The following is a 72,089-nucleotide window of genomic DNA, read 5'->3' on the forward strand; positions in this document are numbered from 1 at the left end:
CTTACACCCAACAGTGTCTAATCCTTATATACGACTTCTGGGAAGAGTACTGCTGGACAGCAGTTGGTTCTCAGTCCTAGACTTAAAAGATGCTTTCTTTTGCATCCAGTTGGCACCAGAATCACAATACTTGTTTGCCTTAAATTTACTCTGGGAGCCGCCATTCAGGTTTTAAGTGTTTACCAAGTACCAGACCTACTGAATAATCAAGCCTCGGTTTGGCTGTCAGACAGTAGAGTCCTCAGATGTCGAATTCTTTTATTTGAAAATCCACAGATATTCAGTTCAGTTCAGTTCAGTTCAGTCACTCAGTTGTGTCTGACTCTGCGACCCCATGGACTGCAGCATGCCAGGCCTCCCTGTCCATCATCAACTCCTGGAGTTTACCCAAATTCATGTCCAATTGAGTCAGTGATGCCATTCAACCATCTCATCCTCTGTCGTCCCCGTCTCCTCCTGCCCTCAATCTTTCCCAGCATCAAGGTCTTTTCAAATGAGTCAGCTCTTTTCCTCAGGTGGCCAAAGTATTGGAGTTTCAGCTTCGACATCAGTCCTTCCAATGAACACCCAGGACTGACCTCCTTTAGGATGGACTATTTGGATCTCCTTGCAGTCCAAGGGACTCTCAAGAGTCTTCTCCAACACCACAGTTCAAAAGCGTCAATTCTTCTGCACTCAGCTTTCTTTATAGTCCAACTCTAACATCCAAACATGACTACTGGAAAAACCATAGCCTTGACTAGATGGATCTTTGTTGGCAAAATAATGTCTCAGCTTTTTAATATGCTGTCTAGGTTGGTCAAAACTTCCACAGATATTACCCCTTGTCATTTTCTGTAAGGTTAGCAGTCCCTGGTCCCTAAGCTGCTTTATGCCTATAACCAGAACCCTGCCCTCTCTGGAGGTGACACAGATTTACCTAGCTTACCGTTAGACTACTCTTAACACCACTAACAGGACCAGATAACCCATTCCTTTACCATTACTTCTGTTATTACCTAAAAGTCAGTCTTCAGCAATATTTATCATAAATGAAATATTTATCATTAGTGATACCCTAAACTATTATTACAGGGGACCGGGGAAGAAATCAATGACTTACATCGTCTCAGGGTGATAAAAGAACTAGATTTGTGGCTATTTCACAAAGTTTCCAGTCTCTGGGCACAGGTTTGGATTGCTTTACATCATACTATCTCTTCCTACCCAGAGTGGACAAATTGTCAACAAGTTTATCCAGTCCTTCCACTCAGGCCCATCTAGCATCTCTCCACTGGAGTTCGTGGGGATGCCCAACTCCAGTAAAGGGGATCCCAAATGAGTCTCACAAGCTGCCTTGTGATCTATGTCCTGATCTGGGGACATCGGGCTCTCAGATCGGAACCCCTTAACCCCACCAAGCAATCAGGAAAGGGGATAATTCCAAGTGGTCCCTTTCCCAAAAGTGTTCAGGAATCTGAGTAAGGGACTGACGTTTCCCCCACAGGATATTTATTGCTTGACATGTGAAGCCCTGAGGCATACTTTTGGGCTTCTTGTTAGACCCTAACATACTGGGGGTCAGATAAGGATTGATTAAATATGACCACGATGTCTTTCCACATCAATAAAAAGCCAGAGTATTGAAATGTATCTATATATTTGCCTGTAGCATCTGTATAGCTTCCCAGTTTTGCTTGATCTATCTTAGTTCTCAGAGGAAACTAAGGCAGCATACAGTCAAGGCCAGTTGACCATTGCAAGGTATGTAACAACATTTCTATTGCACCTATCTTCCCATAATTCAGTCTATTATAATCAGATGTGTATATGTATACAATATTTATGAACACTTAAAGTGCTCCTAGCTGCCTAAGGTTACTTGGGGAAGCCCCTGTGGTTAGTTTGTATCCACTGTGTGCCCAGGGTCCATGTACAGTAATTAGAAAAGTTTCTGTGGTTATTTTGTAGCCTATCTGTGTGCTCTTCTGGGTGTCTCTGGAATAGGGTTTAGATATCAGCTTATATCCTTTTTGGCTATGCCACCCCTTGTTGCTCATGCCTAACTTCCTAACAAAATCTTCAACTGGTTACATGAGATCCACCCATATTGTGGAGGGTAATTTCCTTTACTTAAAGTCAACTGAGTATAGACATTAATCATGTCTAAACAATACCTTCACAGCAGTATCAATAATGTTTGACCAAATAATTAAATATTATATTTTAGCCAAGTTGACACATCAAATTTAGCCATCACACCTCCAATCCCTTCTAATTCCTTCTCATTACTGTAGGCAGTTATGTTTTCAAAGCATGAATTGGATGGTATAACTGTTCACTCACATCTTTAAAACTTTAAATATCTTCACATCATGTCACCTGGCCTACAATCTGCAGTATAGGTAAGCCTAGCTGAACTATAACTTCATTTCTCATATGCTTACAGTCTGTGGAACATCCATAGTGACTTTTTATACTTCTTTGGCTGAATCCCTTTTTCCTGCTACAGGAATTTTGCAGACGTTTTTCCTTCTACATGGAATGTCCATCCGTCTTCCTTTTGTTAGATTCCTCCTATGTATTCATATTTCAGCTCAATTGTCCCATGTTCAATGAAACTGACTTTTCAATGATTTCCTTGACGAGGTCAAGTGTCTTAGATACTTTTAGAATGTGGGGAACTTCTCCATTATAATATGTTCCAATCTCTATTCATGTTTGTGTGATTATTTGATTAAAGTTTGACCTACCTCAAAATAGAAAACTTTCATAGTTTCCTAAGAACAGAGACTGTGTTTGTATCTGTTTATGATGGTATCTTATGCATATTCATAGTGGATACCCAATAAATAATTGTTGTAAGAAAGGAAAAATTAATATGGATAATTTACTGGGCAACTCTTTCCCAATAAACACTGAGTTCTTTGTGAGCAGAGACTCTCTTTTGTCATGCTATTTTATTACCAGCACCCAGCATATAACTAGGAATGTGGAAATTTCTCCTAATATGGAAAAATTTAGTTTAGAAATGTGGAGACCATAATCATTAAGTGGCTGGCCCTAAGACTGGGAGTTCAGTGAGTAGAGATGCACTTGTTGGTCGTGTATTATCTCTAACAAGGTGATAAAATAAGCAGAGGCAGCTTGTTGGGAAGAGAAGTGAGACAACTAGCTGATACGAAAGAGACCATGTGAAGAGAGTGGCCTCAGTGGTTAAATTCCTGTGCTTTTCCTTCAGCTTGAAGTCTGGATATACTTTTATTTCAATTGTTGGAGTCTAAGAAATTTCTATTTCTTTATGAAAGTGAAATTGAAAGTGAAAGGCACTCAGTCGTGTCTGACTTTTTGCAACCCCATGGACTATATACAGTCCATGGAATTTTCCAGGCCAGAATTCTGGAGTGGGTAACCTTTCCTTTCTCCAGGAGATCTTCCCAACCCAGGGATCAAACCCAGGTCTCTCGCATTGCAGATGGATTCTTTACCAGCTGAGCCACAAGGGAAGCCCAAGAATACTGGAGTGGGGAGCCTATCCCTTCTCCAGCAGATCTTCCCAACGCAGGAATCAAATGAGGGTCTGCTGCTGTGCAGGAGAATTCGTTACCTCCTGATACCTTAAGCCATCAGGGAAGCCCTATAAGAAATCTCAACCCAACAGTTCCCTTTTAATATTTAGGTTATTGATAATATAAGATCTTTTACTCCTTCTGGCCAAAGAACTCAGGTTAACAATATGCTTCTAGGCAGTACTCTGACAGGATTGGTCATTAAACTACCTTCATATATGTATACTACCTTCATGTATATATCACATCCATACATGACCACTGGAAAAACCATAGCCTTGACTAGACGGATCTTTGTTGGAAAAGTAATGTCTCTGCTTTTCAATATGCTATCTAGGTTGGTCATAACTTTCCTTCCAAGGAGTAAGCATCTTTTAATTTCAAGGCTGCAATCACCATCTGCAGTGATTTTGGAGCCCCCCAAAATAAAGTCTGACACTGTTTCCACTGTTTCCCCATCTATTTCCCATGAAGTGATGGGACCAGATACCATGATCTTTGTTTTCTGAAGGTTGAGCTTTAAGCCAACTCTTTCACTCTCCTCTTTCACTTTCATCAAGAGGTTTTCTAGTTCCTCTTCACTTTCTACCATAAGGGTGGTGTCATCTGCATATCTGAGGTGATTGATATTTCTCCTGGCAATGTTGATTCCAGCTGTGCTTCTTCCAGCCCAGCATTTCTCATGATGTACTCTGCATATAAGTTAAATAAGCAGGGTGACAATATACAGCTTTGATGTGCTCCTTTTCCTATTTGGAACCAGTCTGTTGTTCCATGTCCAGTTCTAGCTGTTGCTTCCTGACCTGCATATAGGTTTCTCAAGAGGCAGGTCAGGTGGTCTGGTATTCCCATCTCTTGAAGAATTTTCCACAGTTTGTTGTGATCCACACAATCAAAGGTTTTGGCATAGTCAATAAAGCAGAACTAGATGTATTTCTGGAACACTCTTCCTTTTTCCATGATCCAGCAGATGTTGGCAATTTAACATAGGTCCGTCTAGTCAAGGCTATGGATTTTCCAGCGGTCATGTATGGATGTGAAAGTTGGACTGTGAAGAAAGTTGAGCACTGAAGAATTGATGCTTTTAAACTGTGGTGTTGGAGAAGACTCTTGAGTCCCTTGGACTGCAAGGAGATCCAACCAGTCCATTCTAAAGAAGATCAGTCCTGGGTGTTCTTTGGAAGGACTGATGCTAAAGCTGAAACTCTAATACTTTGGCCACCTGATGCGAAGAGTTGACTCATTGGAAAAGACTCTGATGCTGGGAGGGATTGGAGGCAGGAGGAGAAGGGGACGACAGAGGATGAGATGGCTTCATGGCATCACCGACTCGATGGACATGAGTTTGGGTGAACTCCAGGAGATGGTGATGGATAGGGAGCCCTGGCGTGCTGCAGTTCATGGGGTCACAAAGAGTTGGACATGACTGAGCGACTGAACTGACCTGAGCTGAACTGAACTGAACTGAATATTTATGTATATTGCTCTTTTGGGTCTTCATTGCAGCACATGGGATTTCCCCCCCCCTCCCCAATCTTTGTTGAGACATGCAAGCTTTTTAAGCTGTGGTAAGCAGGATCCTTAGTTGGGGCATGTGGGATCTATTTCCCTGACCAAGTCCACTGCATTGGGAACATGGGGTCTTAGCCACTGGACCACTAGGAAAGTCCATATCCTACTTTTTTTCAAGTATTTTTCTCCTGCCCTTTTTCTTCCTTTTCTGTTTCTTTGCTATCTTAAATGCTTATAAAGAATATTAGTAGAGGATGGCTGAGAAATACTCCATTGTGTATATGTACCACAGCTTTCTTATCCATTCATCTGCTGATGGACATCTAGGTTGTTTCTATGTCCTGGCTATTATAAACAGTGCTGCGATGAACATTGGGGTACACGTGTCTCTTTCAATTCTAGTTTCCTTGGTGTGTATGCCCACTGCTGGGTCATAAGGCAGTTCTATTTCCAGTTTTTTAAGGAATCTCCACACTGTTCTCCATAGTGGCTGTACTAGTTTGCATTCCCACCAACAGTGTAAGAGGGTTCCCTTTTCTCCACACCCTCTCCAGCATTTATTGCTTGTAGACTTTTGGATCACAGCCATTCTGACTGGTGTGAAATGGTACCTCATTGTGGTCTTGATTTGCATTTCTCTGATAATGAGTGATGTTGAGCATCTTTTCATGTGTTTGTTAGCCATCTGTATGTCTTCTTTGAAGAAATGTCTATTTAGAATCAGTTCTAATTAGGTGGATGAAACTGGAGCTGATTATACAGAGTGAAGTAAGCCAGAAAGAAAAACACCAATACAGTATACTAACACATATATATGGAATTTAGAAAAATGGTAATGATAACCCTGTATACGAGATGGCAAAAGAGACGCAGATGTACAGAACAGACTTTTGGACTCTGTGGGAGAGGGAGAGGGTGGGATGATTTGGGAGAATGGCATTGAAACACGTATACTATCATGTAAGAAATGAATCACCAGTCTATGTCTGATGCAGGATACAGGATGCTTGGGGCTGGTGCACTGGGATAACCCAGAGGGATGGGATGGGGAGGGAGGTGGGAGAGGGGTTCAGGAATGGGAACTTATGTACACCCGTGGCAGATTCATGCTGATGTATGGCAAAACCAATACAGTATTGTAAAGTAAAAATAAATAAATAAATTCCTTCTTAGCCACGTTAAAAAAAAAAAAAAAAAAAAAAAGAACAATTGTCTCTCTGTAACCTTGGGAATGGGTACCAAAATCCATATATGCTCAAGTTCCTTAAATAAAATAGTACAGTATTTGGATATAACCTAGAAAAAAAAAAAAGAATACTAGAGGAGGACAAATTTTGCCTACCTGGTAGAAGAGTGAACAGAAATTCTAGAGAATTTGGCTAGATTTAAGTAAAAATGCAATAGGTTTAATAATCCAGGAAACAATAACATTTGCTACTATCTATTATCTACTGGTTTCTTACATTGTGCCAAAACTCTGCAAGATTTTCCTGAAAACTTTCCTGACTGTGGCTCTCTCTCTAGCCCTGGCTGAGTCAGGTACCCCTCCTTCAACTTTGTTTGCATCTAATAAAGATTCTAACAAAGTGTATTTACCACATTCCTTTATAATTTCTCTGATCAGTCTTTCTCACCATGTGGTGAACTGTTTTGAACTGGAAGATCCTAACACAATAATTTCAAATCAAAGTGTTGAATCTTTATGCTAATTTCTTCTGGAAATATACTCCCAGGCTACCCCAAAATAATGCTTTCACATTGAGCAAGAAACTTAATGCCATGAAGATCAGTTCTCTGTCATGTAAATCAAGGACTGAGTCACCCACTTCTCAGAATGCTAGGAAGATGGAATTGCATTTTCATAGCTCCTTATTGGGCTTTCCCAGTGGCTCAGCATTAAAGAATCCATCTGTCAATGCAGGAGATGTGGGTTCGATCCCTGGGTCAGAAAGATCCACTGAAGAATGAAATGGCAACCCATTCCAGTATTCTTGCTTGAGAAATCCCATGGATGAAGGAACCTGGCAGGCTACCATCCATGGGGTTGTAAAGAGTTGGACACGACTTAGCAACTAAATAACAACAACCTTAGTTCCTTATTATCTTTCACCTGCACTTCTCAGATTAATGTAACCACATGATGAAAGAAAAGAGAAGTGAGGGAGTTTGGGGTATAGAAAAGATAATGAGTGTAATTTTTGAGCATTTCAAGGTGAAAAAAGAGAGGGAGTAGGATCAATGGAATCTAGCTCATGGTGCTACAGAAGGATAGTTGGAGTTGGAATTTCAAGTGGATAAACGTGGAACAATGATTACAGCTGAAAGTGAGAACATTGAGGTGGAGTTACAGGAGTGAGTGACAGTGGTAGGTGAGTTGACATCAACACTGGAGGAGAGATACATAAGGAACTAAGAGGCCAATAGGACGGCAAATAATCTGCACAAGTATATTGGAATTATCTGAAACACAAGACAGATATGGTGTATTGGAGAGGGTATAGGTGGCTTGAAAGTTAAAGTGGTAAGAAAAAAATGCCCTACATATTCCCACTAGAAAATTACATTGCGGAGTTGGAATACTTGAAACTTACTACACTGCTCGTTACTACTTATATAACATTGTGATATTTCTCTACTGACTGTTAGATTTCTCATTTTAAAAATGAATATAAGAACTTTCCTGTATTCCTGAAATATTTTTTGAGATGATTGTAAGTAACAATGCATATAAAAATTGTCTAGTGTAATGCATGGAGACTGCGAGATGGTGGAGTACCATCTTGAGCTTTATATCTCAACTTTTATTTTTCAGGTCAATGTAACAGTTATTAATTTCATCCAATACCTGGGGGCACAGAGTGTGTGGTAAAGAAAATGAGGGGACACCTTTTTTCACTCTTTTAAAAACTGGAGACTGAATGATATTTTGGTACTGCTTTTTCATTCACTTTCCTGTATGTATTATGTATTTTCAAATATCTAACTCTGATCAAATAACATTGAAGATGATTTTTTATTCAATAAATATTTATAGAGCCTCTGTTAGATGCCAAGCACATATTCCTTATATGAGATACTTTACATTTTACCAACAATAAATCTCAATTCACTTTACAGTGAACTTCAATTTTTAGATATTTCCCCCTCTAGGTTCAGGAAAATATACCAATTTTATAACAGCCTGGATATTAATAAATTTTCATTGACAGAGAAGTTCTGTAGTATTTCAGGTACACACCATACACTCTTCCCCATGCACAAAACTCAGGTGGCACTGATTAACTAAAATGGAAAAAAGAAGCAAGCAAGCCAGTAAACACACAAAACAAAAATCAACTAGAAGGTTTGAACTTGCGTATGTACTTTAGCTGGAGAAGAAATGGCAACCCATTCCAGTATTCTTGCCTGGAAAATCCCATGGACAGAGGAGCCTGGCAGGCCACAGTTTGCAAAGAGTCGTACATGACTTAGCGACTAAACAAGAACAATGTGCTTTAATTATAAAAACACCTTAAATCTGTGTATAGATTTATATTACTGTTGTATACTTTGCATTAAAGAGCAATGGAATTAATCATGTTTTTGTAATAATAATTACTAATAGTTTTGACCTCTTTTAGAGATGGAACTAAATATGTACTGGCTCTGCTTTAATTAATTGCAGTCTTTAATTGTATTTGGCAATAGACTTCACATTCTTAGAAAGCAAGGGTCATGTTATTTTTGTGTTTTTATTCCTAGGGCCTAGCACACAGTAGGTCTTAAGTAAATGTTAATTGTTTTCAATTAAAATAAAGGCACATGAGATTTATAGAAAATAAAATAATCTTTAAAATGAATTATTAAAATTTTTAAGTGTGAAAACAGGTATTATTTATAAATTAATCTCATTTAAGTCATAAATCAAAACTCAAGTATCTCAAGTATTTTTTTCTGTAGATTTGAAACAAGCAACAGCTATACAAAATGCTTCTAGATGTTAAGAACACCTATGTGTAGGATGAGTAATTTACCATGTCTGACATTGAACAGTAGTTTAACTGACCCCTCCACTCTTCAAACATCTGGTATGTTTTCAATAAACAGGGCAGCAGAAAAAGTAATATAGAAGAAAAACTTGCTCAGGGGTTTAGGGATATATGTGTGTCTGTAGGATTATGGAGGTATATGCTTTTAATCATAGAAGATTATGTACATACAATCAGAATTTTTTATTAAAAAATATAAATAGTGTCTGAACAACTGTTGGAATTTGAAATGGAAGCAGTGAGCTCTAAGGGCAATGTAATTTTCTTAACAATTACAGCTTCCCTTCAATGAGAATTTTCATTTTGCCAGGCATGGCGATGGGCAAATTGAGTTCATTACCTTTCGTCCCTAAACCATATTAAAAGATAGGTATGGTCCTCAGTTTAATTATGAAGGAACTGAAGTGTAAAGAGGTGAACAAAGTAGCTGCAGGTCACAAAGGGGAAACTAGGAGAATGAGATTTGACTTCAGGTCTCCCAGACGCAAAGGCATTTGCTCATTTTGCTATCCGCCTTTTGAGACTAAGTTAACGATAATGTAAACACTTTACATATATTAATATATTTAATCCTCATGGCAAAACTATGGGGAAATTGAGAAGACAAGTTATATATGTAAGAGAATTTGTGGCCAGCTCCTTGCTCAAGTGTGACGCATATTGTTGTTCAGTATCTAAGTTGTGTCTGAATCTTTTGTGACCCCATGGACTGTAGCCCCCTAGATTTCTCTGTCCATGGGATTTCCTAGGCAAGAATTCTGGAGTGGGTAGCTATTTCCTTCTCCAGGGGATCTTCCTGACCCAGGGATTGAACCTGTGTCTCTTGCATTGACAGGTGGATTCTTTACCACAGCGCCACCAGGGAAGCAGCATGGCATATATCAGACATCAAGTAACTATAAACTCATTTCTCTACATACAGGTGATGATTTCCATAGACTGTACACATTTGTTGAGCAAATTATGGAAATGATAATACATGCATTGTGTGTATATGTGGTGCTCAATTGTATCTGACCTACTCTTTGCTACCCCATGGACTGTAGCCTGCCAGGCTTCTCTGTTCATGGAATTTTACAGGCAAGAATACTGGAGTTGGTTGCCATTTCCTCCTCCAGGGGATCTCCCCAAACCAAGGACTGAACCCATACCTCCTTTGTCTTCTGCACTGGCGGGTGGCTTCACCACTAGCACCATCTGGGAAGCTCAATATAGGCACTGAAAATGAAAGTGTTAGTCGCTCAGTCGTGTCTGTCTCTTTACAAGCCCATGGATTGTAAACCACCAGGCTCCTTGATGAAAGTGAAAGAGGAGAGTGAAAAGCTTGGCTTAAAGCTCAACCTTCAGAAAACAAAGATCATGGCATCTGGTCCCATCACTTCATGGGAAATAGATGGGGAAACAGTGGAAACAGTGTCAGACTTTATTTTGGGGGGCTCCAAAATCACTGCAGATGGTGATTGCAGCCATGAAATTAAAAGATGCTTACTCCTTGGAAGGAAAGTTATGACCAACCTAGATAGCATATTGAAAAGCAGAGACATTACTTTGCCAACAAAGGTCCGTCTAGTCAAGGCAATGATTTTTCCAGTGGTCATGTATGGATGTGAGAGTTGGACTGTGAAGAAAGCTGAGCGCTGAAGAATTGATGCTTTTGAACTGTGGTTTTAGAGAAGACACTTGAGAGTTCCTTGGATTGCAAGGAGATTCAACCCATCCATTCTAATGGAGATCAGTCCTGGGTATTCTTTGGAAGGAATGATGCTAAAGCTGAAACTCCAGTACTTTGGCCACCTCATGCGAAGAGTTGACTCATTGGAAAAGACTCTGATGCTGGGAGGGATTGGAGGCAGGAGGAGAAGGGGACGACAGAGGATGAGATGGCTGGATGGCATTACCGACTCGATGGATATAAATTTGAGTGAACTCTGGGAGTTGGTGATGGACAGGGAGGCCTGGCGTGCTGCTATTCATGGGGTCACAAAGAGTCAGACACGACTGAGCGACTGAACTGAACTGAACTGAGGCTCCCCTGTCCATGGAATTTCCCAGGCAAGAATACTGAAATGGGTTGCCATTTCCCTCTCCAGGGATCTTCCCAAGCCAGGTATTAAACTCAGTCAGGTCTCCTGCATTGCAAGCAAATTCTTTACCATGTGAGCTACCAGGGAAGTCTATATGTAATATATGTATTATGTATAGATAAACTAAAAAAGGAGAGCAAATACTAGGTATCCCTTCAGACTATTGTTTTATATGGTATTCTAGTCCTCCTATTTATAGGAGAGTTATGCTTTTCTATATTTAGGTTTAGAAAAATATCTGGCACAGTGATCACTTTGGGTTATGTCTGTTTCATAAACTCTTGTAGTCAGGGCATTTTCATCTAAATGCCAGGCAATTTGTGATTACTCTTGTTTTATGACCTTTCAGTCAGTATGCAATCTATTTGACAGTGCTCATCCAACACCTATAGCAATTTTGCTTAATATGAGAACTAGTTTTCCTCAGACACTAACTTGAGCCTGAATAAATCAAATATAATCCAGTACTTCTGCAATCCTTCCTTAATCAACTTATCTTCAAATGGTACGACAAAAAGAGTCATGTTTGCTGGCATGATTTGTTGCTTTGGAAATCTATGCTAATTCCAGCTTATAGTCTATTGCATTTTCTTTACTAGACTATTTTTATGAATAGGTAGTTCATCATTCTGGTGAAGCTAGAAAGAAAAATGCCTAAGGAGAGAAGAGGTTTTACACCACCATCATATGGTAGATCATTAAACTTTATCATGGCCTTCATTTAATTTAGATAAAATTGGTAGGGAGAACGTTTGAGGGATATTTGTTTGGTTTATGGTCATTTTCTGCTTCTTTTCCTCCTCCCTCTGCCACATACACACACACAATTGAACATTCATATCTGCATTCTTTGCCTCCCTCTAAATAGAAATATCTGTTTACTGAGGGTTAGAAGTAATGATTTTATAACTATTACATTACATTACGTTGCAATACATTACATAGTGTATTACATTACATTACTATTACATTTCCTTCCATTGTCTATCAAAGTAAGAATCACATAGTAGATGATCAAGGCTTCCTCAGTGACTCAGCAGGTAAAGAATCTGCTTGCAGTGCAGGAGACAGAGGAGACATGGGTTTGATCCCTTGGTAGGGAAGATCCCCTGGAAAAGCAAATGACAACCACTTTGGCATTCTTGTCTGAAAAATTCCATTGGCAGAAGAGCCTATGGGACCCATTGGAGGCCCCCACTCAAGGGGATCTTCCCAACCCCAGGACTGAACCCATATCTCCTGTGTCTAAGCACAAGCACAGTAGGTGATCAATAATCCTAGTTGGCTCATATTCTCAGTCAACCAACAAGGGGTATAAAGTTGCGGTTGAAGACTCTTAGATCTAATCTTTGATTTCTCCATGCTGTATGATCTTGGGAAAGTTTTTTAAACCTCACCTTTTCCTCTGTGCATTGGGGCTGATACTAGTGCTTATTGCCACAAGGGGTCAAAAGCACCAGCAATAAATACCACTTTGGTTGTCACATTGTATGGACTGAAAATACTATTGTCTTTAGTTATTTATTTAAAATAAAATAAGAAAAAGAAATTGCAGGCATTTAAATAAATGATTGAATAACTTCTCTGTTTGATAAGTTCTTTCATGAAATTTGCATGTTTACAAGTTATGTTTGGGTTCTCCAGAAAAGCAGAACTAATAATAGTAGGCTATCTGTTGCTGTTGTTGTTGCTTAGTCACTAAGTAGTGTCTGGCTCTTTATCAACCCCAGATTATAACCTGCCAGACTTCGCTGTCCATGGGATTTCTCAGGCAAGAATACTGGAGTGGGTTGCCATTTCCTTCTCCAGGGGATCTTCCTGACCCATGGATCAATCCTGTGTCTCCTGCATTGCAGGAGAGTCTTTACCACTGAGCCAGCGGGGAAGACCATTTTTATATCTATGTCTTCATCATATGGACATAGATATAGAAGATTTGTTATAAAGAATTGGCTCATACAATTATGGTGATAGAGATACCCACAATCTGCGCTCTGAAGGCTGTAGACCCAGGAAAGCTGGTATTGTAATTCAGTTCAAATACAAAGACTTGAGAACCAGAGGAGCCAATGGAGTAAATCCCAATCTCAGGGTCAGAGACAAACATGAAAAGGGAAGAGATGAGATGATGAGATGCAATGAGATGAGATGAGATGACCGGGCTCAACCAGTGAGAGGGGAAAAAGAGGGAAATTCTTTCTCCAACGTTTTGATGTATTCAGGCCATCAAGGAATTTAATGATGCTCACCACATTGGGGAAGGCGGTCTACGATTCAAATGCTAATCTCATCCGGAACCATCCTCACAGACATACCCAGAAATATTGTATTTGGGTAACCCATGACTAGTCAAGTTGACACATAAAATTAATAATCACAATAGGTAATACACTTATTGCATAATTTTATATTATTTACTTCAAATGATGGAGGCCCTTCTTTCAGGGTGCACCATGCAATATACCTTTCTAATCATTATCCCAACAATATACACTTAAATATTTTCTACTGGAGAAGCATGCTTATGTCTGTGTATATGTGTGTTTTAGTTTAACAGTTTCTTCATAGTTATAACGGAAAAGTAAGTTTACCTATTTTGAGTCCCAGGGTACTCTGCTATAAAATGGGACAGCTACTCTTGGCTCACAAACAGTAAAAGTGTAGAATCCTCCTGAGTTTTCAGTTTAGATTTTTGACCTGGGTAATAGTATGACTTTAATATGCAATGGATTTCAATGTTTGGAAAATAACAATTGCCTGCATTACTGCATGCTTTTTCATTGAGTAATTTAGGATTTTGGCTTGAATATTTTAATAAGATAAAAGAACCTCTCTTTCTAATGTATAATTTCATTAAAATAAGTAGACTAGAGTCTCACCTCCATGAGATTTTTTTGCACACCATATTCCTTTTCTTTTGTTTCTCTGTCACTCTGTGTAGTGTTCTCTTGGGTGCTTGACAAAGCTGATTCACAATCCCAATGTACACATCCCAGCCTATGCAAAGGAGAATGAGGACAAAGAAAAAGAAGCTTCCTTGTAAGGACACCATGCAGGAGTTTAACAGATCACTCCCATCACATTACTGGATAGAATTTAGTGAAGGGGTTTTAACTAGTTGCAAGGATGTCTGGGACATAAAGTCTTTAACCAGAAAGCTATGCGCTCAGCTGAAACCCAGAGGTTTAATTATTAAAAAGGAGAAAGGAAGAATGGATACTGGGGAATAATTAGCAATCTGTATCACATGCACGCCATTGCAACAATTCTCTAAGGGTGATCTTATTGTCCATATTCAATGGATAAGATAGTTGAAATTCAGAGAGAGGAAATTACTTGTCAAAAGTCACTTAAATGTGTAGATCAAAGAAGAAGGGCAATTACAATCAAGGCAGGCACTATACTAGGTTCTCAGCTATAAAAGAGAAGGGAAAATTAGCTACTTAATACTGTTTTGCAACCCATCAGAAAACAGGCAGCTGCAGTGTTCATGTGTCATTGGCAAGGCTGTGTTTTACAGGCAATCTTGTGGGAGCTGACATAACAGGAAGAAAATTAAATCATTGAAAGTAGTAGCTAGAGTTAAGCCCTTGGAGGGGGAAAAAAGCATGATTTGTTTTCAATTACATGATTATACAGGTCTCAGAGACTCTCCTGTGTGTCCTGTGCTGTTAAAATCCCCATTCTTTTTTTAACCATGAGCGTTTAGCTGAATTTTTAGCTTGAGAGAACAATCCTGAGAACACAAGTAATATAAATTTATATACAAAATAAATTCAACCCTGAAAGTATGGGGATGACAAGATAATAAAAAATGTAGAAGCAAAAAGATTGGACAAGGCCTATCAATTTGCCAAAATTTTGAGGTCAGATGTCCATGAGCCATGAAATTGTTTAAAAATTGCTCTGGATAAATAAATATATGTTTGAAAGAATTGCTTACACAGTGATTTTTGTGCTTTCTATCTAGGAAAATGGTAGAGAAGTAAGAGAAAATTTTTCTTATGGTAGTGACAACATGAATGCTAGGGTATATATATATCTATGCAGAAAGATGACATATTCAACATGGGGAGAAATTTCTAAGCAGCCTCAATTATTGCATAATCTTTAGTGCTTTTTCCAGGCATTAAAATTTTTCAATCAGCCATCTAATTTTATTTTGGAGTTCTTACCTTTTAAATGCTTTTACTTTTTTTTTTTTTTCTTTTCATTATATTAGAAAAACTCGGGCTTCTCTGGTGGCTCAGGTGGTAAAGAATCCACCTGCAATGAGGGAGACCTGGGTTCAATCCCTGGGTTGTGAAGATCCCCTGGAGGAGGGCATGTCAACCCACTTCAGTATTCTTGTCTGGAGAATCTGCATGGACAGAGGAGCCTGGTGGGCTATAGTCCAAGGGGTCACAAACGGTAGGACACGACTGAGCAACTAACAATAGCATAGCATAGAAAAACTCAGATTCCACTGGTTTTGACAGCCTCTTTACCCTATGAATTTCCATTAAAGATAGTTTGCCTATAGGCTTTGTTGGTAGGTAACTGCACGGAAGTAGGGAGGTTTTCATAGAAGGAAACACATTCCAGGCCAGGAACCTAGAATTTGAAAATAGATGTCCCTATATACTGAGCATCATAGTCAGAAAGAGAATCTCAGCTGATTTCTTTGATGGAAGTAACTGATGAATGGGATTCCCAGGTGGTGCTGGTGGTAAAGAACCCACCTGCCAATGCAGGAGACAGATGCAGGTTCGATCCCTGGGTCAGGAAGATCTCTTGGAGGAGGACATGGCAATCCACTCCAGTACTCTTGCCTGGAGAATCCCATGGACAGAGGAGCTAGGTGGGCTACCATTCACAGGGTTGCAAAGAGTCTGACACAACTGAAGCAACTTAGCACGCCTGCACACAATTGATGAATACCAGTGGCAAGAAAGAACAGGATATGATCCCAGCATCCCCCAGTACAGTGGTCACCTCTAAGTTTCCTTCCCATCTTCTAATGCCCCTGTAACCAAGCGGGAGCCTATGGGCCCCTCTCAGGACAGGCCTTCCCCCAGAACTGCTTTAGCGCCTCTCTGAAGTACCTAGATAATAGTATTTGAGGTATATTTCCTGAGTTGTTTTGCAGATGTATCCAGGCCCCCCCAAACAAATGGAACATTAACCATAAGCACATAGCCCCAGGCCTCCTGGAGCCTAAGGGCTGAAACATTAACCCCTGTGACATCACCCTGCTACCTCATTATTAACCGGAGAATTTTGCACAAGCTGATCACCCTCTAATCCCTCTTCTTCACTTGGCTTTTGTAAGAACCCTTCAGGGAACTTGGGGCTTTTTAGGGCATGAGCCATCCCTCTCCTTGCATGGCCCTGAAATAAATCTTTCTCTGCTCCAAACTCTGACATTTCAGTTTGTTTGACCTCACTGTGTGTTGGGCACACAAACTCCCATTAATACCTCCTCACCAAAAGCTAGTTAGTAAATTCAAAATTCTAGATTAAGCAGTCTTTGGAAAAATTTTGCTCTTTGGTTATCAGTTAATATTTGAGTAATACATACTCATTGAGTTCTATAATATAGTAACTTTCTAGTGTGCAGAATTAAGCTAAATATTGAACTATAATGATGAAAAAATGGAATTAGACACTATGTAGATTAATTGTAGTAGTTTATAAAGTCCACATCCCTAAAAATTATGTTATTATCTTCATGCTCTTCTGATACTGATCCTGGACCCCCTATATTTTGTTAGGATCCCTTGCTAGTTTGCCATGTTCTTATCTCAGATATAACCTAGGATTTAGAATTAGATATAGCCTAGGGTTTAGGTTGCAGAGTAACCTAGGATTTAGAATTGCAGAGACATAGTATGGAAGATTGCTTCAAATTTGAGTTCCTATGACACAAGAGCACTACAGCAGGTGGTCAGTTCAATGGTAAACATCCCTCAGACCCACTTTCTTGGTGCTGAGTAGTGAAGACAATTGCCTGATGGGGTGGGTTTTTCACTTGACAGTAGGTTGCTGTTGTTGGACACTATAAGGCAGAATGTGCATGGCTGTTTCTGCAGACGTGTCACCTGCCCTAAGGGTGCCTCTAACCTGCACAGTGCAGTCTGCTCATCTGCTTTCTTATGGCTGCACATCAAGGGCTCCCTTTTTCCTGAGCACCCAGGAATTTTACTGATAAACATGCTACTTGGAATTAAAGAGTATTTTAGACAGATAATTGTGCTTTCCAATACTTAATCTCTTGAACATATATCATTACTCATTTAATGTAGCTTGAATCAAATTATTTTAAAATTGATTCAATTAAATGTTATCTACAGATCATTTAAAGGCACTTATCATATTGCATTATATTAATGTGCAATAGTTGTGTTGAGTGAGTACCTAATATGTGCCTATACTAAATTGAGAGACTACAATACTAACAACAATCTGAATGTTAAATATTTGTCACTTCCATTTAAAGGTGCAGTAACTGAGACAGATGTTTAACAGAGAGGTTAAATATCTTTTCCAGTGATGCAGAGCATATAAAAGGCAGACAGCTGGGATTGAAGCCATGACCACAGAATTGTGAATTGCAATTCTGTCGTGTTTAATCATTAGTTTACATTTTCTCAAATGATTTTGACTTTTCCCACAGGTGACCACAATCATTATGATTAGTTTATGTACTAGTGTATGTAAAATATGTGTTTATTTGCTCTCATCACAGTTTCCTTTATTATCTAAGAATGGGTCCAAATTCTCCTTTATATTTATGATATAATTAAAAATCATAAAAAATATATAAAAATAAAAAAATAAAAACCATGTCTTTGTATATATTAGAAGTCCTCCTTGTCTTGAGTAAAAAACACTGGAGAAAAATTCAAATTAAAATTTTCATGAACCATGTTAAAGAGAAACTGGAAGTTATTAATTGTTTGGCATTTTAAAGACATATTAAATGTCTGGAAATCCAAGGATTTGGCTTAAACCCTTGGCCCTGCTTTTCATCCCCAGGCTTGTCTGTGACCTAAGAATCACTGTGCAAATTTCATAAATGGGCATATTTGGGTATTTTTTGAGTGTATATTTTCTTGTCTTTCAGCTTCCTATCTGTGTTTCCAAATGAGTGTGCATTTCTGTGTGAGTAAATGTGAGCTTACTTTTCACCCACAGAGATGATTTTATTTCCAATGAGTTCTGTAATGGAGTTAGGGTAGCTTCTAATATATAAGAGAATTAAAATCCTACTTCAAGAGAATTCAGCATTAACATTTTTACTTGTCTATATTCTATCATGCCCAGGTCCCTGTGCTCACTTATTGTCTGACTAAATCTTAAGCACTCTCAGAGCCAATTTTCCAAAATTTACTTTGAAATTTTTATTTGATCAGCAGTCTCAAGATCTGAAGGGGATTACATTTTTCTCCTTTTCTTGTTTCTTGAACTAGCATAAATAATCCTCTTTGTGATAATACCCTGTCTTCCAGCATGCTTGTTTATCATAAGAGGGCTCTTGTTTCCATGGACTAATGCACTCAGAAGCTTGGCTGGCTTTCTGATGCAAATGTCAGACAGGAACCATGTCTTTGCTTTTCCAGCCAAATTGCCTCGTTTTTACAACACTATGCTTGATTTATAGGGGTCTTTGAAATATTGAAATTGCCCCCTGCACTAAAAGAAATGCATCCTGTAAGACATTTTAGTATAGAAACATTAATAAGAATAATTTATAGGGGAAATAGGTTGCAGAGTTTTGGAAAATATTCAACTCTTGGAGCAAAATATGGCAGTGTCAATGAACAACACTGACATTCTAAAGGGAGGCACATATATTGAGGGATAGCCAGAGCCAATCCCAAAAGAATGTCATAATTTCATAGTTTGGATTTAAATAATCCTTATAGAAATAGTAAAAAAAAAAAAAAAGTAACATAGGAAATCAATTCAGTTTTGTTTTTTAATAGTGTGCTTCATTTTTTTTTTATTGATAAATGGTCCAAAGTGACCATCAACTATATCCTTACTCAAAAATAGAATTTATATCTCATTTAGGCATTTAATTGGGGAATGTAACTATATAGGAAGTAGGGAGTATGAAGAAAGAAACTAATTGATTGTATATGTTCAACATGCCAGGAATAGGGACAGACAGCTTATATGTCTTTTAAAATTTCAGTCCTTCCATATAACAAGAGACATGGATGTTAGTGTTCATATGTCATTGTTAAAGTCAGAGATGTAAAATGACATGCCTAAAGTCTCATGGTTAGTAACCCTTGGGTCAAATATACAATTCCTAGAACACTTTGATGAGGGGAAGAGAAGAGAATAAAATATTTGGTTCAAAAACAGATTCATTTTATATATAGTTCATTAAATACAAAAGTACTACTATATCCAGTGAGTCAAAATTCTGTTTTTCCAAATATATGATATAATTTCTATACCGCACAAGAGAAGACTCTACACATGGACATCACCAGATGGTCAACACTGAAATCAAATTGATTATATTCTATACAGCCAAAGATGGAGAAGCTCTATACAGTCAACAAAAACAAGACCAGGAGCTGACTGTGGCTCAGATCATGAACTCCTTATTACTAAATTCAGACTTAAATTGAAGAAAGTAGGGAAAACTGCTAGACCATTCAGGTATGACCTAAATCAAATCCCTTATGATTATACAGTGGAAGTGAGAAATAAATTTAAGGGCCTAGATCTGATAGAGAGAGTGCCTGATGAACTATGGAAAGAGGTTCATGACATTGTACAGGAGACAGGGATCACCACCATCCCCGTGGAAAAGAAATGTGAAAAAGCAAAATGGCTGTCTGGGGAGGCCTTACAAATAGCTGTGAAAAGAAGAGAGGCAAAAAGCAAAGGAGAAAAGGAAAGATATAAGCATCTGAATGTAGAGTTCCAAAGAATAGCAAGAAGAGATAAGAAAGCCTTCTTCAGCGATCAATGCAAAGAAATAGAGGAAAAGAACAGAATGGGAAAGACTAAAGATCTCTTCAAGTAAATTAGAGATACCAAGGGAACATTTCATGCAAAAATGGGCTCGATAAAGGACAGAAATGGTATGGACCTAACAGAAGCAGAAGATATTAAGAAGAGGTGGCAAAAATACACAGAAGAACTGTATAAAAAAGATCTTCATAACCCAGATAATCATGATGATGTGATCACTAATCTAGAGCCAGACATCTTGGAATGTGAAGTCAAGTGGGCCTTGGAAAGCATCACTACGAACTAAGCTAGTGGAGGTGATGGAATTCCAGTTGAGCTGTTTCAAATTCTGAAAGATGATGCTGTGAAAGTGCTGCACTCAATATGCCAGCAAATTTGGAAAACTCAGCAGAGTCCACAGAACTGGAAAAGGTCAGTTTTCATTCCAATTCCAAAGAAAGGCAATGCCAAAGAATGCTCAAACTACCACACAACTGCACTCATCTCACATGCTAGTAAAGTAATGGTCAAAATTCTCCAAGCCAGGCTTCAGCAATACGTGAACTGTGAACTCTGTGATGTTCAAGCTGGTTTTAGAAAAGGCAGAGGAACCAGAGATCAAATTGCCAACATCTGCTGCATCATGGAAAAAGCAAGAGAGTTCCAGAAATACATCTATTTCTGCTTTATTGACTATGCCAAAGCCTTTGACTGTATGGATCATGATAAACTGTGGAAAATTCTGAAAGAGATGGGAATACCAAACCACCTAACCTGCCTCTTGAGAAATCTGTATGCAGGTCAGGAAGCAACACTTAGAACTGGACATGGAACAACAGACTGGTTCCAAATAGGAAAAGGAGTTCGTCAAGGCTGTATATTGTCACCCTGCTTATTTAACTTATATGCAGAGTACATCATGATAAACGCTGGACTGGAAGAAACACAAGCTAGAATCAAGATTGCTGGGAGAAATATCAATAACCTCAGATACGCAGATGACACCAACCGTATGGCAGAAAGTGAAGAGGAGCTAAAAAGCCTCTTGATGAAAGTGAAAGAGTAGAGTGAAAAAGTAGGCTTAAAGCTCAACATTCAGAAAACGAAGATCATGGCATCCGGTCCCATCAGTTCATGGGACATAGATGGGGAAACAGTGGAAACAGTGTCAGACTTTATTTTTGGGGGCTCCAAAATCACTGCAGATGGTGACTGCAGCCATGAAATTAAAAGACGCTTACTCCTTGGAAGAAAAGTTATGACCAACCTAGATAGTATATTCAAAAGCAGAGACATTACTTTGCCGACTGAGGCCCGTCTAGTCAAGGCTATGGTTTTTCTAGTGGTCATGTATGGATGTGAGAGTTGGACTGTGAAGAAGGCTGAGCACTGAAGAATTGATGCTTTTGAACTATGGTGTTGGAGAAGACTCTTGAGAGTCCCTTGGACTGCAAGGAGATCCAACCCGTCCATTCTGAAGGAGATCAACCCTGGGATTTCTTTGGAAGGAATGATGCTAAAGCTGAAACTCCAGGACTTTGGCCACCTCATGCGAAGAGTTGACTCATTGGAAAAGACTCTGATGCTGGGAGGGATTGGGGGCAGGAGGAGAAGTGGACGACCGAGGATGAGATGGCTGGTTGGCATCACGGACTCGATGGACATGAGTCTGAATGAACACCGGGAGATGGTGATGGACAGGGAGGCCTGGCGTGCTGAGATTCATGGGGTCGCAAAGAGTCGGACACGACTGAGCGACTGAACTGAACTGAACTGATGTTGGTATTGTGGGAAGGGAGAGTGGATTCTGGCAATATAATTTTTATCTCCTTTAAGAGTAGTTTCATAATGGTTTTATGTATTAATTAAATGGTATTATGACCATTTCAAGGTCAGAGTGAATCTTTCAAAATGCTTTAAACAATAACTATATTTGACAATAAACACATGGCAATAGAAATTAAAACAGTAGGTAGAAGAGAGCATTAGAAAAAAAGTAGAATGCAATGGAAAAGCAAAGAAAATGTGAAAATTGAAGAAGAGGGGAAAATCTTGATTAAATTCAGTGCCTTTAGGATACGGATTGCTTCTGGATAATTTTATTCATTTGTGTTTGATCATTTGGAGAGATTATTATTTTTTGAACACTGAAGATAGACCAGCCTTTTTTTCTGGACAATGAAGCTACAGAGTTCCATGACCTTACAACCTATTGGTTATGACAACCAAAGAGATGTGTGATGGTGTCAATATGAGGATCACTGGGATTCAGCATGAGGGAACAACAAAGGACTTTTAACCCAAATTGAAAACATCAGGAAAGATTTCTTAAAGGAAGTGTTAATTAAACTGAGATTAGGGACGTAAGGATGAGTTAAGCAATGACAGGGAGTTTGGGCAGAGAACATAAAAGTGTTCCAGGCACATTCTTATACATGCCATATCCCATAAGAGAGAGTGTAATGGGACAGTTTAGGAGATTTAAGTTGTTTGAAATTCCCAGAATATACAGTGAGAAGACACAGGAAGTAGGACTAATGGACAGACTAAAAATCTTTTTAGTCCATTTTTGATCCATTCTTTTTTTCATTAAAGCAACATCATTATCACCATTGCCATGATAATATCATTTATCTATTTTCTACTCACAAACATTTGTTATACAGCAAGTTCTCTGACATTTAATGTGGATGTTTTACAATGGAAAACATTATTTTACAAGTTCCTAGTGAGAAATGGAATATTTCTGCCATATCAGTAAACAAAAGATGTCAAACTCGTCAGCAATTGTAACCCTCCAATGTTAGCTGGTGAGCACTGAGGACACTCAGGAAGGAAACAAATAAATGCCTTTAAGCAGACATCAGACTGCAGCCACTCTCTGTGGTGAGCCCTGAGAAACCTCAGGATGTGAAAATACAGGATACTGGCCTGAGATTTCTGAGATGCATATCAAAGGATTAATTTCAGTGAGCCTAGACTTTTGCATCTACCCATGGATAGAAAAGCACTAAATTCCTTAATTTGGGATATATTGCTTCCTTTTATTTACAATAATGTTTAGATGTTTCTACTACCTGATGTTTGTTGCAAAACTTCTGTATAACCGGGCTAACCTGCCTTACCTCCTCAGAGCAGTTCTCTCAGAGTTACTTGAGATGCTGCCTCCTGAGCTTGAAGTCCCAAAAGTTCCCACCAAATTAAACATAACTCTAAACTTTAAGGTTGTGCATGTTTTTAAAGTTAACAATAGTGGAGTTTGATAAAAACTCCTGTGTTCCTCCTTTACTTACACAGACAAAATACTTCTGCCACAAGATATGTTTTTTTTTTTTTTTAACCACACATAAACTAATTCTCTGTGACACTAGCTGTGTGACCCATAATTCACTGAAAGTCTAACACTATCTACTTGGAATTATCATCAGTTCAGTTCAGTCACTCAGTCATGTTCGACTCTTTGTGATCCCATCAATCGCAGCATGCCAGGCCTCCCTGTCCAACATCATCTCCCGGAGTCTACCCAACCAATATCCATTGAGTCGGTGATGCCATCCAACCATCTCATCCTCTGTCATCCCCTTCTCCTCCTGCCATCAATCTTTCCCAGCATCAGGGTCTTTTCCAATGAGTCAACTCTTTGCATCAAGTGGCCAAAGTGTTGGAGTTTCAGCTTCAACATCAGTCCTTCCAATGAAAACTCAGGACTGATCTCTTTTAGGATGGACTGTTTGGATCTCCTTGCAGTCCAAGGGACTCTCAAGAGTCTTATCCAACAACCACAGTTCAAAAGCATCAATTCTTCGGTGCTCATCTTTCTTTATAGTCCAACTCTCACATCCATACATGACTACTGGAAAAACCATAGCCTTGACTAGATGGGCCTTTGTTGGCAGAGTAATGTCTCTGATTTTGAATATGCTGCCTAGGTTGGTCATAACTTTCCTTCCAAGGAGTAAGAGTCTTTTAACTTCATGGCTGCAGTCATCATCTGCAGTGATTTTGGAGCCCCCAAAAGTAAAGTCAGCCACTGTTTCCACTGTTTCCCCATCTATTTGCCATGAAGTGATGGGACTGCATGCCATGATCTTCGTTTTCTGAATATTGAACTTTAAGCCAACTTTTTCACTCTCCAATTTCACTTTTATCAAGAGGCTCTTTAGTTCTTCTTCACTTTCTGCCATAAGGATGGTGTTATCTCCATATCTGAGGTGATTGATATTTCGCCTGGCAATCAAGATTGATTTGATTTCAGCATGTGCTTCCTCCAGACCAGTGTTTCTCATGATGTACTCTGCATAGAAGTTAAATAAGCAGGGTGACAATATACAGCCTTGACGAACTCCTTTTCCTATTTGGAGCAGTCTGTTGTTCCATGTCCAGTTCTAACTGTTGCTTCCTGACCTGCATATGGGTTTCTCAAGAGGCAGGTCAGCTGGTCTGGTATTCCCATCTCTTTAAGATCCCAGCAAATTAAGTGCTCAGTTCCACAACACTGCCTTCAATTCACATACTAATTGCAAGTGCTAGGTTGTCTGTAGAAAATTCTTAAAGATATAGAAATATAAGACCATCTTACCTGCCTACTGCAAAACATGTATGCAGGACAAGAAGCAACAGTTAGAACCGGACATAGAACAACAGACTGGTTCTAAGCTGGGAAAGGAGAACATCATGAGAAATGCCAAGCTGGATGAAGCACAACCTGTAATCAAGATTGTTGGGAGAAATATCAGTAACCTCAGATATGCAGATGACACTACCCTTATGGCAGAAGTAAAGAGGAACTAAAGAGCCACTTAATGGAAGTGAAAGAGGAGAGTGAAAAAGCTGGCCTAAAACTCAACATTCAGAAAACTAAGATCAAGGCATCTGTTCCCATCACTTCATGGCAAATAGATGGGGAAATAGTGACAGACTTTATTTTCTTGGGCTCCAAAATCACTGCAGATGGTGAAATCACTGCAGTCATGAAATTAAAAGATGCTTGCTCCTTGGAAGAAAAGCTATGACCAACCCAGATAGCATATTAGAAAGCAGAGACATTACTTTGCTGACAAAGGCCCATAAAATCAAAGCTATGTGTTTTTCAGTAGTCATGCATGGATGTGAGAGTTGGATTATAAAGAAAGCTGTGCACCCAAAATTGATGCTTTTGAACTGTGGTTGTTGGATAAGACTCTTGAGAGTCCCTTGGACAGAAAGGAGATCAAATCAGTCAATCCAAAAGAAATCCTCTCTGATTATTCATTGAAAAGATTGATGCTAAAACTGAAGCTCCAATACTTGGGCCACCTGATACAAAGAGCTGACTTATTAAAAAAGACCCTGATTCTGGGAAAGATTGAAAGCAGGAGGAGAAGGGGATGACAGAGGATGAGATGTTGGATAGTGTCACTGACGTGGTGGAAATGAGTTTGAGGAAGCTCTGGGAGATGGAGAAGGATTTGGAAGCCTGGTGTGCTGCAGTTACTGGGGTCACACAGAGTTGGACATGACTGAGTGACTGAACAACAACAACTACAAGGCTGTCTGCCATCTGTACTTCTGACTGGCTGGAAATTGGAATTTCATGAAACCCTTCTTGGATTCAGTAAATTGCTAAAATGGCCCACAGAGCACTTAATTTGACAGATTACTATAAAGAATATAATGAAGGGTACAGATAAGAAATCAGATTAAGAGATATAAAAGGCAAGGTTCAAAGGAGACCATAGTGCAGGAGCTGTCTGTCCATGTACCACTTTCCTAGTATGTGGTCCTGTTCATCAACCCAGAAGCTGTTCAAACCCCATATTTTTGGAATTTTAATGGGAATTTATCAAGTATGGATGATCAATCATTAACTCAGTCTCCTTTTCCTCTCTCTTCCTGGGGAGTGGGGAGTGGGGAGTGGGGTGGAAAGTTCTAAGGCTCTCGTCAGGTCTTGGTCTTTCTGTTGACTGCTGCTGCTGCTGCTGCTAAGTTGCTTCAGTCGTGTCCAACTCTGTGCGACCCCATAGATGGCAGCTCACCAGGCTCCCCCCGTCCCTGGGATTCTCCAGGCAAGAACACTGGAGTGGGTTGCCATTTCCTTCTCCAATGCATGAAAGTGAAAAGTGAAAGTGAAGTCACTCAGTCGTGTCCAACTCCTAGCGACCCCATGGACTGCAGCCCACCAGGCTCCTCTGCCCATGGGATTTGCCAGGCAAGAGTAATGGAATGGGTCGCCAATGCCTTCTCCGTGACTAGCTGCCATCAAAGGTATGCAGGAGTCCAGCAAAAGTAATCTCATTAGAACAAAACACACTGCTATTGTCCAGGAAACTCCAGGGGTTATAGGAGACTTGTATCAGGAACTAGGGACAAAGGCCAAATATTAGAACAAACTATGTTCCCAGTATTCTTATCACTTAGGGAATTACAAGGTTTTAGGAGCTCTCTTCAAGGAATGGAGACAGAGACCAATACATATATTTTTAATTATTTCATAGATTATAGAGACCAAGGACAATGCTCCATCAATCCATGTATTCTTGACAATAATCAGAAAATTTCATTGTGAATACAAGTTACTAGTATATATTTTAGATACCTGTTAAATTGTCTTGATGTTTTAATTAGCTCTAGGTAGCAACCAGGGGTCAGAAAATATGTAAACCTCATGAGGAAAATAAAAAGGAGGTCCAGTTGCAACAGCATCAAAAATAAATCAATCAGAATAAATTTATCAAGACAAGTACAACTCTTGTACATTGAAAAGCATAGAACATCATTGAAAGAAGTTTCAGTCAGTTCAGTTCAGTCAACTGAACAGAGAGTGCAACTCTCTGTGACCACATGGACTGAAGCACACCAGGCTTCCCTGTTCATCACCAACTCCCGGAGCTTACTCAAACTCATGTCCTTTGAGTCAGTGATGCCATCCAGCCATCTCATGCTCTGTTGTCTCCTTCTCCTCCTGCCTTCAATACTTCCTAGCATCAGGGTCTTTTCAAATGAGTCAGCTCTTCGCATCAGGTGGACAAAGTATTGGAGTTTCAGCTTCAGTATCAGTCCTTCCAATGAATATTCAGGGCTGATTTCCTTTAGGATGGACTGGTTGGATCTCCTTGCAGTCCAAAGGAGTCTCAAGAGTCTTCTCCAACACCACAGTTCAAAAGCATCAATTCTTTAGAACTCAGCTTTCTTATATCCAAATTTCACATCAATACATGACTATTGGAAAAAGAGCAGAGACATTACTTTGCCAACAATGGTCCATCTACTCAAGGCTATGGTTTTTCCAGTGGTCATGTATGGATGCGAGAGTTGGACTATAAAAAAAGCTGAGCACCAAAGAATTGATGCTTTTGAACTATGGTGTTGGAGAAGACTCTTGTGAGTCCCTTGGATTGCAAGGAAATCCAACCAGTCCATCCTAAAGGAGATCAGTCCTGGGTGTTCATTGGAAGGACTGATGTTGAAGCTGAAACTCCAATACTTTGGCCACCTGATGCAAAGAGCTGATTCATTTGAAAAGACCCTGATGCTGGAAATATTAAAGGCAGGAGGAGAAGGGGATGACAGAGGATGAGATGGTTGGATGGCATCACTGACTCAATGGACATTGATTTGGGTGGACTCCAGGAGTCGGTGATGGACAGGGAGGCCTTGTGTGCTGCAGTTCATGGGGTCACAAAGAGTCGGACATGACTGAGCAACTGAACTGAACTGAACTGGAAAAACCATAGCTTTGACTAGATGGATATTTGTTGCCAAAGTAATGTCTCTGCTTTTTAATATGTTGTCTGGTTTAGTCATAGCTTTTCTTCCAAGGAGCAACCATCTTTTAATTTCATGGCTGCAGTTACCATCTGAAATGATATTGGAGACCCTGAAAATAAAGTGTCTCACTGTTTCCATTGTTTCTCCATCTATTTGCCATGAAATGATGGGACCAGATGCCATGATCTTAGTTTTCTGAATGTTGAGTTTTAAGCCAATATTTTCACTCTCCGCTTTCACTTTCATCAAGAGGCTCTTTAGTTCTTCTTCGCTTTCTGCCATAAGGGTGGTGTCATCTGCATATCTGAGATTATTGGAATTTTTCCAGGCAATCTTGATTCCAGCTTGTGGTTCATCCATCCGAGCATTTCTCATGATGTACTCTGCATATAAGTTAAATAAGCAAGGTGATAATATACAGCCTTGATGTACTCCTTTCCTGATTTGAAACCAGTCTCTTCTATGTTCAGTTCTAACTATTGCTGCTTGACCTGCATACAGAGTTCTCAGGAGGCAGGTCAGGTGGTCTGGTATTCAAATCTCTTGAAGAATTTTCCACAGTTTGTTGTGATCCACACTGTCAAAGGCTTTGGCATAGTCAATAAAACAGAAGTATATATTTTTCTCATATTCTCTTGTGTTTTCAATGATCCAACTGATGTTGACAATTTGATCTCTGATTCCTCTGCCTTTTCTAAATCCAGCTTTGACATCTGGAAGTTCATTGTTCACGTACTGTTGAAGCCTGGCTTGGAGAATTTTGAGCATTAGTTTACTAGCGTGTGAGATGAGTGCAATTGTGCAATAGTTTGAGCATTTTTGGCATTGCCTTTCTTTGGGATTGGAATGAAAATGGACCTTTTCCTGTCCTGTAGCCACTGCTGAGTTTTCCAAATTTATAGACATAAAGAGTAGCACTTTCACAGCATCATCTTTCAGGATTTGAAATAGCTCAACTGGAATTCCATCACCTCCACTAGCTTTGTTCATAGTGATGCTTCCTAACGCCCACTTTACTTTGTATTCCAGGATGTCTGGCTCTAGGTGAGTGATCACACCATCGTGGTTATCTTGGTCATGAAGATCTTTTTTGTATTGCTCCTTTGTGTATTCTTGCCACCTCTTCTTAATATCTTCTGCTTCTGTTAGGTCCATACCATGCTTCAAATGACAAAACTGAGAAAATGGAAAAAACAACACACATGTGGATGAAAACATTTCAAATCATGTATCTGATAAGGGACCCATGCATAAAACGTGTGTATTTATGTATATATATATATCAGCCATATATATATATATGACTTCCCAGGTGGAGCAGGATCTGCCTGCCTATGCTGGAGACCCAAGAGATGCAGGTTCGATCTCCTGGTTGGGAAGATCCCATTGGAGGCGGAAATGGCAACCCCCTCCAGTACCCTTGCCTAGAAAATCCCATGGTCAGAGGAGACCAGTGGGCTGCAGTCCATGAGGTTGCAGAGTTGAAAATGACTGAGTACACACATGTGTGCATGCACACACACTCACAGATAATCTTTTACAACCAAGTATACAAATACAAATAATCTAAGAAAAGAATTGGCAAAAGACTTAAAGAGATATTTCTCCAAAGAAGATATCCAAATGATAATAAACACATGAAAAGAAGTTAAGCATTGTTAGTCATCAGGGAAATGCAAGTCAAAACCACAGTGAGATATCTCTATTACCGACTAGAATGGCTGTAATCAGAAAGTCATATAATTACAGTTGATAAGCATGTGGAAAAATCAGAACTCACATAAACTTTAGATGGGAATGTAAAATGCTACAGCTACTTTGGACAGCAGTTTGTAAAACGGTACAGCTACCTTGGACAATATTCTGGCAGTTCCTCAAACACTGAGACATAGTTACCATATGTTCCAGTAATTCCATTCCACAAAAATGAAAACATGTCCAGAAAAATATTTCTACATGAATGTTCATAGAAGCATGATATATATTAGAGAACAAGTGGAAATAATCTATATGCTCATAAACTGATAAATAGATAAATACAATGTACAACAGATATTATTTGACCATAAAAAGGAATAAGGTACTGATGTATGCAATAACATGGATGATTTTGGGGAACGCTATACTAAATGAAACAAGGCAGACACGAAAGATCACATACTATAGGACTGCATTATATAAAATGTCAGAATAGACAAATCCATAAAGACAGAAAATAGATTAGTTAAAAAAAAATGCATGAGGATGATTTGAAAGTCTCTTCTTTCTGTCTCTTGCAATAGGGTTGACTTATCCAAAACCCACATTATGCACAGTGCCTGGGATCCATGATAATATTTAGCACAGTTTCCATGAAGACTATAATCTTAATACTTAGTTTTATACAAGTGCAGCAGTCAAATGTAGTTTTTTAATGAAGAAAGGGTCAAGAAGGGAAATGTAGCTAAATCTTACGAGAGTCACCATCAGATCTTATCCATTTCAATTGAAGACTTCCCTGCCTCCTTGCACCCTTTAGGGAGAAAGCCCTAGGATGATACTGAAGTTATATCTATCATCATAAATTGCAAAAGTAGCCATCGTATAGCTATGGTACTTCCTATTCAGCAGTGGGTTCAAGCCCCCTGTGCCTTGTGTTGGTCTCACCTTTGATCGGGAGGAGTGACAGATGTGACCTGTGAGTTCCAAGCCTAGACTACAGCAGGTCTTGACAGTTTTCAGTCTCAGGCCTTTGGAACTGGGCACGTGGACCAGCTTTTCCAGCCTGCTGGAAACTGAGGGAGCAGGTAGAGAGAAGATGCAGTCATCACACCAGTCCCAGGAAGCCCATCTAACCAGCATGCTTAACTGGCTTAACAATTGATGGCAAGCACAAGAGCAGAGATCACCTGAGCATGGCTCCTCATTTTACATTGATCACGCCAATACAATCAGTTATATTTTAATGTTTAACTCCAAATTCAGTAAACTAGCTCACAAACTGGAGAAGGAAATGGCAACCAGCTCCAATATTCTTGCCTAGAGAATCCTGTGGGCAGAGGAGTCACATAGAGTGGACAGGGGTCACATAGAGTCGGAAATGACTGAAGCGACTTAGCATGCATGCATGCGTTGGAGAAGGAAATGGCAACCCACTCCAGTGTTCTTGCCTGGAGAGTCCCAGGGACAGAGGAGCCTGGTGGGCTGCCGTCTATGGGGTCACACAGAGTCGGACACGACTGAAGTGACATAGCAGCAGCAGCAGCAGCTCACAAAAAAACTTTTTGAAAAATTTCAGTTTTCAAGTATTTATTCTTGAGATTGACCTAGTTGGAATTTCATTATCTGTTTTCTCTAATAGAATTTAGATTATGCTCTATGCCTGGTCTTAGAAGAATGAGCAGTTAACATTGTCTGTGCTAAGAGGCAAAGTTGGTCTCTAGAATAAAATATGTGACCTTGGCAGGAGCGGGGTGTTGAAATATAATTTCCAGCTCTTAGGTGAACCTCAGGCATAGTGTGTAGGCATTTTATTACAAAAAAACAAAATTTATTTATCTAATTATTTAAAGGTGCTAGCAAGAATATATAAACAGTAACAGCATACAAATCATTGGGCTTTGAATGCATAGCCTCAGGGTCCAGCTAATGGTGATTTTCATAACTTAAAATTAAAACACAATTTTTTTTAAAAAAAAGGAAAACATGTTGTTCACTTGCATTCTGAATTTAGATGGTCAAAGAAATGAAGGCTTTTCTTCAAGTTTGACCCTAAACAAGCTGGTTATTATTTCCTCTCTGAAGAAAGTAACTGAGTTCAGTTCAGCCACTCAGTCATGTCTGACTTTTTGCAACCCAATGGGCTATAGCATGCCAGGCCTTCCTGTCCATCACTAACTCCTGGAGTTTACTCAAACTCATGTCCATTGAGTCTTTGATGCCATCCAACCATCTCATCCTCTGTCGTCCTCTTCTCCTCCCGCCTTCTCTCTTTCCCAGAATCAGAGTCTTTTCCAATGAGTCAGCTTTTTGCATTAGGTGGCCAAAGTATTGGAGTTTCAGCTTCAGCATCAGTCCTTCCAATGAATATTCAGGGCTGATCTCCTTTAGGATGGACTGGTTGAATCTCCTTGTAGTCCAAGGGACTCTCAAGAGTCTTCTTCAACCCCACAGTTCAAAAGCATCAATTCTTTGGAACTCAGCTTTCTTTATATCCAACTCTCGCATCAATACATGACTAGTGGAAAAACCATAGGTTTGACTAGACAGACCTTTGTTGGGAAAGTAATGTCTTTGCTTTTTAATATGCTGTCTAGGTTGGTCATAACTTTTCTTCCAGGGAGCAAGCATCTTTTAATTTCATGGCTGCAGTCACCATCTGCAGTGATTTTGGAGCCCCCCCAAAATAAAGTCTCTCACTGCTTCCACTCTTTCCCCTTTTAGTTGCAATGAAGTGATGGGACCAGATGCTATGATCTTAGTTTAAGCCAACTTTTACCCCTTCTTCTTTCCCTTTCATCAAAAGGCTGTTTAGTTCTTCTTTTTCTGCCATAAAGGGGGTGGCATCTGCATATCTGAGGTTATTGATATTTCTCCCAGCAATCTTGATTCCAGATTGTGCTTCATCAGCATTTCTCATGATGTTCAGCTCAGTTCAGTTCAGTCGCTCAGTCGTGTCTGACTCTTTGTGACTCCACGAACCACAGCATGCCAGGCCTCCCTGTCCATCACCAACTCCCAGAGTTTATCCAAACTCATATCCATTGAGTCACTGATGCCATCCAACCATCTCATCCTCTTTCATCCCCTTCTCCTCCTGCCTTCAATCTTTCCAAACGTCAGGGTCTTTTCAAATGAGTCAGCTCTTCGCGTCAGCTGGCAAAAATATTGGAGTTTCAGCTTCAACATTAGTTCTTCCAATGAACACCCAGGACTGATTTCCTTTAGTACTCAGCATATAAGTTAAATAAACAGGGTGACAATATACAGCCTTGACGTACTCCTTACCTGATTTGAAACCAGTCTGTTGTTGCATGTCCAGTCTAACTGTTGCTTCTTGACCTGCCTACAGGTTTCTCAAGAGGCAGGTCAGGTGATCTGATATTCCCATCCATTTTTTGTGATGTACACAGTCAAAGGCTTTGGCACAGTCAATAAAACAGAAGTAGAAGTCTTTCTGGAACTCTCTTGCATTTTCAGTGATCTAACGGATGTTGGCAATTTGATCTCTGATTCCTCTGCCTTTTCTAAATCCAGCTTGAACATCTGGAAGTTCATGGTTCATATACTGTTGAAGTCTGGCTTGGAGAATTTTGAGCATTGCTTTACTAGTGTGTGAGATGAGTGCAGTTGTGAAGTAGTTTGAGCATTCTTTGGCATTGCCTTTCTTTGGGATTGGAATGAAAATTGACCTTTTCCAATCTTGTGGCCACTGCTGAGTTTTCCAAATTTGCTGGCATATTGACTATAGCACTTTTACAGCATCATCTTTTAGGATTTGAAAAAGCTCAACTGGAATTCCATTATGTCCACTAGCTTTGTTCATGGTGATGCTTCCTCAGGGCCACTTGACTTCATATTCCAGGATGTCTGGCTCTAGGTATGTTATCATACCGTGATTATCAGGGTCATGCAGATATTTTTGTATAGTTCTTCTGTGTATCTTGCCATCTCTTCTTAATATCTTCTGCTTTTGTTAGGTCCATACCATTTCTGTCCTTTATCAAGCCCATCTTTGCATGAAATGTTCCCTTGGTATCTGTGATTTTCTTTAAGAGATCTCTAGTTTTCCCATTCTATTGTTTTCTTCTATTTCTTTGCATTGATCACTGAGGAAGGCTTCCTTTTTTCTCCTTGCTATTCTTTGGAACTCTGCATTCAAATGGGTGTCTTTCCTTTTCTCCTTTGCCTTTAGCTTCTCTTATTTTCTCAGCTATTTGTAAGGCCTCCTCAGACAACCATTTTGCCTTTTTGCATTTCTTTTTCTTGGGGATGGTCTTGATCACTGCCTCCTGTACAATGTCATGAACCTCTGTCCATAGTTCTTCAGGCACTCTGCCTATCAGATCTAATTTCTTGAATCCATTTGTCTGTTTCACTGTGTAAATGTAAGGGATTTGATTTAGGTCATACTTGAATGCTCTCATGGTTTTCCCTACTTTCTTTAAGTCTGAATTTGGCAATAAGGAATTCATGATCTGAGCCACAGTCAGCTCCTGGTCTTGTTTCTTCTGACTGTTTAGAGCTTCTCCAACTTTGGCTGCAAAGAATATAATCAATGGGATCTCAATATTGTCCATCTGGTGATGTCCATGTATGAAGTCTTCTCTTGTGTTGTTGGAATAAGTTGTTTGCTATGACCAGTGTGTTCTCTTGGCAAAACTCTAATAACTGCCCTGCTTCATTCTGTACTCCAAGGCCAAATTTGCCTGTTACTCCAGGTGTTTCTTGACTTCCTACTTTTGCATTCCAGTCCCCTATAATGAAAAGGACATCTTTTGGGGTTTTAGTTATAGAAGGTCTTATAGGTCTTCATAGAACTGTTCAACTTCAGCTTCTTCAGCATTACTGGTCGGGTCATAGACTTGGATTATTGTGATATTGAGTGGTTTGCCTGGAAATGAATAGAGATCATTCTGTCATTTTTGAGATTGCATCCAAGTACTGCATTTCAGTCTTTTTTGTTGACGATGATGGCTACTCCACTTCTTCCAAAGGATTTTGCCTACAGTAGTAGATATAATGGTCATCTGATTTAAATTCACCCATTCCAGTCCATTTTAGTTTGTTGATTCATAAAATGTCGACGTTCACTCTTGCCATCTCCTGTTTGACCACTTCCAATTTGCCTTGATTCATGGACCTAACATTCCATGTTCTTATGCAATATTGCTCTTTAGAGCATCTGACTGTTCTTCCATCACCAGTCATATCCACAATTGGGTGTTGTTTTTGCTTTGGCTCCATCTCTTCATTCTTTCTGCAGTTATTTCTCCAGTGATCTCTAGTAGCTTATCAGGCACCTACCAAGCTGGGGAGTTCATCTTTCAGTGTCCTATCTTTTTGCCTTTTTTATCATGTTCATGGGGTTCTCAAGGCAAGAATACTGAAGTGATTTGCCATTTCCTTCTCTAGTGGACCACATTTTGTCAGAACTCTCCACCATGACCTATCCGTCTTGGGTGGCCCTACATAGCATGGCTTATAGTTTCATTGAATTAGACAAGGCTGTGGTCCATGTGATCAGATTGTTTAGTTTTCTGTGATTGTGGTTTTCAGACTATCTGCCCTCTGATGGAAAAGGATGAGAGACTTATGGAAGCTTCCTGATGGGAGAGACTGACTGAGGGGGAAACTGGGTCTTGTTTTGATGGGGGGTGGGGCATGCTCAGCAAATGTTTAATCTAATTTTCTGTTGAAGGATAGTGGTGTGTTCCCTCCCTTTTATTTGACCCGAGGCCAAACTATGGTGGAGATAATGAAGATAATGTCGATCTCCTTCAAAAGATCCCATGCTTGCATTATAAATCTTAAATCACAGCACATAAGACAAACCCTAGATAGTTGAAGGATTACATAAAAGGACAAAGAAGACATAGATATACTTTATCTATAAAATGGAATGGGAAGAACTTTCTCACCATAAAAGCAATGGGAAAGATCACAAAAGAATATATCAGATTTGAGGCTTTTAAAATATGTTTTCTGCCTGCCAAAAGCCATAAAATTAAAACGCAAACAGAAAACTAGAAAAATATTCCATACAATTACATGGCACATTAAAAGTTAATATCATTTATACACAGAGTTCACACAAATCAAAAAAGAAAACACTTTCATAATTCAATGGGAAGAGATTAGATGTTTTATCAACTACAAAAAATCACTCAAAAAATACAAACTAAATAAGAATATTCTTTTCATCCATGAACTCAACAAACTTAAGATCTACTTTCATTAAATACTGTTGTGAAGTGTTACTTTTATCAAACTAAATAGATCAGATTTTTTCAGTATTGTGTGAAAAAAATAGACCAATGGGTCCACTATGTGTGGTCATGCAGGTTGTATCCTCTATGAGGTGCTCAGTTTAAGATGCACGTGGGCTCCTGAAAACCGTGCAGTCTTCCACCTATCAATCCATAAATCCTGCTATGTGGTACAGCTATTTGGTAAAATTAGGCATTGCAAATATTTTGCAGAGGTTGGTAGAGGCTTATTTCTGATAGTGAAATATTTCTTCCTTCCTCTCTTTTTGCTTTTCTACTCTTTCCTCCCTTATTCCCTTTCTTCCTTTATATCAAGTAGATGAATGTAATTAGAAGGTTATTAGTGGGAAAGAGAGCCTCTTGGAATCTGTGAAATCACAGCTAAACCCAGCATTAGCTTGTATACATTCCATTAAGTAATTGAGTGTTGATATTGATATTCGTCTTCGTTATATGTATGCTCCTTTGAGAGAGATCACGATACTGGCTGTTAAAATGCCTAAAAATGTTTGAAAAAGCTTATGTGTTTTGGTTGTTGTGGCCTAGAAATTATCTTGGAAATAAACACCGTTTTATTTTTTATCCTGTGTCTTTAAGTATAAATGAGAATCTAAATTAATAAGCGAATTTAGGCTGTTTGCCTCAAGACAATGCTTAGAGGACATATGTTAATTCTTTTGTTGTGTTTCTGATTTGAAACTCAAAAGAGTTAATAACATCACTCCATGAATAAAATAATTTCCTTTTCTTCCTTTAAGCTTTGTTGAAGGGCTTAGAGTTTAGAAGCTACTGGAGAACCTATAAGAACCTATAGAGTTTATTATTTCCAAAAGAGATTTGTAGGTGGCTGACTTCTCTGATCTAAATTTAGATGGTTTGAAACAACAAGCATAGTGAATGTATGAAATGACTAGAATTCGATTATCTTAGGACCCTAAGTATGATCTAGAATATGTGGTTGAAATTACCATTCCCAGAAAGATAAATCTCAATTAAAATGATTACATACATTTTTCACCTCAAACTATATTCTTCTGAGAATAAATGTGCTACCATATCTGGCTTCAGAATTATATTGAATGGGGTTTTGGACAAGATTGCCTTTAGTCACTATAGGTTTTTTTGTTTTTTTTTTTTTAACTTTATTTTACTTTACAATACTGTATAAGCAATTCATTTTGTTTTAAGACTTAAAGGCAACATGTCTTTTGAAACTGAGGCAGTTTCCTTTTCTTAGCCAAAACATTGTCAGAAAGAGTTTAAAATAAAAAGGAATTAGTTTAAATCTTTAATTATCTAATTGAACTTTCTATCTCTCTTTTTGCATGTATGTTTATCTATGTGCATACATACAAATATACATATAGTGAAGTTTCTTAAAATAAACTGTATGCTTCAAACTTTGAAATAAAGATGAACAAATCTATGCCTGGCCTCTTTAATATATTGTCAGTAGAGAAAGAAGCAAGTTTTCCCAGCTGCATCAATCTGTCACTTTTGTTGACAGATCAGGTACAATTCATTTCCATCCAGAGTAAATCACTCAGAGGCTCTACTCATCCAGAAAATATTCACAATTCTTTTTATACAAATGTTTGCCATGATTTGAAGAACAGATTTTGAATATTTGTATCTTCAACTGAGCCCATTTTTTTCTTGTTAACTTTCTTTAGAACAGAGTGGCAGTGAATTAGTGTATTAGGACGACGGCTGGAAATTACTACAAAAGTATCAATACCTCAGGTCTGTTTAAATCTGAATGGAGTAGGGCAAGAAACTCACCTTGAAAATAGCAAAAAACTGGAGAAGTAGGAGACTCGTGTATCTGGAAACAACATATCTAAGAATAACCTTTAAGATAAACCACATGCACAGTTTGATATGTAAATCAAATATTGGAAACCATCACCTAGACTTGCTTTTATTGGCTACCAATTTCCTGAGATAAAAGTTGTGAGCCTGGTTTTTGCATAGCATAATGATACTGAATACTGAAAATTCTGTGTTGACTAGTAAAATGAACTCTACTTTTGAAGGTATGTGGAGTGTCAATCTTATTATCATTACGTCAATCTTAGTTATACTGGCTAGTAACTGACTGTCCAAATTACTTTATATCTTTGAGAGTATGACTTCTGAACTAAGAATATAAGCATTAACTAATGTGCATCACTCTTTTCTACCCCATGCCAAGATATACAACCCTCCCAGAAATTATGGATTTGACAACAGGCAAGGTGCTAAATGGAGTTTTGGTTCAAGTTAAGAACCTGTCCTTAGCTTTTAAATATTACAATATTTATACTTTCAAATTACATAAATTAAAAATTGCAAAAACCACACTACATTACAAAAATCATCCTTTAACTGCTGTTATGAAAATCTTGATCATGGTAGAGTCATGTTCATATGTCCTCATATTAAAAAAGAGCACTTTTTCACCTGGATTTAATCACTAAATTCCACCTGCAGAAATCAGAGGGATTTAAATTAATGCTTTCCTCTGGACCTACATTGTTCTCTCTATTTACAGGGGAAGATGTTAGATTGATTTTATAGAAAGGCACCTGGGCACAACAGATGAACAGATTTCTTAAACTTTGTTTAAAATCTAAATTCTTCCCTTCTGTGTGGGCATAATTACTTGCCTTCTCTGATCAACAGTGTTTTGTTCTAAGTAAAATATATCTACATTGTTCAGTTCTTTGCAATTTGGAGAATATTTTTCATACTGCCAGTATTCAATAGATGGTTCCTAGTTTTGATTTTGTACAGCATGGTATAGCCAGAAAGGGCTTAAAAACTCTTTAGATCAATTCAGTGAAACCAAAGGATACATCTCATTTTTAAAGATACATCTTATTCTTAAAGATGAATAATTGGGCTCTCAGAGAAGTGAGAGATTTTTTTTGAGATCACAACTAACTAGAACAGAAGTCAGACTTGAACCCGTATCCTTTGTTGTTTAAATCTTCCAACAGATTTGCTGTATTTCCTTAAGGTTCCTCTCAATCTTAAGATCCATCATTTCTGGAAGCAGATTGTGTGACTTTTATCCCAAAATAGACTAATGGGAGATAAAAAGACTATGGAACACTGGTTATCTGGGTCTTCTTGCATTTACAGTGCAACTCTATATACATTATCTCTGCATTGCATTTATCTATGGCATTATTTCTATATCCAAGTACAATATTGTATGTAGAGATTTTTAAAAATTTCTGTGGATTTATGAGTAAGTATATTTGTATGTATATGTATTAAAATCCCAAGTAATATTATTCCATCATTATTATTGCACCATTATCATCTTATGGTACAGTTAATTTAAATCTTTAATCAGCATACTAGTCGGTGTACACCAAAAGAGAAACAACATCTAGGTAACTTATTCAATATGTAGTCTTTCCTATGACCTTTGAATGTTAAATTTATCTAGAAATTTATATAAATATCCTTAAACATAGCACTCTTCTAGAAATCAGAACTTTTTAAGGTCAATCAGAATATCCAGTTTTGGCTTGGACTTCCCTGGTGACTCAGACGGTAAAGAATCTGCCTGCAGTGCAGCAGACCTAAGTTTGATCCTTGAGTTGGGAAGATCCCATGGAGGAGGACTTGGCAACCCACTCCAGTATTCTTGCCTGGAGAATCCCATGGACAGAGGAGCCTGGTGAGTTACAGTCCATAGGGTTGCAAAGAGTCAGACATGACTGAAACGACTTATCACACACATAAGTTATCTTAGCAGCTAACATGATATATTTGTTATTGAGAACAACCTATCCCTTAGGTGAAAACTCCTTTACTAAATATCAAAAAAAGAAATTTGGGGGTTAATTTATCTATTATTATTGAAGTACAGTTGATTTACAATGTTTCAGGTATACAGCAAAGTGAAAAAAAAGGAAGTTTTGCAGTGATAATAATATGAATCATATTGAAATGTTTACATTTCAGGTGTATTTATTTTTTATTTTGAATTTGCATTCTAAAAATTCTTAAATCTTGCTGAATAATTTTTATCGATAGTTTTCTTTATATATGGTAGATAGTGTCATAGTTTTCACATTTCTATATATTCAGATCTTAAGATCTGGCATGTATGTAATCTTTGAACCTTCCAATCTGAATGACTTATGGAATCTGAAGATTCAATTCTACTTGCGGTAGGCTGAATAATAGTTCTCCAAATATACCTACATTCTAATTCCCTGAACCTCTGTTATCTTCTATGGCAAAAGGGACTTTGCAGTTGTAAGTTAAGAATTTTGAGATATGGAGATTGTCCTGGGTTATACAAGTGTGTCAATATAGTCATGCATGTATGCATGCTCTATTTCTCAATTGTGTCTGACTCTTTTAATCCCATGGACTACAGCCCAGCAGGCTCATCTGTCCACGGATTTCTCTAGGCAAGAATACCAGGAATGGGTTGCCAGTTCCTACCCCACCAGTAGAGCTAAGTGTCTTTATTAAAATGAGACAGGGGGAAATTTGAATAAAAAAGATGAGACAGCAGTGAAAACAGAGGATGACTCTTAAGATGAAGGAATAGATCATGAGTCAAGATATGCAGGCAGCCTCTAGAAGCCTGGACAACAAAACAAAAAGCTCGGCAAAAAACAGATCCTCCTCTGAAAGCTTCAGAAGGAACACAGCCCTGACAACACCTTGACTTCAGACTTCAGACCTCCAGAACTATGAGAGCATATTTGTGTTGTTTTAAGCTAATGCACTTATGGTAGTTTGTAACAGCAGCAACATATAACTAATATACCATTGTGGTGAATAGCTGAAAGTGTACATTTTTATTATTTCCCACTCAAATAAAATATTAGTTGAACACATGATAGGTCTGGAATCTGACAACATTCAAAGAAGACAACTAGGGGATTTTAACCTTGTAATAGTTGTGATGGCCCTGGAGAAAGATGGAGGATATGAAATGACATCCTACTGAACTAGTGATTCCTTAGAATGGAGCTGTCTTAACAAGGTGGTCATTGCCTCCCTTTGCAAAAGTTGTCTAGCTCTTCAGCTGCTATTAATAAATGATATTGGCAGTGATACTGGATCATTTTTTCATGTCCTTCCTAATCTTAACGTTCTCTGAATCTTAGATCTTTTCACTCATTCATGAATACTGCTTAAAGTACTAGAACATTGCATTAAGTGGCTGTCTGGCTCTCCATATAAGCATTAAAATAAAAGAGTTATCAGGAAGGAAAGAAAAAAAGATTATAGTAGAAAGAAAGACCTTTTGTAAATTGCTTTCCAAGAGCTAGGCATCATTCCAGGAAAATGAAGGGTACTTTTCAATGGACTTTAACCTCCCTTTGGTGGTGTTTAAAGTCCTTCCCTGGGACATTATACAAGCCAATGGTGAATATTTTGCCAGAAAATTTCCATTAAAATTGTAATCACTTTAATACTTTGAGGTTAGCCAAAGAGATTATATTATATAGAGAGTGATTTTAAAATTTGCATTTTAAGTTAATTACTATTAACTGAACAAGCCTGTCAAATATTTATCCTTCTGGGAATCATCCAACAATACATTTTCCATGTATTTGTGCCAAAATGTCAAGAATTCCCATTAAGAAAGAGAAAGTAGTTCTTTTAAGAGGAAAATATATGTTTTCAATACTGTGATTCTGTGGAAAAATAAATATTACTGACAGGTGAAAGGTGATAGAAATTTGGACATGAGAGCCTAAACATTCCATATAACTTGCCTATCATGAACATTTAAAATTCAGCAAAATGAAACGTGAAAGGGATGTTTAATAGTGTAGGATAAAGTGAAATATAAAAAGAGATATATAAAATATATGATTATATCATGGTCAATCATTTTTCCATGCAGAATAAAATTAGATAAGCTTATATGTAGGTTAAACTATATTCTGTGAGCACTCTATTCACCTGATTCTCTAGTAAGTTAATTTACATAAAATCAGGTTTTTAAAAAAAGACAGGAAGCTTGTGTATTTGCTATATGCCAGGGACATGTGTGTAGCATCTATCTCTCTTACAACTTTTTAGTTCACTTCATTTCACAAACTATAGGAGAACAGACGTCCTGTGTTGTACCTTACTTAGGATTTTGTGGGTAGCACCTGATGGAGATAAGGTAGGGACTTCAGTCTTTTGATGCAGAGACTATGCTCTTTCCTCAAAATAAGGTATTCTGAAAAATGCATGTTGAAAGGAGAAAGGAAATATTCAGCTGAAATTTTTCTTGGTGCAGTTGATGTAGAGAGGATGGTATTTAATGGTTTGCTGAATTATTGCATGAGTCTTTGTTCTTTGTATTTGTGTATATAAGCATACATGTAATAACTGGTATCTGTCTGCCTCTGTCAATGGAGAGATTCATACACCTAAATTCTTTTTCAAAATCTCTTAGAATGGTTTTGCCAAGAAGTAATTAAAATGGATCTGTGGGTCCAATAAAGATAGATCTATAACTATACTGACAGTCTGATATTTATAGAAACTCAGTGCAGATAAGTAAATTACATGTACACTATTTTTTTTTTTTCTACTTTCTAGCTGATTTTATCCGGGAGAAAAATCATGTAATTGTCATTTCACAATGGTCAGAAATGCTTTTACTGATGTGTAGAGACAGTATACTGTACTGAACATATTGAATTAATGTTGAAATATTTTAAAGGTGCTATGTGACAGATAAATGTCTAAATTTTTAATGCATGTCAACACAATCTTATGGTTACTTTATGATGTAGGCACCATTGTATTCTTCATTGTGCAGACAGAAGAAATAAGGCACACAGAAGTAAAGTTATGGTACAAGGTAATAATATTGTACAGATAATAAGAGGCACAATTAGGATGCAAACACAGGTGTCCTGGCTCCATAGCCCAGAGGTTTAAACATTTAATTTTTAGTAAGAGTTGAACAGATGTCTTTAAGATATTAAAAAATTAAGGGGAAATAATGGGAGGAATAGAAAAACAAAATTTTTGGAGCTAAATCATGATGTGAATCATGGGCCTAAGAGTCATCCAAGGACTGAGCCAGATGAATGGAAAATGCCCACTTAGGCATGTCTCTCACAATATTTCAGAACATAAAAGATATTTTAAAAGATTCCAAAAATTTACAGAGACAAAAAAACAAGTTGGTGACTTACAAATAAATGAAAATTAAAATGGCATCCGAATTGTCATCAGTAAAACTGAGTATGACAGTGGAGATAAAAGTTATTCTAAATTGCAAAGGAAAAGGCTATTCTCTGCCAAAATATCAAGGGCAAGTGCAGGACAGACACATATTTGGATATACATGGACTCATAAAGTTTACCACTCATTTTATAGAATGCACGCCAGCAAATTTAAGACAAAATACAGCAAAGAGAAAGATGTGGTATTCAAAAAACACCATGTTAAACTTGAGTAAAATTTTAAAACTCTGCTGTTAAATGTGCAGTTGGCTCGGAAAAATCAAAGAACTAAAGTAGAACAGGAAGTCAAAAGTTTTAAGGAGAAAGACATTAAAGAAAAAAAAAGATTCTCTGTAACAAATAAAATGATGTAGAAATTACATGACCTTGATGCAGTTTTTCTCAATCCTGGTACTATCGACATTTTGGGTACGATAATTCTTTGGTGGAAGAAAGTTGTTTCACGAATTTTAAGATGTTTAGCAGCAACTGAAAAAATGATGAAATGCCATTATTCTTGTGTTGTGTAGCATGTATTTAATATTTGTTAACTAAACTAAATTTACAGAGATAAAAAAGAACAAATATCAAAAACATGTATGGAAAAAGTAATGAATAAAATATAGAAGAACGTGGGGCATTACATTAGCTCACACTGTCAAAACTCAAGAACTAATGCCTTAAGTTGATAGACTATAAAACAAAATTTAAGTAAATATGTGTATTTGCAAATCTAAACAGATAATGAATAGGGAAGATGAAAACAAAACTTGTCATGCTTTGAGAAGAATGGGGGATATACAAAATACAACAGAAGGTAACTGAATCATCAGTTCAGTTCAGTTCAGTCACTCAGTCGTGTCCGACTCTTGCCCCACCATAGAATCATAAACACTGTATTTTACATTAGGAAGACAATATTATAAGAAGTTGAAAGTTAAAAACAAGCATATGAATTCATCATGCATGATTTTAGAGAGAATTTCCAGGATAATTAAAAAAGCAAAAATGAGAACAAGTAAAAATACAAATAAATCATAATAATGAGACAAGAGTCAACAGTTGGGAAAGTCAATTAATTTATGTCTCAAGTTGACTCATTGGAAAAGACTCTGATGCTGGGAGGGATTGGGGGCAGGAGGAGAAGGGGATGACTGAGGATGAGATGGCTGGATGGCATCACTGACTTGATGGACGTGAGTCTGAGTGAACTCTGGGAGATGGTGATGGACAGGGAGGCCTGGTGTGCTGTGATTCATGGGGTCGCAAAGAGTCGGACACGACTGAACGACTGAACTGAATTGAACTGAACTAACCACTGTTTAACTTATGCATTTTAATTGACTTTAAAAAAAAATTATACATTTAATGGAAGAACTTTGGGAAAATAGCAAAATGTTCTCACCATGCAATGGGCTAGTTTTTCATAAGAAACTTAATATCCTCTTTAGGATCACTGAATGGAAAAAAAGAAATTTCTAGAAGAGTAGTAAGGAGATAGCCTTATAGAAAATTCCAGGCCAAATAACAGAATAATAAAACTCACATTTTTGAAATACCAATTTTACAGTTGAATGAATGATGAGATGATGAGTCAGGAGGTAGTAGAGATAGGAATTCGATTAGGAGGTTATTTACAATCAGGAAGTGAGAAGTACTGATGATTTGAACTCAGAAGCAGATGGGATTTGGGAAAAGGATTAACAGACCACTGGAGACTTGGGAAACAAGATGGGCAGAAGTTGGGGACAAATTATCATATGAGATGAAGGAACAGAGGATGTTTAGGATGACTTTCATGGTGTTTCACTGGAAGATTGGATAAATGGTGGTGCAACTCACTACAACAGGAAACCTAGGAGGAGAAAGAGTTTTATTTGCAAAAAAAAAAAAAGAAAAGAAAATGAATTTCATTTTGGAAAATGTTGGCTATGAGAGTTTGTTTTGAACATTCATGAAGATGTCCGAAATTTGCTGTTCAGTCACTCAGTCATGTCCTACTCTTTGTGACCACAGGACTGCAGCACTCGAGGCTTCCCTGTCCTTCATCATCTTCTGGAACTTGCTCAAACTCGTCCATTGAGTCAGTGATGCCATCCAACCATCTCGTCCTTTGTCATCCCCTTCGCCTCCTGCTTTCTGTCTTTCTACCTAATTGATGATTAAGTTTGTAATATCAAGGTTATTTTACTAGATACACAAACTCTGAGTTGTAGTTTATGTTTCAGAGAAATGTGAATTCTAAACAGTTTCCTGCTGTATTTAATGTTTTCAAAGAACATGGGAAAAAAGCAAATGATCTACTGAAGCAGGAATTTTCACAACTGCAAGTCTCTGACATGATGTCACTCGTTTTCTGTGTTATTGTTGTTCAGTCACTCAGTCATGTCCAACTCTTTGTGACCCCATGGATTGCAGCACACCAGGCTTTCCTGTCCTTCACCATCTCCTGGAGTGTGCTTAAACTCATGTCCATTGAGTCATTGATGCTATCCAATCATCTCGTCCTCTGTCATCCCCTTCTCCTCCTGCCTTCCATCTTTCCCAGCATCAGGGTCTTTTCTAATGAGTTGACTCTTCACATCAGATGGACAAATTATTGGAGCTTCAGCTTAAGCAATAGTCCTTGTAATGAATATTCAGGATTGGTTTCCTTTAGGATTGACTGGTTTGATCTCCTTGCAGTCCAAGGGACTCTCAAGAGTCTTCTCCAAAACCATGGCTCAAAAGTATCAGTTCTTTAGTGTTCAGGCTTCTTTATGGTCCAACTCTCACATCTATACATGACTGCTGAAAAACCATAGCTTTGACTAGAATGGACCTTTGTTGGCAAAGTAATGTCTCTGCTTTCTAATACACTGTCTAGGTTTGTCATAGCTTTTCTTACAAGGAGCAAGCATCTTTTAATTTTGTGGCTGCAGTCACCATCTGCAGTGATTTTGGAGCCCCCCAAAATAATGTTGAGTTTTAAGCCAGCTTATTCACTCTCCTCTTTCACCTTCATCAAAGTTCCTCTTTGATTTCTGCCATAAGGGAAATGCCATCTTTATTCCACCTTGTGCTTCATCCAGCCTGGCATTTTGAATGATATACTCTGCATTTAAGTTAAACAAACAAGGTGACAATATACAGCCTTGACGTACTCCTTTCCCAATTTGGCACCAGTCTGTTGTTCCATGTCCAGTTCTAACTGTTGCTTCTTGACCTGCATACAGGTTTCTTAGGAGGCAGATGGGTGATCTGGTATTCCCATCTCTTTAAAACTTTTCCACAGTCATGATCCACACTGTCAAAAGCTTTAGCATAGTCAATGAAGCAGAAATAGATGTTTTTCTGGATTTCTTTTTCTTTTGCTGTGATTCTACAGATGTTGGCAGTTTGATCTCTGGTTCCTCTGCCTTTCCTAGATCCAACTTGTACATCCGCAAGTTCTCTGTTCATATACAATTGATGCCTGGCTTGCAGAATTTTAAGCAGTACTTTGCTAGCGTGTGAGATGAGTGCAGTTGTATAGTGATTTGAACATTCTTTGATATTGCCCTTCTTTGGGTTGGAATGAAAACTGACCTTTTCCAGTTTGTCACCACTGCTGAGTTTTCCATATTTGCTGGCATATTGAGTCCAGCACTTTAACAGCATACTTGTTTATTATTTGAAATAGCACAGTTGCAATTCCATCACCTCCACTAGCTTTGGTCATAGTGATGCTTCCTAAGACTCACTTGACTTCACACTCCAGGATGTCTGGTTCTAGGTGAGTGATCACACCATCATAGTTATCTGGACCATTAAGATCTTTTTTGTATAGTTCTTCTGTGTATTCTTTCCATCTCTTCTTAATATCCTCTGCTTGTGTTTTGGTTCTTTATTATACCCATTTTTGCATGAAATGTTCCCCTGGTATCTCTAATTTTCTTGAAGAGATCTCTAGTCTTTCCTACTCTATTGTTTTCCTCTATTTCTTTGCATTGTTCACTTAGGAAGTCTTTCTTATCTCTCCTTGCTGTGGTTTGGGACACTGCTCATGTAGTGATACCTAATATGTTCATGATTTTTAGCACAGCACTTCACTAATTTATTTTTACCCCCTTTATAATAATCATAGTGTTGTTCATTTAAAATATATCTTTTGGGAAGGAATATGCTCTGGGATTCTGGGGGATCTTTCAAAGATAGTGCACATGTTTTGGGAATTGAGAAATGGAATTTTGACCTGAAGAATTTTTGTGGTTCAGATTGATGAGATATTGTTAAGTTTATATTTCCTTATTTTTAGCCTCATTGTCCAAAACAGTTAATTTTATTCCTTGTTCTTTTTCTATGCCTTTCTGTTCTAGAAGGGAAATATGTCTTCTCTAAGTATTTGGGAAACAGCTCGATATGAAACTCCTTTATCAAATCCTATGTGCAGCATTTCCCTGGGAAAAATGCCAAAATTGACCACTTATGCTAGATAGGAAAACCTCAGCAGTCTTTCCAAATTGAAGCACTATAATTTTTCCAACAAAGAATTTTAAAACCCAAGATATATGAGGTTTGCTTATTTTGGTTTATAGTACTCACATTGAAAATTGAATCACCTTGTTTTTCATTAAGTACCAAGAAAAGAATAAGCTAGGCTTTTCCTAGAATTCAGCATAATCTGCTTCCAACTGTATTCTGTGAATCTAAAAGCATTTCAAATGATTAAAAAATAACCTTGAATCTTTAATTCAGCCAGTGTTCATGATTACAGCATAACCAACTGAAATCATATATGTTATCTTATAGATAAATGACTCTCTATTGTGGTCTCGGAGGAGAGTGTTAGATATGGGAAACTGAAGATTAAAAATGAGTTAATTTCAGGTTCAGTTTTAAAGCCTACATTTTTGATAAATACCTTCTACTTAATTTTTATTGGTTTATACAGAGAGTGGAGTGAGTTAAACTAGTTTAAGGATTTGCTCTTTGAATTCATAGACTTGTTTTTCTTAATAACACAGCTTAATACTTTAGTCCATGTTAGAATCCACATTAGTAATAGTACAGATTAATTGTAAATTAGATATTGTTTTTATTATTCATTGTTAATATCAAATATGAAAACTTTATGTACCATAAACACTGATCAACTAGGGAGAAGGATGGGATTAGTTCATGATCTCTCCCACAAATTACATGTGATTGCATCTTCTTATGTGCACCAGGGAAGCTATTTTAATTAAATCTTGGAAATCCAAAAGAGAAAGGAGCTAATAGACTATTCAGTCTCATGTTAGCTAAACATCAGAATAAGCCCCAGAACCTTGGATGTTTTTATGGGTAATAAATATAGTCAATGATTGACCTGAATTCACTTATACTTTACAAGTATGAAGTGTTTTTAAATAGCAGTTTAGCAGGAAAAATCATCTCTTGAACACAATAGGACACTCCTAAAAGATGTACAAATACAGTAAAATTTGGATGTTTTGCTCTAAATATATCTTAAAGATAAGTAGCATTTGAAAATTATTTTTCTAAAAGGAATATTTTCGTTCACGTTTATTAAAATTTTGCATGGGTAGTATTAAAAATATAAATATCCTGTTTGCATTGAATTGATGGTGTACTTATTTGAATAGCCCAGAACCTCCTTACAAAAACAGATATAACCACTAAGATAACATATCAGAAATATCACAGGTGACATCTACAATAAAATAATATGAAAAACTATCCCCACAGGTGTGGGGTCACACCAAAAGCAGCAATAAGAACTGTATGATTTCAACAATTCTGCAAGAGAAAGCAGAAACAGCAAATAAATAATCTTCAAATGGCTCTGAGTGCTGAAGAATCCCCAAATCGCCCCATTTATTATTGAAAGCTTGATGGGAAAATCTTGAATAGCCCCCAACTAGGAGAGTACATACAGAGGCTTTACTTTGTAAGAAATTTGATGTTTACTAAGGGGATTTCAGACAAAGTGGTGGTAGTCCAATCACTATGAATCCTTGTGGTTAATGAAATAGAACTCACTTTTAGAAGAAAGTATCAGATTTGGGGTTTTGCTGTGGGTGAAATACACACTGAACAGAAAATAGACATTAAGTGCAAAGGACGAAGATAGTTCATATAAAACTCAGCAAAACAGAACCAGCACATCTTAGAAAATACAAGGCCATGTTTTACAAATCTTACATGATAACAATAGAGAATATTTCTATAGAGTCATGTGATTTGATATTTCAGCCTATCCTCTTCTTCTATGAACCCAGGAAAACCTAGTTCTCTGAGAAATCGTTAATTGAAATATATTGCAATAAAACCCTATGATAAATTTTCATAAGAAAACAGTAAAATGAGTGAAATAATATACCTATAGATATTTAATTCACTGTAGAAAGAAATGTACAAAAGAGGTAAAATCTATTACTTTAAATCATCCAAAAAGGAATTAAAGAAGCAATAGAAATGAGAATTATAAAAGCTTAGTAGTAAATCATTAAACAAATGAGAGTATGGAAAAAGAACTAATAGTATTCATAAAATAATTAGAAATATTAAAAAAAGGTAACTTTAGCAGTAAAGTTTAAACAAGAATGAAAACTCTAGATAATATCATAAGGGACATAGGTAATGAAAAGACAAAAAAAGGAAGAAGGAACAAAGAAAGAGAAAAACAGATTTTGAGGAAATCATATCAAAAATAGGTAATAATGATGCAACAGATGCATAATAGTAGTAACAGCAGAAGATTAATAACCAAACAATAGAATGAAATAGATACTAAAAAATAGAATTCAAATAAGTTTCTTAGAAAAATAAAACTTGAAGCCACTTATTGAAAGAACATACTATATCCCTTTGAAAACTGACCCAGAGATATTAATTTTGGCATAATTATGAACTTCAGAGAAATAAAAATCCTTCAGGCATCATTACAAGAAGGTATAAGAAAAAGGATATCAGATTGTTATCAAAATTTATGAAAGTTATATTTTATGTCAGAAGACAATGTAGTAACATAGATTATGTAGAAAAGACAAGGTAAGCCAACAATTGAATATCTAGCCAAACTGATGTTAAAACTTAATGACAGTTTACATAACACAGATATACTGTTATTAACATGCCTAATGTCGTTAATATTTCATGAGCACGTCATCAGAAATACACTAACGAAGCATTTAAAGATAACCACAAGGCCTAAAGAGACACTGCCATAAGTATTTACAGTAATCATTAAATATAATGTTATTAATAAAAATAAAACCAGTTTAAGGAGAAGGGGAGAGAAAAGGGAAGACAGAGAAATCCTATAGTAACATGACATTTGAAGGTAAAAGTGACATGAAAACTATCATGGAACTCAGAAGGCCTTAGCTAATTAAGTTTCAGCCAAAAGACAGAAACCACACTTCTCTTTCCAGGTGTAAATGTTTTCATGTAGAAAAAGATGTTTAAATATCTGTTGTAAGAGCCAGAAGGACAGAAGTCAGAGAAGATACCACTGAAAGTCAGAGGGTCTCCTGCAAGCCAGAGGAGTCAACGCTCAAGTCTTAACCAAGTACCAAGTACCGAGGTGGGATATCCTCAGGCTGGAAACTGCTGCAATTCTTGAGATTCTGAGAATTCGCCACTGAATATGTCAAGCTGTAGTGAGGAACTAAAGATTCAAGAGTTGTCAGGAATTTCTTATGTGCCCATAGTTATGGCTGCAGCTTGCCTCTAGAGAAGGTTCAGTTCAGTTCAGTTCAGTCGCTCAGTCGTGTCCGACTCTTTGCGACCCCATGAATTGCAGCACGCTTCTCTTGTATTCTGATCTTTTAAATTTATGTACATTCCTCATATTAGCAGTTTTTTACCCAGAGCCATACACAGAGAGGGAATTCTGGGAAATGCATTGCAAAGTATGGGGATAAAGATGATCCTGAATTGACAGCATATAATCCATCATGCGAAGAGTTGACTCACTGGAAAAGACTCTGATGCTGGGAGGGATTGGGGGCAGGAGGAAAAGGGGACGACAGAGGATAAGATGGCTGGATGGCATCACCAACTCGATGGATGTGAGTTTGAGTGAACTCCGGGTGATGGTGATGGACAGGGAGGCCTGGCATGCTGCGATTCATGTGGTCGCTAAGAGTCGGACACGACTGAGCAACTGAACTGAACTGAACTGAATCCATCATGGTAAGCAAAGAAAGCCATACAGTATGCTGTATACAAGGAACACATCTAAAACAAATGGGTCTTAAATTTAAAATAAGATAATGGACAAAAGTATGCAAGTCAGTTGCAAATAAAAAGAAAAAGGGTCATGATTTTAATATCTGACAAAGTTATATTGAGGCCAAGAACCATAAGGAGAGATAAATAATGCTTTATAATGTATAAATGATTTATAATGTTAAAATCTGTATTAATAATAAAGATACTAGTTACTAATATGTACACATCCAATAACTCAGCAATGACTCATAAAAACAAACTTCAGGACATACAGGAAAAACAGACAAAATAATGTCAATAGCATTCTTTCACCATAGATATTGAAAACAACATTAAAAATGGTATCACATTCACATTACATCTTTGAGTTGTTGCTAAAATGATTTAGCAACAAATATTTACGTAATATTTTATTTTATTTTAATTATATAAATTCTGTACATAAACTTATAAATAAATTCTTTTAAGTGTCTGATTCTGTGAACTGTTTATGCCATTTGTGCATTTTATGTTGGTTTCTTTGCCTTTTTGTCAAAGGTTTATAGGAGATTTTTGATATTGCTTATTTATACCCTTTGGTATGGTCCAAGCATGCTACAAGATTGTATCATTGAACTAGAGTAGTTGCAGAGGTCCAAGTGCATCTACTAAAGCCACAGTTGAATACTCTTAACCCCTTCTTATAATCGAGATCTAACTGCTTTGTAAGTGGGTGACTCCATTTCTATGGCTTCTGGTTGGAATTAATTTTGCAATCTATTGCATTATTTATTCCTTCTAGGAGAATTTCATTTATCACCATTACTTAATATTTACAATCAAGGTTGTAGATAATTCCATTCACCCCTTAATTTGATTCAGCCTATGTTTTTATTGCTTCACTGGATTCTTTATTGTTTTCAGATTTTTCTGTCTGGCTCTGGGCTTCAATTTTATAAGCATTTTATCAACATTGTTTAATTTATTTCAAAATAATTCCAACACTAGTAAAAACATATTTGTAAATGTATGTACCTCAGCTCTTGGAAATATCCCACATGTGAATCTCATTCCTCACTGATAGCAGAAAAATGTGTTTATGGGGTGGATTAATTTGGTTATGACAACATTTCTCTCTCTCCCTGTTAGGGAAGGAAAATGAGTGAAAAAATAAACTATGAGTCTCAATAAAAATATTCAATTATCATGTTTTCGTTCAGATTCAAGCCTCTCTTTTCATACGTCTCTTTAAGAAAATGGAGAATATGATGGTTCATACCATCCTGCTTTTCTCTGTCTCTTTTCTCCATTCCCAGGAAGCCAGTTCTTATCTGAGCCAGTGTCTAGGGCTCAACTACACCAGGAACAGATTTCCTGGTTGACAACTTATCTAACAGATTCTTGACTCATCCTGGAAACACTGATACATTTTGATTGTAGATTATTTGGACACTATACCCTATTGACCTAGCTATAATTTTTAAATCATCTTGTTCACTCTAGTTAAACATGATTCAGGTTGCATATTATTTCTGTCTTCTCCATTCAACCTCATTACTTATTCTTCAACCTTCATTCCATAAGTATCTTATATATGGCTTATAAATTATGCTCTAAATATCTTATGCTGAAATTCCTGTATCAGGTTATGAAAAGAGCAATCAGCTTTCAAATTTCTAAGGGTACATTTACATTTAAAGTTGCTCAGTTGTGTCCAACCCTTTGCAACCTAATGGACTATACAGTACATGGAATTCTCCAGGCCAGAATACTGGAGTGGGTCGCCTTCCCTTCACCAGGGTATCTTCCCAACCCAGGGATCTTAAAGAATGAGAAAATTTTAGACAAGTGAGAAGAGAGGAGATGATATTCAGAGAGCATAAAATAGTTTTAAATTAGATACGGGCAGTGTATTTAATAATATTTCATCAATGAGTTCAGTTGATCAGTCGTGTCTGACTCTTTGCGACCCCATGAGTCGCAGCATGCCAGGCCTCCCTTCCATCACCAACTCCCGGAGTCCACCCAAACCCATGTCCATTGAGTCGGTGATGCCATCCAACCATCTCATCCTCTGTTGTCCCCTTCTCCTCCTGCCCTTAATCTTTCCCAGCATCAGGGTCTTTTCCAGTGAGTCAGCACTTCTCATCAGATGGCAAAAGTATTGGAGTTTCAGCTTCAACATCGGTCCTTCCAATGAACACCCAGGACTACTCTCCTTTAGGACTGACTAGTTTGATCTCCTTGCAGTCTAAGGGACTCTCAAGAGTCTTCTCCAACACCACAGTTCAAAAGCATCAATTCTTTGGCACTCAGCTTTCTTCACAGTCCAACTGTCATATCCATACATGACCACAGGAAAAACCATAGCCTTGACTAGATGGACGTTTGCTGACAAAGTAATGTCTCTGCTTTTTAATATGCTGTCTAGGTTGGTCATAACTTTCCTTCCAAGGAGTAAGCGTCTTTTAATTTCCTTGGGGCAATCACCATCTGCAGTGATTTAGGAGGGCAGAAAAATAGAGTCAGCCACTGTTTCCACTGTTTCCCCATCTATTTCCCATGAAGTGATAGGACTGGATGCCATGATCTTCATTTTCTGAGTGTTGAGCTTTAAGCCAACTTCTTCACTCTCTTCTTTCACTTTCATCAAGAGGCTCTTTAGTTCTTCTTCACTTTCTGCCATAAGGGTGGTGTCATCTGCATATCTGAGGCTATTGATATTTCTTCTGGCAATCTTGATTCCAGTTTGTGCTTCCTCCAGCCCAGTGTTTCTCATGATGTACTCTGCATAGAAGTTAAATAAGCAGGGTGACAATATACAGCCTTGACGTACTCCTTTTCCTATTTGGAACCAGTCTGTTGTTCCATGTCCAGTCTAACTGTTGCTTCCTGACCTGCATATAGGTTTCTCAAGAGGCAGGTCAGGTGGTCTGGTATGCCCATCTCTTGAAGAATTTTCCACAATTTATTGTGATCCACACAGTCAAAGGCTTTGACATAGTTAATAAAGTAGAAATAGATGTTTTTCTGGAACGCTTTTGCTTTTTTGATGATCCAATAGATGTTGGCAATTTGATCTCTGCTTCCTTTGCCTTTTCTAAAACCAGCTTGAACATCTGGAAGTTCATGGTTCCCGTATGCATTTTACCTCCATTGTTGCTTGTGATATAACAATCTAAACTTTCAATGCATATGCTATATAATTGTATCAAGCACATATTTTATCATAAGGTGTTTTGGATAAGAATTTCACTGATTCATGATTTTATTTTCTCTTCAACTTTGTATAACATTTGTAAAGTGAAAGTGAAAGTGAAAGTGAAGTCATGCCTGACTCTTTGCCACCCCATGGATAGTAGCCTGCACCAAGCTCCTCCGTACATGGGATTTTCAAGGCAAGAGTACTGGAGTGGGTTGCCATTTCCTTCTCCAGGGAATCTTCCCAACCCAGGGATCGAACCCAAGTCTCTCACACTGTAGACAGACGCTTTACCATCTGAGCCACCAGGGAAGTCTATAACAGTTGTAAAGTATAGGTTAAGAACATAGACTCTGAAAACAGAAAGTTATTTAACCTTTCTATGCTTTATTTGTCTCGTCTATGAAAAGACAGTATTAATGCCACAATTACCTCCTATAGATGTTGCAGTGATTAAATGAATTTGTATATGTTAATAGCTTACAATAGTGCCTGGCATCATAGGGAGGGGTATGAAACCAAAAACACTTGGACAAGAGGCAGATGGCACACGTAGACTAGGCCCATTTCCAGTTGTTTTTAATAACTATTTTTTGTTACATAATTTCCTTTTCTAGTCCTGCATCCTACATATGAAGTTGCCTCCGTCTTAAAGTAGCAAGAAATTCTAAGCTGTTAACTAGGTGATAATATTTGCAAATCAAAAATCTTATCATCTTTTCTTTCTACAGTTCAAAGAAACTGCTGTAGGTTGTGCTCTGAGTCTACAGAGCCTCCTGCAAAGCAAACTGTAAGCTAGATAATCAATACACTAATAATTTAACTACTCCATGAAATTTAAGATAATTTTAGAGGTTTTTAGATTGGTTTAGAGAAGAAAAGATTAAAGATGAGAAATCCTATATTTTGATTAACAAGTCAAGGAAAGATGGTATAGTTGGGTCAGACACTATTTTCATTCTGCTTGATTCATTGTCCAAAACTCTTCAAATATTTAAGTACCATATTTGGAGTAAGATACAGGTACTTATTTCAATAATTTTAATATTATATCTATCTTTGTTGAAAGCTATCTTTGTATATTGCAAAATTTATAGAGAGTAAAAAGACTTTTCACATCTTTGAAGACTTATGCTATGTAATCAAGAACATTAGGCAGGAAGTTAAGTGCCAAAAAGATCTGCTGTTATAAGGAAAACAGTTCTGTTATCAAGAGTGGTCTATTCCCAGTTTTAAGTATTGAAGATAAAGTTGATAAAAATGAATGAACTGACACATAGATCAATGGAACAAAATAGAAAGCCCCCAAATAGCTTCACATAAATATGACCAATTGATTTTTGACAAAAGTGCAAAAAATTATGGAAAAGAGAAAGAATAGCCTTTTCAAAAATTGATGTTAAAACAATTGGTCATTCATTTGCAAAAGCAAAAAGAAATAAAGAAAAAGGAACTCAACTTATGTCTCTCCCTTCATATCTATAAATTCAAAATAATAAGTGCTAAAGAGGCTGTGAAGAAAAGGGTGTTGGTAAGAATGTGAATTGGTGCAGCCGCTATGGAAAGCAAATTCCCTTAAAACTGAAAACAGAGCTTTCAGCTGCCCAGTCCTGGGTATATATCTCAAAAAGATGAAAAGTCTTAATTCAAAATGGTCATAGCAACATTGTTTATAATAGCCAAGAAACCAACACAGTATTGTAAATCATACATGTATATTTTCAGATTATTTTCCATTATAGGTTATTATAAGATATTGAAATATTTCTCTGTGCTATATAGTAAATCTTCCTTATCTATTTTATGTATAATAGCTTCTATCTATAAATTTCACACTCCTAATTTAACCCTCACCTACTCCCTTTCTCCTTTGGTAACCATAAATTTATTTTCTGATATACATATAGATTCATTTCTATTACTTTTTAGATACCATGTATAAATGATATCATATAATAATTGTCTTCATCTGACCTACTCACTTAGTAGGATATTCTCTAGGTCCATCCATGTTGCTATAAATAATAATGTTTTATTCTTTTTTTATGACTGAATTATATATATATAAATATATATAGATCATGTCCTTTTAAACCAATTGTCTATTGATGGGCATTTGGGTTGTTTCCATGTCTTGACACTATATACATAGTGCTTCCAGAACATTAAAAAAGGTGAATCATAATTTAATTGGAAAATGTGAAAATAAAAGAATTTTCAAAGGAAACATATGAGAAAATCTTTTTTGACCTTGGGTTAGGCAGAGTTCTTAGATATTACACCAAAAACATGATTCATTAAGGAAATTTATATTTACAAGTCATCAAAATTTATAACTTATTATTTACAAAGATTTCACTAAGAAAATGGAAGATCAGCTACAAACTAGGAAAAAATATTTGCAAATTTCATATCCAGCAGACTTAGAATATATAAAGAGCTCTCAGTTTTCAACAATAAAAAGATTAATGACCCAATAAAACTGGAGGAAATACTTGAATTGACACTTCACTAAAAAAGATATATTGATGGTAACTTAGGATATGTAAAGACTTTCAACATTAAAGTGCAAATTAAAACATTAAGGTACCCCAACACAACTACTAGAATGGCTAAATGAGAAAACACATACACAAACAATACCAATTACTACCTAAGTTGTGGAACAACTGAAGTTCTTAGACACTCTGGAGAACAATATGGAAATTGCTTATAAAATTAAACATACACTTACTCTGTGGCCAGCATATAATACTTACCCTAAATAGTAGTAAACATGTATATCTAAAAACATGTATACAAGTGTTTATAGTAGCTTTATTCCTAATTTTTCAACACTGGAAAGATTCTATATGACCTTTTTTCCCCCAGATTGGATTGAAATGTCATTGACATATAACATTGTGTAACTCTAAATGTATATAATGTGTTCATTTGATATACTTATGTACTGCAATATGATTACCACAATAGTGTTAACAGTGCCACATCAAGAAATGCCATTTCTTTTCTGTAGTAAGAACATTTAAGATCTACCCCCTCAGCAACTTTCAAGTGTATGTAGTCCATTATTATTATCTGTAATCACTATGCTGTGTATTAGATTCTCAGAACTTAACCATCTTAAAGCTGCAAGTTTGTACTCTATGATTATTGTGTCTTTCAACCTGTAAATGAATACACAAATTGCGGTAATCTATACAACCGAATACTATCCCACAATAAAAAGCAGCAAACTCTTGATACATAAAACAACAAGGCCTAGTTTCAGAGGCATTTTGCCAAGGAAAAGAAGCTAGTATCAAAAGGTTATGTACTCTGTGACTCCATTTATATGGCATTCTCTTGAAAGCAAATTTATGGGGATGGAAAACAGACCCATGGTTGCCAGGGGTTAGAGGTGGGGATTTAGATTCATGGGAAAGGGATAGCATAGGGAATTTGGGGGAGGTAGAAAGTGTTTTGTATCCTGATTATGGCAGTGCATATGCAAATCTAACAGGTGTTAGAATAACTTGAACAGTATACTGAAAAATTTATTTTATGGTAGATGGCACCCCACTCCAGTACTCTTGCCTGGCAAATCCCATGGACGGAGGAGCCTGGTAGGCTGCAACAGTCCATGGGGTCGCTGAGGGTTGAACACGACTGAGCAACTTCACTTTCACTTTTCACTTTCATGCATTGGAGAAGGAAATGGCAACCCACTCCAGTGTTCTTGCCTGGAGAATCCCAGGGACGGGGGAGCCTTGGTGGGCTGCCGTCTATGGGGTCGCACAGAGTCGGACACGGCTAAAGTGACTTAGCAGCAGCAGCAAGATTACATTAACAAATAAAAATATATTAGTGAAACTTGTAGAACAAACTTACTAAACTCATTGGAGAAATCCTTGGGAGATTTCTAAGACTGTAGGACACAGGTATCCCTGAAGGTAAAAGGCCTCTTCTTAGAGCTATGTTACCTGAGTCTCTGTCTGTGTGAGTCTGTGTGTGTGTGTGTATGTGTGTTGAGGGTATGTTACTGCATTCAATAACGATATAGGACTTCACAATTGAGAGACTCAGAATTGTGGTTACTTTTTAATAGCTTCTCGTGCAAGAAAGCCCCAAGAATCTTCATTACAATGCTTGATATTAATTGAAATCCATCCATCTCTGGAGGTATACGTATCTACCTAAGAGTGAACGATCTTAGGATCTGAAATTTTCCTTTGTCCTGAGGAGAATCTTAGGAAAAGAAGACTACATATTCTGTTAGAACTCTTTCTAGCCCTAATCTTTATTCAATTTGTTTTCTCCATCGATTTCTGCTCCTCAGAATCCTTCCCACTCATCTCAGATTCCACAATCTCCAGGAATGCATCCATGATCAACACCTTCCTCACACTATTATATATAATTTTTATTTCTTGCCTACTTTTAGTGTTTGGATATAGTCCTTCAGTAACCGGACCTATTTGCTTTCTCCACCAGTATGCAATTTTCTTGAGATTACTATGAACTATTGATGTATGAATTTCACATTGCATGAAGTTGATAGCACCTTCATTCATTTACTAATCTTTTTGTTTCATGCTAATGCAATAGGAACTGGAGTTACAAAGTAGACTATTACAAAGACTCTGTGAAAAATTTCAACATGGGTTTATTTATCAATCTGGACCTCTTTGCATTTGAACACAGGTAAACCACCACTTTGGGGCACCCCTGGTGACTCAGATGGTAAAGAATATGCCTGCAATGCAGGATACCCAGGCTCAATCCCTGGGTCAGAAAGACCCTTGGGAGAAGGGTATGGCAATCTGTCCCAGTATTCTTGCCTGGAGAATTCCATGGCTCTATAGCCCATGGATTCAAAGAGTTGGGCATGACTGAGAGATTATTTCTAACTAATGAGTACCACCACTCTACTCCTCAGCCATGTCTATAATTGAATCAAAGACTGACAGGGAGGGGAGATCACGAAAGCAGAAAAAGGGGATTTTAAAAAGAACAAAATAATGCCATTTGCAGCAACATGGATGCAACTAGAGATTATAATACTAAGTGAAGTAAATCAGAAAGAAAAAGACAAATGCCAATTGATATCATTTATATGTGAATCTGGGCTTCCTTGGTGGCTCAAATGGATAAAAAATAATCTGCCTACAATGCAGGAGATTAGGGTTTGATCACTGATTTGGGAAGATCCCCTGGAGAAGGGCATGGCAACCTACTCCAGTATTCTTGCTTGGAGAATCCCCATGGACAGAGGAGCCTGGAGGGTTACAGTCCATGTGGTCACAAGGAGTCAAACATAACTGAGCAACTAAACACAGCACATATGTAAATCTAAAATATGACACAAATGAACTTATCTATGAAACCGAAACAGAATCACGGACTTAGAGAACAGACTGGTGGTTGCCAAGGGGGAAGGGTTTGGGGGAGGGAAGTTGGGGTTAGTAGATGCAAGTCTTTCTTAATAAAGTCTTTCTTTATTGTTGTTTATGTTTAAACAACAATATCCTACTCTATAGCACAGTGACCTATATATCCTATGATAAACAGTAATCAAAAATAATATAAAAATAACTACTTTATTGTACAGCAGTAATTAACACATTTCAAATCATCTATCAATAAAAAAACTTAAATAGTTACACAAAAACTAGAGAGAAAAGAACTCAAGCACACTGCTAAAGAAAATCATTAAGCAACAAGTGAAAAAGAACAAAAGAACAAAACAACAAAGAAAATCTGCAAAAGCAGAAAACAAATAACAAGATGAAAATAAGTGCATACCAATAAATAATTGCTTTAAATGTCTGTAGACTAAATGTTCCAAACAAATGACATCAGTTACTTGACGGATTTAAAAAAAGTCCCATCTATATACTGCCTACAGGAGACTATAACTTCAGAGATAAAAACATGTGGACTGAAAATGAAGGGATGGAAACAGGAATCTGGGCTAATAATGCTCATATCATACAAAGTAGACTTTAAACAAAGTCTATAGCAAAAGGCATAGAAGGGCATTATGTAATGATACAGTGGTAAAAACATGAAAAGAATGCAACATTTGTTAATATATACACACCTGAAATAAAAGTACCTAAATATACAAAACAATATTAACACACATAAAGAGAGAAATTTACAATAACACAACTATAGTAAGGACGTTAATTCTGACTTGCAACAGATAGATCAATCCAGACAGAAAATCAATATAGAAACAGTGACATTTAGTAATGTATTAGGCCAAAAGGCTTAATGTATACAGGATATATGTGCATGCGTACTAAGTCACTTCAGTTGTGTCTTACTTTTTGTGATCCTATGGATAGGACCATAACTTGCCACACTCCTCTGTCCATGGGTTTCTCCAGGCAAGAAAATTGGAGTGGGTTGCCATGCCCTCCTCCAGGCTATCTTTGCAATCCAGGGATTGAACTCATGTCTCTTATGCACTGAATCCCAAAATAGAAGAAAACACTTCTTTTCAAGTACACATGGAATGTTCTATGGGTTGTATCATATGCTAGGCCACAAAATAAATCCCAACAAATTTAAGAGTATAGAAATTCTATCACGCGTTTTTTTTCTGACCATAATGGTGCAAAAGTAGAAATTAAGTAGAGGAAGCAAAATGGGAAAAACAAACAATATGGTACTTAAAAAAAAAAAAAAAGGGTCAGTATAGAAATCAAAGAGGAAATAAGAAAGTACCTTATGACAAATGACAATAAAATCACAGCTTTACAAACTCTGTGGGATGCAGCAAAAGTAGTTCTCAGAGGGAATCTTGTGCTGATACAGGTCTACCTCAAGAAACAATAAAAAGCTCAAATAAACAAACTCTCCTACCATCTAAAGGGATTAGAAAAAGAAAAACAAAGCCCAAAGTCTGAAGAAGAAAGGAAATAATAAAAAGTCAGAGAGGAAATAAAACAGATACCAAAAACATCAATAGAAAAACACCGGTTTTTTGGAAGGATAAATCAAATTCATAAGCTTTTTAAAAATTTTTATTTTATTTTGGAGTATAGTTGATTAACAATGTGTTAGTTTCAGGTATACAGCAGAGTGATTCTGTTATACATATTCTTGTATCTTTTCTTTTTAAAATTCTTTTCTCATTTTGGTTAGCCAGGGTCATCAAAGGGAAAAAAGAAAGAGGAGCCAAATAAATAAAATAAAAATCAGAAGAGGAGAAATTAAAACCAATATCATAGAGATATCAAAAATCATAAGAGAATACTAATAACAGTTATATGCCAACAAATTGGACAACCTAAAAGAAATGGATAGTCTAAGAAACATTTGATCTTCTAAGACTGAATCAGGAAGAAATAGACAATCTGAAAAGATCAGTAATTTTTACTGAAATTAAATTAGTTATTTAAAAACTTTGGCAAACAAAAGTACAGGACCTGATGGCTACACAGAGGAATTCTACCAAATATGTAAAAAATAGCAAATGCCCATACTTCCCAAACAATTCCAAAAAATTAAAAAGTAGGGAAACACTCCCAAATTTATTATATGAGGCAACAGTTACTGTGATACCAAAATCAGACAAAATACTATGAAAAAAAGAAAATTACATGCCAGTGTCTCTGATTAATATAGATATAAGCATTGTTAATAAAATAAACAAATTAGCAAAACAAATTCAACAATATATAGAAAGTTTCATACACCGTGATTAAATAGGATTTATTCTAGGGATGCAAGGATGATTCAGTTATCTGCAAATCCTTCGAAACCTGAAATTTGTATGGAACCACAGAAGACCCTGAATAGTCAAAGTAATCTTGAGAATAAAGAACAAAGCAGGAGGCATTATGCTCTCTGACTTTAGGGAGCTAAAAGCTAAAATGGTGCTGGAAAAGCTGAACAGCTGTGTGTAACAGAATGAAATGAGAACAGTTTCTCAGCTCATATACACAAATAAACTCACTAGAGATAAAACCAAAATCTTAAGGTTGATACTGAAGCCTTTCCATTGCCTAGAGATCAGGATATGTGGAGAAACTGACAAAGGAGAATGAAAAGCTGTATGTAGAAAGAGAAAGAGATGTGACATAGAAAGAGAACCAAGTTAGAGAGAGAGCTCATAAACTAAGTAAGTTTCGAGAAGAGGTTGATAAAAATGTTTCAGATATAGCTAGTAGGTGAATTAAGATGTGGGCTTATCATTGAAAAGAGCAGTTTCCATGGAATGTTGACCTGAAAGCTCGATCAGACTGGATTCAAAAGAGCCTGCCAGAAGATGGTTTGGAGATATAATGTACAGTTGTCTGTCTTGAGATTTTCTAAAAAGGATGATGGAGCCTAGATAGTGTTATAGGTTCAAAGGAGAATTTCCTTTCATTGGCTTTTAACTGGAGAGTTATTACAGCATATTTATATGGCAATAGGAATAGTACAGTAGAGCAAAGGGGAAGATTTCTGAGTGCGCAAGCAGCCATGTCTTAAAGTCAGTGAGAAAAGATGAATTCTGGTGAATCACAGTTGGGGTTGGCCTTTCATGTGTGGGCAGTGCATTCGTTTTAAGTGGAATGAGGAAGGACTCTGTAGACGCAAAAGTGGTTTTGTAGTAGATATTTTGGTCAGAGGATGTTGATTTATCCTCTGTTTTCTTTACATTTTGTCCATGAAATGAATCCTAAGCCATAAGCTAAGAATGAGATGTCAAATGTTTCAGGAGATAGTAATTGTAATATAGTGCTCTAGGAAATAGGAAAGAGAATAAATCTGTATGAGAACTTCTGGGTATCCACATGGCCCATGTGAAGTTACAGTAGTTATTGAAAGTGTCTACTTAGCACGGTTTTATTCAACCAGATTTAGCTGCACAAATACAGGTTGGGTATACACTGAGAGCTGGAGTTTTGCCAGGTAAGTACAATACATTGATGGGCAAGGAAGCTGATGATGTGAACAAGAGTGTCATTAAAATCAAGGACCTTATTTTAAGACAAATCAGTAAATGCTTCATTGCATGTCCTCTCAGTCTGATCTTGATCCATGGTACAAAACTTGCAATACTCAATACTCATTAAAGTATACTTACATCTCTCACTAATAGTCTACCTAGAGAAGTATTCATATTAATTCCTGTTATTTCACCAGAGGCTGTCTAGTGATACCTAATGGACAGCAGACAGCTTTCCAGCAGATGAAGGGGTTGAAGTTGGAGAGAAGTGCCTTGCTCAAGGCCCCAGACAGTGGCTGGGCTGAGATCAGACCTCTTGCATCCTTTCACATGGACCTTGCTCTGGCTGCCACATTACACTGCATCAGCCTGTGCCTTGGGTCATAATTTAATTCCATGTGTTAGGTTTTGTTCTGGTTTGGAAAAACTGTTATCTGACTTGCAATTTCCTTTGTCCCCATTTGTGAAAAGGTCAAAAGTTTTGACTATAACCAAAACCCATCTTTAGTAAATGCCAGGCCTTCTTTTTTCACATTTTCAGTCTCAAAGCTATAGGACACAAAATTGTAAAAAAAAAGTCTCTATGCAGCACAAATTAGATATGGCATTAGAGGACTGAGAATGTTTTGGAAACTGAATCTCAAAGGGTAATTAAATAACTTATTTTTAGGGCCAGTGTTTATTTTCTCTTAAAATGTGGATCACTCAAGGAAATAAATGTTAAGAAAATATCTTTTATCAAAACACTAAGTGGAAATTTAATTTTAAAAGGAAGAGATTGCTCTGTTTTCACCATCAAGGCTAAGCTCTGGAGAATTGTAATGTTGAATCTGTGGGGTGTTCTTTTTTCATGCAGTACTTCCTAATAAAGAACACAAATGGAAGTGTTTGTCTTAACTTAGCTCATATTAAACCATTTAGAAACAAGTTATTTTGATTTGGAACTACTGTAGTTCAGTGAATAAAAGGTTAAAAGTATTCTGTTTGGTAATGTTTTGACATTTGTTTACTATGTTAGTGTATAAACTTTCTCATTCATGTTCACATGGCATTCTGAGAGTGTCGTAAATGATGACTTTTGAACATGTTGCCATCTAACTTCTTACCTGCCGTGTAACTGTGCGTTCTGTAAGCATCTGAAGTGAAACGTAATTGTGATCTTATTTTCTCCCATCTAAGGGTAACTTCTATGGACTTTCCTGGCGTTTACTAGAGGGTCCAAGAAAGATATCTAGAATTTAGGCTCTGGAGACAGCATACATGCATTCAAATCTTGACTCTGCATTTTATGAAGGCTGCTCTGATGTTATTTAGCTTCCCTAAATGCCATGTTATTCATTTTTTAAAGTAAGAAAACAATGGCAGTTAACCCATAGGGTTTTTATTTTGAAGATTAAATAAGATAATACTTAACAAATATTTACTTAGTCCCTACCATTCAGCATTATGTGGATACATCATTAGTAAAATGTGTAAGATTAATCCTTTAATAAACTAAACATTCTAACTGGGAAAATATATTAAATTAATAAAGCAATGCATAAACACGAGTATGTCAAGTAATAAATGCCATTGATAGAAATAAAAGTGGATGCTATGCAAGATATTGGGAAATCAGACTGACAGAAAAACAAAAGTCTTTGCAGGAAGGTGAAGATAAAAAACCCAGCAATGTAGAGATCTGGAGGCAGAGGATTTTTGTCCAAGGGAAGGGAGCAATTATTGCAAACACAGTAAAGTGCAGGTGGTGGCCTTGGGAGATGTTCAACAGCAGAACATAGGCCAATACCATCAGAGAGGAATGAGTAAGGAACAGAAGGGCACAGATGACTTCAGATAGATTGGCAGAGAACAGATAATATAGCATTTGAATACTTTAACATCAATGACAATGAAAAGATTTGTGGATTCAAGGTAAAGCAATTTTTAGATAAAATTCATATTTTAAGTGCTTATATTATAAAAGAGAGAATATATACAATTTTCATCTTAAAAAGCTGGATTAATGAGCAAACAATAATGAAAAGCAGAAATCAAAGAAACATAAAGCAGACAAACAATGGAGAAAATTCACAAAGCCAATACATAGTATTTTAAAAGATCAAACAAACTGATGAAACTTTAGTTAGATTGATTAAAAGATACTAGACATTAAGATGATAATAAGAGGATTCTGGGCTTCCCTGGTGGCTCAGATGGTAGAGAATCCACCTGCAAGCAGGAGACCTGGGTTCGATCCCTGGGTTGGGGAGATCCCCTGGAGGAGGGCACAGCCACCCACTCCAGTATTCTTGCCTGGAGAATCCCCACAGGCAGAGGAACCTGGCAGGCTTCAGTCCATAGAGTCACAATCAGTTGGACACGACTGAGTGACTAAGGACAGCACAGCACAAGGGAATTCTATTAACAAACCTATGTGAACAAATTTGACAACTTGGATGATACATAAAAATTTATTGAAAAACACATAATAAGTATACCTTACCTCTGAAAAATTTGCACATATTCTATAATTATTAAATCAGATTTGTTATGTAAAAAATTCCCCAAAGTCTTCAGGCCCAGATATTTAACAGGTGTAGTTTATCAAATATCCAGTGAAGAAATAACATCATTTTTTTACATACATTTTCAGATTGCAGAGGAGAAAAGAGCAGTAGTGAAACCCTAACGCCTGAAAAAACCTTGCAAAAATTGTCAATATCCTTCATGAACAGATATGCTTACTAATTTCTTAGAAGCATGTTAACAAATCAAATCTGACAGTAAGAAAGATAAGCAAGTAAAGTTTATTCGAGGTATGTGAGATTGGTTTATCCTTTGAAAATCAATCAATATAATTTACTGCGCTAACAAGAAAATATTAGAACTTTAAAAAAAGTAGCTGAAATGTGAAAATGAAGTATGATTATTTCAATTGTTGCAGAAAAATCATTTGACAAAATTGAATATCCTTGCAAGATAAAAACTATCAGTAAATTAGGAGTAGTAAAACATTTCTCAGTGATAAAAGGCATCTATGAAAATTTCACAGACAATATTATTCTTACAAATGGAACGTTTAATTGCTTTCCCTTGATTGCCATGACTATTCAACATTCTGCTGGAGGTTCTAGGCACAGCAATAAGGCAAGAAAAGGAATAAAGCTACAAAGATTGGAAAAGAAGATGCTAAATTCTCTTTATTTATAGGATTTTACAGAAAATAACATAAATTAATACTAAGATTTAAAAATAAATTTAGCAAGGTTTTAGATACAAGCTTCAGTTCAGTTCAGTTCAGTAACTCAGTCGGGTCTGACTCTTTGCGACCCCATGAATCGCAGCACGCCAGGCCTCCCTGTCCATCACCAATTCCCGGAGTTCACTCAGAATCACATCCATTGAGTCAGTGATGTCATCCAGCCATCTCATCCTCTGTTGTCCCCTTCTCCTCCTGCCCCCAGTCCCTCCCAGCATCAAACTTGGTTAATATAGACTATAAAGTGGATTTGTATGTACTAGAAACAATTATAAAATTAAAAAAAAATTAAATCCTTTTATAATGGTACCAAAACCATAAAATACTTATATGTAACAAGATATAACCAAGTCCTTCATACTAAAAGCTACAAATAATTAATGAAATAAAAGAATACCTTTTTAAATGTAGATAATTATTAATCATGATTTGGAATGCTTATTAGTGTTAACATGTCAAATTTTAAAATGCCAAGACTCAGTGTAATTACAGTCAAACTCTTAGCACCTGTTTTTATCTTTTATGAATTGACAGATTTTTGTAAATTATTTTTAATAAATGTATGGAAGTACAAAGGATTTGCAATAGCCAGGGCAAATGAGTCCATGGGGTCGCCAAGACTCAGACACGACTGAGTGACTTCACTCTCATTTTTTACTTTCATACATTGAGGAAGAAAATGGCAACCAATTCCAGTGTTCTTGCCTGGAGAATCTCAGAGACGGGGGAGCCTGGTGGGCTGCCGTCTATGGGGTCGCATAGAGTCAGACATGATTGAAGCAACTTAGCAGCAGCAGCAGCAGAGCAAATGAAGACCTTATCATAATTGAGTTATAAATGGATCAGAGATTTAACTGTAAATCTAAAAGAATAAAACTTCTAAAAGAAAACAAAGAAGAAAAATTTTAATATCTCAACATAGGTAAATGTTTCATATACAATACATAAAACATAAAGTATAATATTAGAAAGATAATTAGTTGAATTTAGCTAAAATTCCCCAATGAAATAATTAAAGAAATGAAATTAAAAGCTACATACTGGTAGAAAATATTTGTGATACATATATGTATCATTTAATTTATATAATTTATAAACATATAATTTATAAAGAATGTTTACAAATCAATACTAAATCAGACAAAAGATTTGGATAATTAACAAAAGTATTGAAATGGCAAATAAGACACAATGCATTTAATTATCAGAGAAATAATACTACAACCTACTCATTTCATTTTCGATTTGCTGAAATGAAAGAGAATGAGCCTACTATGTACTAGCAAGGATTTGGAGCAATTTGAACTTCATATACTGCTGGCAGCAATACAAAATGCTATAACTATTTAGTGGAACAGTTTAGATATTTCTTGAAACATTAAATGTACACCTACCTTGTGACTCAGACATTTTCTTCCTAGTCATTTACTATGAGAAAGAAAAACTAAAAAATATGTGTGAATATTGGCTTTTTTTTTTTTTTTGAATATTGGCTTTTATGTGACTGTTACTAGTAGTTTTATTTGTAATGGCCCCAAACTGGAAACAACTCAGATGCCCATGAATAGGTGAATGAATAACTAAACTTTAAAAGGAATCGACTCACCAATACAGTATGCTGCTGCTGCTAAGTTGCTTCAGTCCTGTCCGACTCTGTACGACCCCATAGATGGCAGCCCACCAGGCTCCGCCGTAACTGGGATTCTCCAGGCAAGAACACTGGAATCGGTTGCCATTTCCTTCTCGAACGAATGAAAGTGAAAAGTTAAAGCGAAGTCGCTCAGTTGTATCCTACTGACTGTTCGCGACCCCACGGACTGCAGCCTACCAGGCTCCTCCATCCATGGGATTTTCCAGGCAAGAGTACTGGAGTGAGTGCCATTGCCTTCTCCAACCAATACAGTATACTAACACATATATATATGGAATTTAGAAAGATGGTAACGATAACCCTGTAGGCAAGACAGCAAAAGAGACACAGATGTATAGAACAGTCTTTTGGATTCTGTGGTAGAAGGGGAGGGTGGGATGTTTTGGGAGAATGGCATTGAAACATGAATAATATCATATAAGGAATGAATCGTCAGTCTAGGTTCGATGCAGGATACAGGATGCTTGGGGCTGTTGCACTAGGATGACCCAGAGAGATGGTATGGAGAGGGAGGAGGGAGGGAGGTTCAGGATTGGGAACACGTTTACACCCGTGGTGGATTCATGTTGATGTATGGCAAAACAAATACAGTATTGTAAAGTAAAGTAAAAAAAAAAAAAATTAAAAGGAATCAACTATTTATACACAGAAGATGAATCTCAGAATCATTAGTCTGAGTGAAAGAAACAAGGAAAGAGTTTACACTTCATGATTCCATTGATATAAAATTTTAGGCAGAATAAACTAATTTACATTGTCAGAAAGCAAGTCAGTTGTTTCCTGGAGATAGGGTTAGAATAAAGAATGTATTGCATATGGACACAAGAAGACTTTTGGTAATGATAGAAATACTCATCTTGATTCTAGGGTTGATTTCATATGTGTATGCAAATGTCAAAACCATTCAAGCTGTACTATTCAAATATATGCTATTTACTTCAATGATGTCCAATAATGTCATGAAGTATTAAAAAATCTGACAGTAGCAAACATTTGGAGAAATAGGATCATCATCCTCCACTGCTGGGATTTTAAATAGACACACTTTGAAAGAAATTTGACGTATCTGATAAAGTTAGAAATAAGTATATCCAAACTCATATATCCCAATTCTGCAAACAAAAGTTTCTCACATTTTATAGAAATGTCTAGGAGGGTTCTCACTGCAGTACTGTTTATAATAGATAAGGTGATTCAGTGAGCAAACTATTCATCAGAAGGTAGATGATTGGATAAAATGTAATATGGTTATATTGGAGACTGTGTGAAACTCTCAGTACAAATAAACTAGATCTCTAAATGGAAATATGGGTAGATGTACAAAACATCATAACTTAGAAAAGAAAATTATAAAGAATTATATATACAATGACATTATTCAAAATCATATATATATTGAATCTGTTATGTACATAAAATTAAATATTTCATGTACATTTATATAAACACTTGTATGTACATTTATACAAAATGTATATATAGCTAATATATAAAAATAAGCCAAACTCATCATGTGTTTTTTCTTGAAGTTCCAGACAGTATACAGAGAAATAAAGTTGGGAGGTTTTCAGAGGAGAAGTTTGCTTTATTTTTAATGCATCATTCCCTGAAAAATATTAAACACATATTTTATTAATAAGTATTAATCTGGGTGTTTACGGTATGGGAATTTGTTATATTATTCATCATTTTAAAAGCTTCTCAAACACACACATCAACCTTATACATATGTATATATATGTTTATCTATGTAAATGTGTGTGAGTGTGTGTGTTTGTAAATACCTAAAACAAATCTAAAAGAATACAAGCAAAAATTATAATAGCTGTTACTTTAGGAAAATGGGATTTAGGATGAGCAATTTCCAGTGGTGGGATGGGGGTCAGAGAGTCAACAGGGTTTTTGCCTTTATCTAAGTTGTTTTAATTTGGACAATGAGAATATATTTCTGTCTTAAGTATTCAAAATAAATTCTTCAGGAAATGAAGTTAATGATAAAATAGCCATACACTGAGCCAAGCTTTTGGTAGAAGCAAATATATGATACCTTCAGAGGGTAGAGAAAAGGTGGTTATGGATGTGAAGAATGGTTCTCTAAAAGCTTTTTATTTTGAGAAGATGACTCCAGAATAAAATCTAGAATTTAACTTGGATGTTTGATCAGGAGTCCATTAGTTTGGATTGAAAAAAAATAGAAATCCTTAATTTCATTAACAACTAATTAAATTTTAACACTTCTATTAACTATGGACGAGCGAAACAGAGTTCATTGGTTTTGACTGATCTGTGACTTTGTGGCCAATAAAAGCCAACAAATTTTCTTAAGGATATTACAGTTATTATTAATACATCAAAATATCATTTAACACATTGCTAACTGAAAATTATGTTAGTAAATAGATTTCTTGAAAGATCTTAATATTTAATGTGCTAATGAAAAGTATATATACACATATATTGGAGAAGGCAGTGGCACTCCACTCCAGTACTCTTGCCTGGAAAATCCCATGGCGGAGGAGCCTGGTGGGCTGCAGTCCATGGATGGGATCGCTAGGAATCGGACGTGACTGGGCGACTTCACTTTCACTTTTCACTTTCATGTGTTGGAGAAGGAAATGGCAACCCACTCCAGTGTTCTTGCCTGGAGAATCCCAGGGACGGCGGAGCCTGGTGGGCTGCCGTCTCCGGGGTCGCACAGAGTCGGACATGACTGACGTGACTTAGCAGCAGCAGCAGCAGCAGCATACACATATATAGACTTCACAGGTGGCACTAGTGGTAAAGATCCTGGCTGCCAGTGCAGGAGACATAAGAAATGCAGAACTGATCCCTGATTTGGGAAGGTCATGGTGGTCCACTCCAGGATTCCTGTCTGGAGAATCCAGGACAGAGGAGCCTGGTGGGCTACAGTCCATGGGGTCACAAAGAGTCAGACATGACTGAGGCGACTTAGCATGCATGCATGCAAAATATGCTGTTTTTAAAATTTTCAATAACTGGCTTCCTTCATCATCATATATATTTTTTATTAAGGTTTTAAACACATTACTCTTAAATGTGTAAATAAGTTTAATTAAACTATCAAATAAGCCCACAACAATCATAAAGGTGCTAAGAACCTCTATGTAGAAGGATGAATCAAGCAAGAATTGGTGATGAGAAGGATGGATTAGGGTGCTGTGTAGGGCAGAGGAGCAGATCAGGCAAAGAAAATTAGGAATCTAAATGTGGGGCATGAAAACATGAAGGAATATGGCACCATTGGGCTCCCCTCATAGATGACCTTTTATGTTGCAAATGTGATTTTTATTCTATAGCTATCCTTGGAAGAGAAATTCCATTCTTATCAATCTAATCAGCAGGTGGTTTGGTTCAGGAAGTGAATAACTTTGAAGCATGAAAGCATATCATGAAAAATAAATACTTCTTAGATTCTATACGTCATGCCTCTGTACACAAGAAAGTTATTATCCTCAGAGTTTTAAACATGAATTCATAGGTTATAAATAATTACTTGCTACAAGAGTCATTGTTGAGAAAGACTCCTCTGAGATGCCCATGATCAATCTTGCTCTGATTAGCAAATTTGGGTGTCTCCATGATTACTAATATCCAAATGGAAAAAAAATCCAGATAACATAATACATTCTGCCTAGATCAGTAGAATTATTGTCTTCAAGTAAAAGTTTACTTGGAAATATAATGTGTAAAAATCAATACAAAATTGCTGTGCTTGATGAGCAAGGACTCTGCCTACTTTGGTCCACCTTGCCCATCATGGCAGCCCAAGAGACTACTTTACCACAAACTTAAGTTTCAGACTCAACAATATCTAGATACTTGGAGCCATCCATTCC

This window comes from Capricornis sumatraensis, chromosome 7 (genome assembly GCF_032405125.1).
Source record: "Capricornis sumatraensis isolate serow.1 chromosome 7, serow.2, whole genome shotgun sequence".
Classification (NCBI taxonomy): domain Eukaryota; kingdom Metazoa; phylum Chordata; class Mammalia; order Artiodactyla; family Bovidae; genus Capricornis; species Capricornis sumatraensis.